A 56,857-nucleotide genomic window follows, 5' to 3' on the forward strand; every position below is an offset into this window, starting at 1 on the left:
CATTCTCAGTTAAAGGAACAGTACGTAGTAAAGTACCGTTAGTGATATTAAAGCTGTTTTATTTCATGTAATTGGTAAATGGTGAATGGACTGTATTTATAAAGCTCTTTATCCAGTCTCTCACCCCCTCAAAGAGCTTTACATACAAGAAGTCACCCATTCACACCCAGTTCATACAGAGCAATGTGCCCCTTGCTCAATGAAGGGGTTAGAGCAGGTGGGTCAAACTCAATTTAATCTCGGGCCACATTAGCATCATGGTTGCAATCAAAGGGCCAGTTTTATGTATAAGACTATATAAAAATATAGGTCATATGCAGGTCTTTTCTAACTGTGAATGTATATTATCTGTAATTTTCACTTCCGCATAAAAAAGCCTCCGCACGTGACCTCCCGTGTGTGACGTAACATGGGGGAGAGCTGCCGGTCTAATGTATGATTAAACATGGATCCAATGCTAGTTTTGACACAGAAGAGGTTGAAAATATATATTCGAATGCATATGATTGTAATTATGAGCCTGCTAGTCGTCCAAGAGACCAGGAGCAGCCAAGGATTAGAAAAAATAACGGCCATCGGCGAGAAATGGAGCTGTGGTGTGAGGAGAACCAGTGGAGAACTGGGCAGCTATCTTGGTGAGTGACCGGCGTTAGCATGTTAGCTAACGTCACATCACAACATTGTGAAGTTAGCTATCATATATCAGGCTATAATTAAAGAAGCATTGATAATATAGTAACGTTACTGGCAGGACTGTTGATACTGATCCATAACAGAAACTAATGCGCAAGTATCAGCCGTATCTCGCGTTACCTAATGCAACTCCACACTACGGTGCTGTGTACCGGAGGGGAGACGCGAGATACGGCTGATACTTGACGATCTGGCGGAGAAAGGTTGTGGAGCCTCCGTTGATATGCCTTTGTAAATGGCTTGATGGAAAGCAGATGTGTAGTCGGGGAGGGTGCACAACTGATTGCAGCAGGTGAGTGGAGGTAGCTGCTCCAACCGTCTCCACCCACTTTGAAAAAGTGCGTGGAGCCAGGAATGAGAAACGCAGGAACTTGCTGTGTTTCGGGATGATGGTTACGTGGAGGTAAGCATCCTTCAGGACTATGGATGTGAACCTCCCTGGTGAACACACTCCAGCACCTGTTTGATCGCCAGAGCCCTCCACACGCTGCATTTCACACAGGCTCTCATTATGTCGCCGTTTAGGAGAAGACTCGTAAACCGTGCGTTCACGCTCAACACCACTAAGGGATGAGCGGAGGTGTGTGCAGTGCTGTCCGCACGATGCGTAATAATGGCCCTCCGTGGGCTTATTACGACCGTGGGTAGGAGGTGTGTCTGAGACAGAGGAAAAAATCCGTGCTGCCTAAACTCAAAAAGTTTAAGGTAGACGGATTTGAATCGTAAGCCCTGCTGTGTTATTAACCGATAAGTTAAAAAACCCAGCCGGCTTAGGCAGAGAGCCATGCTGCCAAGTAACCAATAGGCTATTGGCAGCCGGCTTAACCGGGGAGCCTTGCTGCATATTAACTTCCCTCTGTCCATCGAACACACGCGCTGCCACTCAGCGCGCAAACCTGCTCTGGATGTGCTGTGGTTGTCATGGTGACGAGCCACGCCAGAGCCCTCCAGACGCTGCATTTCACACAGGCTCTCATTATGTCCACTGTAACACATTTTCCTGTCAAATAACAGTAAAGTGCTGGCAGTCTCTTCACAGACGCCTGCACTTTACTGTAATACCACAGTACTCATACTGTGAAAAGACGTTACAGCCTCTTACTGTAAAAATAACATACAGTATACTGCTGTATTTTTTCAATTAACAGTAAAATACTGGCAGCAGAGACACCAGCAATACACTGAAATTATACAGTATTCATACTGTTGAACAATTTCAGTTTACTACTGTAAAAAAAAAAAAAATTCACAGTAACATTCTGGTTAGGGGGCTGCCAGTAGATTAGTGTTGAAAATTGACTGTAAATTAAAGAGCAACTTGCAGGTTGGACACACCAGTGAATAAATGTGTGGGAAAATGATGAATACACTAGATTTTCAAAAAAATATACAGAAATATACACTACAGTGACATCTGGCGTCGTTTTGGTAAGACATTTTCACTTCCGCATAAAAAAGCCTCCGCACGTGACCTCCCGTGTGTGACGTAACATGGGGGAGAGCTGCCGGTCTAACGTATGATTAAGCATGGATCACAATGCTAGTTTTGACACAGAAGAGGTTGAAAATATATATTCGAATGCATATGATTGTAATTATGAGCCTGCTAGTCGTCCAAGAGACCAGGAGCAGCCAAGGATTAGAAAAAATAACGGCCATCGGCGAGAAATGGAGCTGTGGTGTGAGGAGAACCAGTGGAGAACTGGGCAGCTATCTTGGTGAGTGACCGGCGTTAGCTACAGAATGTTAGCTAACGTCACATCACAACATTGTGAAGTTAGCTATCATATATCAGGCTATAATTAAAGAAGCACTGATAATATAGTAACGTTACTGGCAGGACTGTTGATACTGATCAATAACAGAAACTAATGCGCAAGTATCAGCCGTATCTCGCGTTACCTAATGCAACTCCACACTACGCTGCTGTGTACCGGAGACGCGAGATACGGCTGATACTTGACGATCTGGCGGAGAAAGGTTGTGGAGCCTCCGTTGATATGCCGTTGTAAATGGCTTGATGGAAAGCAGATGTGTAGTCGGGGAGGGTGCACAGCTGATTGCAGCAGGTGAGTGGAGGTTGAGCCGGGAGCCAGGAGTGACAGCCACCACGCACACACAAACAACACAGACAGGGGGAAACAAACAAACAAACAAACAAACAAACAAACACAAAGAAGATGGCTGGAGCAGTACAGCCACCACAGCATTACCTAGTGCAACTCCACACTATGTCTTACGGTGCCGTGTACCGGAGGGGAGAGAGAGAACAGCGAAGGGGGGGGAGAGAGAGAACAGCGAAGGGGGGGGAGAGAGAGAGCAGCGAAGGGGGGGAGAGAGATGTAATACGGTTTCCTGATGAACGTTTTGCTTGATAGGCTTCAGCTGTGGAGAGTATGTGCTGCAGGGAGGTGGATGCACAACGCACCCAGGAACGAACGCTAGCACCGGTCCTTTTCCTGTTAGGGAAACTGGACTCGATGTCCTGACAGGCTGGAGTTTGTGCAACCTGCACAAACAAAGGCTCACCATGATTACAAATGGTGAAATGAAATGTAAAATTACCGAAACAATACCAGCTCACTAAAACACAACCGCTCAAAACTACAAACTACTACCGCGGATTGGGCAGAGAAGGAGTCCGAGAAAGTTGCTCCCCCATGTGACGTAATATGACGCGTTTGACGTATAACGTTAAAAGAAAGCATAAATGTAGTTAAAAAAAAACCTGCAAGTTGCTCTTTAACAGCAACTGCTTACAGTGTTAAACTGGACACTGAGGTGCGTTCACGCTCAGCACCCCTGGGGGATGAGCGGAGGTGTGTGCAGTGCTGTCCACACTGTAATAATGGCACTCGTGGGTTCATTACGACCGTGTGTAGGAGGTAGGTTTGGGACAGAGGAGAAAAACCGAGCTGCTGAAAAACCAATAGGTTTTAAAGACAGCCGATTTATGCAGCGAGCCATGCTGCCGGCTTACCCGGTGGGCCTTGCTGCTTATTATTATCCATTTGTCCATCGAACACACGCTTCGCCACTCTGAGTAATACTCTGAGAGCATGTTCTGGATGTGCTCTGGTTATCATGGTGACGAGCCACGCCAGAGCCCTCGCCGCCGTGCCCGTGAAGCAACCCAAGAGGGGCCCGGACCGAAAAGCTGCGAGGGGGCCTCCACACACTGCCTCTCACACCGGCTCTCATCCTGTCTCTGTTTAGGAGAAGGCTCGTAAACCGGACATTGAGGCGCGTTCACGCTCAAACCTGCTGAGGAATGAGCGGAGGTGTGTGGAGGCATATCTGTGACATAGGAAACAAGCCTGTGCTGTCTAATCAACCGACAGGTTTTAAAGACAGCCGGTTTGTGCCGCGAGCCCTGCTGCCTAATAACCGACAGGCTATGAGGCAGCCGCTTATGTCATCCGGAGGAGAGCTCTCCTGAACCGGGGGAACGGGGAGATCTCATTAGGCGGCTGGTTTTGTGTCCTCACCTAAACGAACAAACACATCTCAAAAAACTATTTAGTCTGCAACTTCTGTAAAACAAACACATATTTAAGGTAATTATTCATGTCAGATTGAAGTAACTTCAACATCTCATCATGTTCTCACCTGAGGACTGCGGGCTGAAGGGGAACACCTGTACTTCTCTCCTGTCACCATCTGTTACTTCACAAGTAAATAACTCAAACCTTGATGTGTAACTAAAAAGAGAAGTCAGAAATGTCACAGAGGCAGAGCAGGAAGACTGAGATGTCTTTATCTCTCTGTGATCTTTATCCACATCTTGACCCTGAAGCAGCCACTTCACTGTCTGTCCACACCCTCCATATTTCTTCACGGAGCAGCGTAACTTGACCTCATCATTGTCCTGATGTTCAGTCACTGAAGATGGAGATATTGTGAGAGACAAGACAACCACAATATGTATCAACATTTAAATGTACTTCATCACTGTAATCATCATAATTATTGGAATGTTTCAGTTTAGAGGCAGTTTGAAAACATGATGATGTAAATACTCACTGGTAACAACAGACAGAAAAAACATAGAGTCTGGAACTTGTGATCTGATCCGTCCGCAGTTGTAAAGACCAGCATCCTCCTCTGTGACCTTCTTTAGAACCAGAGAACAATTCTCTGTAACTCTCAGTCTGTCTGATTGAGCTTTGGCTTCTTTGTGAATCTGTCCATCTTCAAACAGCTTCACTGCTGGTGTGTACACTAAATCGCTTCTTGAATCACTGAAGGTCCAGGTAGTTCTCTCACATTTATCCTGATCATCCATCACATTGTCAGAAGGCAAAGTGACTTCATCTCCAGCTCTGACGGTGAAGTGGTATAGTTTCAAAGCTGCAGCTGTTGGGTAAAAAGCAGAAAGAAATATAGTCGTCATAAATGCTGACAGAATAATGATGTATTATATGAAAAGGTAAAGAGTTAGAGTTCTGGTTGATCTGTTTAATGAATCTTTTAACGACACATTCAAACCAGAGTTAATTACAGATCCACATCACTAACTGAAGTGTTCATAGTGAGTGTGACGATCACTTTAAAGAATATTGCTATGTGGGTTTTAGTGAGCAAGAGTTCACTAAAGTCACCACGTTACAAACACAACTCATCACTCTCAGTTAAAGGAACAGTACGTAGTAAAGTACCGTTAGTGATATTAAAGCTGTTTTATTTCATGTAATTGGTAAATGGTGAATGGACTGTATTTATAAAGCTCTTTATCCAGTCTCTCACCCCCTCAAAGAGCTTTACATACAACAAGTCACCCATTCACACCCAGTTCATACAGAGCAATGTGCCCCTTGCTCATTAAGGTGTTAAAAGATGTTTCTTATTTGCTGTCAGATATGACGTGCATGTCTGTATGTCTATACATGTCATGACGTTGGTTCACAGCTGAGGGTGTGATTAGACAGGAAGCAGTAGAGTCTTTTGACCGTGTTCTTTTTGTTCTTTTTTGATTCGGAGAACTTTTAGTTACTTTGAAGCGAGGAAGTTTGTCTTCATGTTTGTATGTCGCCTTGATCAAAGAATAAACCTGATGTGATTCAACGCTACAACGATCTCTGCAAAGTTAGTTATGAAGCAAGGAGAGGCGCGTCATAACCCACACCCCGATAGAGGAAAGTGGATATTAAATGTAGAAACGGATTCAAACTCCACGACAGAAGGTATCATTCACACACCGTTCCCCATTGGGAGAGACTTGGGGTTCAGCATCTTGCCCAAGGATACATCGATTTCAATTGAGAGACGCCCTCACTAGCTTTCATTAACAGTCGTAAACAGTGTGTGTTCTCTGCATCCTCACCTGGAAAGTGGAGCAGCAGCATCAGGAATGAAGACATCATGATCCTTCTGAATTCAGACATCGTGCTTCTCTCTCGGTCTCTGGCTCTCGACTGTCAGAGTCTCTCACCTGCTGCTTCTTTAATAAAAACTCAACATCTGCTTCCTGTGGTAAATGAAGAGTCACTTCCTCATCCATCTCTCCTCTGATGACCGTTGGGTTAATGTGCTTTTAATCTCTCTCGTTTTTTTGGTTTAATAAAAAAGGTAAGACACTTTTTTAACATCAGACTTTTATGTTTGATGCATTTCTTCTCTTTGTTTATTCAGAGTGAAGGTAACTGTAGGCTTTCTTTATCAGCAACCCAACAGACAAAGTTGAGCATGTAAAGATTGTTGGTTTTAATGAAAAAAAACAACATGGTGGTTCCTCTTTGTATCTCTGCAGATTTATTTTTACTTTTTCCGAGAACTGAAGAATCGTTTCTGTAAAGATGTGGTTAACAGCAGCAGCAGAGCTCTGCAGGTGTTACCCTCTGATGCCGACCAGAAAACCTTCAGAAACATAAATAAACACAAGTGTCTAATTAAACTCATATTAATTGCCTATACTTTTAAACACATGTATTAGCCGGTGTTGTGTTCATGTTGTTTTGAAATAGTTTCATGCTCACACTGCACAGACTCTTCTGGATGTGCCATTCTTAGAGCAGTCTCTCTGACCTGGCTATAGGACGCTACACTCAACTCTCCAAGGTGTTTGATCTGACTGAGCTTCATGTTCTGCACACTGCAGAGATGAGTCTTTGGTTCTCTCTGGCAGGAAGTATCAGGAGGATGGCCTGGGGGCAGATAGAGGGCCAGATGGGAGGAGCAGCTGTAGAGGACGGGATGAAGGTCGACCAGACTTGCTGGACCACCACGCGGGAAGTCAGAAAGGAACGAGGCATTCCAAGAAGGACGAAGACTCTCTCTTGAGATATTGCAGAACGAAGCCGAGTCCTTTTCGACTGAGCAGGGCAACAGTGGGCTTCCACAAATATGACACGTGGGGTACCTCAAGGCTCCCTCTTGGGGCCTCTTCTCTTTAACATCTACATGCTACCACTGGCTGAGATAATGAAAAACAATGAGTAAGTAAGAGTAAGTGCATTGAACAAATCAATGACTGGATATGTCAGAACTTTCTTCAATTAAACAAAGATTAAACTGAGGTAATTGTTTTTGGAGCCAAGGGAGAACTGGCAAAAAAGGTTCTGCTCAACAGATGAACCGCTGACTGAACCTGAGGACCAAACTGAAAGCTGACAGGATGTTAATCAGGCGATTTGAAAAGGTCTATAGCCACCTAGCCAGGTTTGTTAGCCTCATCTAGATGTGCCATTCTTAGAGCTTCCTCTATGACGCACTTCTCCACTCACCAAGAACGCATAAGAGTACGTAAGACAAATCAAACTGTCTCACTTTCTCTTTTGCCTCATACCTGATCCCAGGATATCACCACACCTCCACTAAATGTGCAACACCTTCCTTGGCTCTGACACAAACTGTATGTTGTTTACTAAGTGAGAGCCAGGGCAAAGAGAGGTGTTAAACCCAACAAAGCGTTGTGTTGTCAGTGTGTTGGAGATAGAGAGAGAAACACAACTCATTATAACATTGATTAAAAGTACTCTTTTTATTTGGATTATATTTCATTAAAGCCGTAGTGAAAAAAGGAGAAACATATACCATTAGGACTTAAGCTAATTAAAACATCCTAAGATACTGGAGGCCTTTCAGCTTTAGGAATACATATAGAGTAAAAAGTGAGTAGTAAATATATTGTATAGACTATTGATCAGATATACAGCATGAGTATGTGCAGCAATAACAGTAAGCAGTACATGTATATATACTCTGGGTGTAAGGACATATATATATATATATATAATATGAAGACATTATGTGAATCATTAATAACAAAAACAAATCAAATACATTCTTAAAATTGATTAAACCAAGTTGAACTAGTCCCTAGAGAGCACAATGAAAAAATATGGATTAGGGATCATTTTACAATTTAGATATTTTATGAATTCATCCCAACACTGATATGTATGATCATGTGCAGCAGACACAGTAAGAGGTGAAGGTATACTAATAAAATGTATACTTTGAGTTCAAGTAATGGTAATAATACGACATTATATACAGAATAAACAGCTGGAGGTTTGATAAGCAGTAGTATAAGGTCTGGGAATGTGAGAGCATACTTAAAGGACGTTAAGTCAGAAATGAATGAATATAATAAGCTATGTTTCCTATCATATGGAGATGAGTTTCTGAAGGGCCTCTCGTGGGGCTCAGGTGTTCTCAGTCATCAGACATTTTCCAATGATCTCATGGTTCTCCTGTTTGCTCCTGTAACATATGAGGAGGTGATGTTTGACAGCAGTGGACTCTGAGGGGAGTTGATGTTGTTGATCAGTCAAACAGAGGCAGAAGGCCCTCCATCGTTTTCATAGTCCACCTCATCTTCATCAATCTGCTCCTGTCAACATGGAACAGAAACATGGTAAGGCAAGGCAAGGCAAGTTTATTTATATAGCACCTTTCAACACAAGGCAATTCAAGGTGCTTTACAAAAATGAAAGACATTCAGACAAAGGCATTTAAAAAAAGTCATTAAAAGAAAAAATACATGAATGAAAAATACATGGATAAAAGTTACAGTGCAGTCTAAGATATGAATAGTTCAATTAAAAGCAGCGGCAAAAAGAAAAGTCTTCAGCCTGGATTTAAAAGTAGTCAGAGTTGCAGCGGACCTGCAGGTTTCTGGGAGTTTGTTCCAGATGTTTGGAGCATAATAACTGAACGCTGCTTCTCCATGTTTAGTTCTGACTCTGGGGACAGAAAGCTGACCAGTCCCTGAAGACCTGAGAGATCTGGATGGTTCATCATTTAGCAGGAGGTCAGACATTTATTTTGGGCCTAAACCATTCAGTGCTTTATAAACAGCAGCAGTATTTTGAAATCTATTCTTTGACACACAGGAAGCCAGTGTAAAGACTTCAGAACAGGAGTGATGTGATCCACTTTCTTAGTGTTAGTGAGGACTCGAGCAGCGGCGTTCTGAATCAGCTGCAGCTTTCTAATAGATTTTGTAGTGAGACCTGTGAAGACACCATTGCAGTAGTCCAGTCTACTGAAGATAAAAGCATGGACAAGTTTTTCCAAATCCTGCTGTGACTTTAGTCTTTTAATCCTAGATATGTTCTTTAGTTGATAGTAAGCTGATTTAGTGACTGTTTTAATGTGAATGTTGAAACTCAGGTCAGAGTCCATGACTACACCTAGATTTCTGGCTTTATCTGTTCTTTAGAACATTGCAGACTGAAGCTCAGCGCTAACTTTTATACGTTCTGCCTTGGCTCCAAAAACCCAGAGCAGAGCTGGAAAGTAACTAAGTACATTTACTCAGTTTTGTAGTTCAGTACAGATTTTAAGGACTTTACTTGACCATCATCAGTTAATGCTACACTGAAAAATGTTTGGCTGTAAAATTACAGTAAATTACTGGTTACTAGTTGCATGGATTTCACAGTAATTGACTGTAAATATTTCACAGTAATTGACTGTAAATATTTCACAGTAATTTACTGTATATATTTTTACAGTAAATTAGAATAAAAGTACAACTAAGTACTGTGACTTTACAGTTGCCATGCCCATGGAATTACTGTGATATAGCAGTACAGAGCTGTGGTATTATGGTACCTTGCTGTACATAAATTACAGTATTTACCTGTATGTTCACACTATTACTGTAGAAGTAATGCAACACAGTAGCCAGTAATTTACTGTAAATATACAAATCTAAATAATACGATAATATATTTTAAATTTGACTGGGATTGTACCATAACTACACAATTCAATCAGCTCAATCAACAAAGAAAAACAAAGAAAATGCCCATTTCAACTTTGTATTACTCCATTGAAGTGCAAAGTACATTTCACAGTGTCTTGGACATGTTGTTATGGCCCCAACCTCTACTCTGCGGTAGTGGCTCGTGCTGAGACCCGCAACATGAAAGCATACACGCAATAACCGTTTGTAACAAGCATTTATTGATAATTAGCCGTTTGCTCACACAAGCGAAATGTGAGGAGGGCACCCGAGCCAGCCACACCACGGACCGTAGTACCCAGAGCTCCCCCCCCCTAACCAGAAATCAATTATAAACCCTATGGGAAACAAAATAAAACCGCGAAAACTGGACCACCAGGTCCTCCAGGCTAAACATATCTGCAAAAATATGGCCTACAGCTCAAAATGGCAAAGAGGTATTCTAAGGACAGTGTCTCCGGCGTTAGGATAGGCGAGACATCCTTCTCCTCCAGCTTCTCTTTATATAATATACACACGGCTGAGTGGAATTTGGAACACCTGGGCAGAGGCGGAGCCAGGGAGACAGAAAAGAAAACAAGGAGGGGAGCACGTAACACACACAGACATCCACTCAAAGTCAACAATTTTTCTGCAGAATGTGCTGACAAGGGGATTTAAATTGCCATGCCTCTTTTTGGCTTTCGAGCCCGTCTCAGGATTAATGCCCAGGAAGCACCTGGAAACACTAAGCCAAGACAACAATTTCAATTTTACATAGATGTATATGTTGCATTGTTTATTTTAAGGCATGCAGCAGTGCCCCTTTCAATTTAAGTAAAATCTGCACCAAAGAAAGAAATTAGTATTTAAAGCCAAGCAAGAAAATCACTTAATTTGTTGTGTTATCACAGAGGGTGGTCTGAATACAGTATTTTACTGTGAAATAATACAGTAACATGTTGTGAAATCCTGGTAATCATGTATCCTGGACATTCACAGTAACTGTGCCTCTATTGATTTCACTGTGAAATTCTAAATTACAGTGTTATATTGTGAACATTACAGGTAAAGACTGTAAAGTGGTAACACAGTAATTTATTGTAAAATATTACAGCTAAATATTGTGAAATCATTGTAATATTTTACAGTGTACTTTACACTTTAACTGCTCCTTATTTTGGAGCTTCATGTTGAACTTTTTACTCGTCTACATCCATTCATTTTTATAACACATTCTTGCTTTAACATCTTTTATATTCCTTTTCTTTATTTTGTATTTATTTCATTCTTAAATTGAGCAGAAATCACCATCTATGATGTATTACATGACAAATATAACTAGTTAAGCTACCCAGTAGTATGTAAAGTAAATGTAATAAACCATTCATTGCAAATGGAAGTGATACACATTAAAACATCACTTATTATAATCATATATTATATTATTACATTCTGCATCATCACTACTTTCAATTTAGGTATATTTTTTATTTTTAATCATATTTATATATTAGAGTATTTTTACATTGTAGTATTGCTACTTTTAATGAAGTACAATATCTCAGTACTTCCTTTAGTGTCTTGGTCAAGGGACCCACAGAGATACTTCATTTCAACACAACATGCACACTTTACTCCTTTGTTGAATCTTCAGCCTGTCTTATAATCACAGTTAAATGAAAATAATAAATATAACAAGCTATTATTTTATATTTAAACTCACCAGGTTTTTTGACATCCGTTTTTTGCCCCCTGAAAAAAACAAAAAGACAAACATGTTGAATTTAGCTTCCACGGTTTACTTTGTCTTTTCTCTTGAATCTATGAACCCTCACCTTTAGCTCTGGTCCAGATGTGGACTGTAACCACGGTGATGATGAGAGCTGCTAACCCCACAGACACCAGGATGACCCACCACACAGCTGGAGAGAGAGAAGTCCCACGTGTGAAATATAGTCAGAGGTTTTTAGCTGTTAAAGTATTTCTTCTCTTCAGTCTCTACCTGGTCCTTCTGGATGTTTGCAGTCCGGTCCTTTTTCTTTGTTGTTCTCAGATGCCCATTCATGCCTTGGTGGTGTTCCAGTTGTTGGAGCATCACCTTAAAGGAATAAAACAACATCATGCAAAAAACTGGAGTTAAAAAAAAAAAGTTTTATGCATAAACCAAAGGACAAAATTATGTGACGTCAAAACTTCAATTATCTGTGATTAAATGTGTGATAAGTGATTTTAAAGAACTCATTATATTCTAACCTGGTTTCTTAATTAAGAGCTTCTATTTTCTGTCACTTCACATAAAAAAACTCATTATATCCCTGATACATGTGAGATGTTGAAAATGTCTTGTTTCAGTATATTGTGATAAGAAGACATTTTGAAGTGACATTAAACAGCTCATCATGTTCTCACCTGAGGACTGAGGACTGAAGGGAAACAGATGTTCTTCTTCTGCGTAACCAGCTGTTACTGCACAAGTAAACAACTCAGACCTTGTTTTGTAACTAAAAGGAGAAGTCTGAAATGTCACAGAGGCAGAGCAGGAAGACTGTGATGTCTTAATATCTCTGTGATCTGTAACCACATCTCGACCCTGAAGCAGCCACTTCGGTGTGTGTCTACACCCTCCATATGACACCACAGAGCAGGTTAACGTCACCTCATCATGGTCCTGGTGCTCAGTCACTGAAGATGGAGATATTGTGAGAGAAAGACAACAAGAGCAACATTAACTTCATCACTGTAATCATGATTATTGTAATGATTCAGTGTATTGTCTTACAAGAAAGTTTGGATACATTATGATGTAAATACTCACTGGTAACAACAGACAGATCAACCCAAGAGTCTGGATATTGTTGTTCTCCTGATCTGAACTGTGTGCAGGTGTAATGACCAGCATCCTCCTCTGTGACCTTCTTTAGAACCAGAGAACATTTCTCTGTAACTCTCAGTCTGTCTGATTTAGCTTTGGCTTCTTTGCCAATCTGCCCGCGATGAACCAGCTCTACTCCTGCTGAGCGTCTTGAATCAGTGAAGAACCAGCTAGTCTCACACTCATCCAGATCATCTATCACATTGTCAAATGGCAAAGTGACTTCATCTCCAACTCTGACAGTGAAGGAAGAAAGTTGCCCCTCTGCTCCTGTTAAAAAATGAAAAAAATATTATAAACCGAAATTTTCATGCTCATCATTTTTGACAATTTATGTTCGCACCACCAGACACCAAATCAAATAACTTGTATGCGTGAATGTACCTGGCAATAAACTTGATTCTAATTCTGGTTTAAGATCCAAAAGTTCCTAAAAACTAAAACTGTTTATTTGTGAAAGTTTTGATTACAAATAGTTCATTAAAGTCACCACGTTACAAACACAACTCATCATTCTCAGTTAAAGGAACAGTACGTAGTAAAGTACCGTTAGTGATATTAAAGCTGTTTTATTTCATATAATTGGTAAATGGTGAATGGACTGTATTTATAAAGCTCTTTATCCAGTCTCTCACCCCCTCAAAGCGCTTTACATACAACAAGTCACCCATTCACACCCATTCCATTTTAGAGTTAATTTTAAGATTCTATTGTTTGTTTTTAAATCGCTTAATGGGCTGGCCCCTCAGTACATCTCCGACCTCCTACAGGTGTACACCCCCTCAAGCTCTTTGAGGTCGGCTGATCAGCTGCGTCTGGTAGTCCCTAAAACAAAGAAAAAGACCAGGGGAGACCGAGCGTTCTCAGCGGTAGCTGTAGTTCATACAGAGCAATGTGCCCCTTGCTCAATGAAGGGGTTATGCTGCGTTCAGACCGGAGGCTATGCGATGTTAGGGGGCGGCACGATTACATGTAAAGTCAATGCAGAGACGCGGACAGATGCAAATTCGCTCCGACGGCGAGCATGAAGCGGTGGACGCGGCGCAAATCACGCGATTGGACTGTGCTGCGTCAAACGCGAGAGTTCAATTTGTTCAACTCGAGCGTCAAATTCACGTGACGCGTTGTCGCGGAAGCCAATCAACGGTGAGGATCTCAGCCTGCCGTTACTGACGTTCAACCAGAAAACATCAGCCATTAGCCGTTAGCAGTTAGCACACAGAGATCACAGCTCCTCATATCTGTTCAGAAACTAGACAAAAGTTAAACAAGTACAAACCACAGACTGTCTGCGTCATGGTGAATACAGTCGCTGGTTTATTTATGTCTGTAGGCCGTTGTTGTGAGTGTGGACGGAGCATATACAACGTTAGCTTAGCCCGATCTCCATTCAGAAAACAAGCATTTTAAAAGGTGTTTCGCCTGCCGTCTTGTCTGCAGACTTGTCAAGCATTAATTCATGGTTTTTACTAACCGGTATCAGTATGTTGTTACGTCGGCATAATTTAGAAACGCGTATTACAATTTAATCACGGTAAAATATATTCATTTTGTTTTAGTTGTAGCTCCCGAGCCAGCGCGTCTTGTTTGAATGATGCGAGTAAACATAGCTGGCAGCCGCGGTGAAACTCGAGCGATTAGAGCGAAGCGAATATTCGCATCGCGTCCGCGTCATTATGGTTTGAATGTTTGTCTTATTACTAAAAGGCTTTAGAGTAAACTCTTTACTATTTATTTTTGTGAGTCATACTACGCTTTAAAATATGTTAGTTTAAGTGTCACTTATTTGCTGTCAGATGTGCGCTGTCGGGCAGAATCCTGCATCGGGTCGGGTACCCACGGGTACAGAGGCGCAGGAAGGTATTTTGAGTGGGGGTGCTGAGCATACTTGTCAACCCTCCCGATTTTCGCGGGAGACTCCCGATTTCATTGCCCTCTCCCGGTTTCCTCCCGGGGTCATATTTCTCCCGCATTTCTCCCGATTTCTGACAAAATCAGATTTACACACGACTGTTTCCACTCGGAATTTAATACAGCTACACCATTGTTTGGTTTCCATGGTAACACGTCTCTTTAGTAGCGCGCGCAACTCAAAGTCTGAGAGGGTGAGGCAGATATTCACAGAAAACAGAACAAGAATCGACAACTACTCTCTGCTCACTCCTTTCCTGTAAAATACAGGTCCAGCCCACACCTATGCTCCATCAAGGACGGTGCTACAGGCCGCAAGGCAGTGCACTTACAACTACAATAAGCATGTTAATGTTAATCTAACAGCTCCGGCCCCCAACTTTGCATTGCTCCCGATTTCTGAGGTCTCAAGGTTGGCAAGTATGGTGCTGAGGTGCTGGACTCCAGTGAACACTATTACGGGCACTATAGAGCACCAGGGGCGCTACAGTGGAATGTTCTACTGCAACACTCCCCACACGCAAACACACAGTACACACGTGACTGCTACAATGAAGGCTCGATAATCAGCTCACGGCATATTATGAGTGGGGAGCATCCCCCGGGGAAGATTTTTTTTAAATATTTAAGTTAAAAGCATCAATCTGGTGCAGTTTGAGAGTTATTTTTGTTCTTTTTTGATACGGAGAACTTTTAGTTACTTTGAAGCGAGGAAGTTTGTCTTCATGTTTGTATGTCGCCTTGATCAAAGAATAAACCTGATGTGATTCAACGCTACAACGATCTCTGCAAAGTTAGTTATGAAGCAAAGAGAGGCGCGTCATAACCCACACCCCGATAGAGGAAAGTGGATATTAAATGTAGAAACAGATTCAAACTCCACGACAGAAGGTATCATTCACACACCGTTCCCCATTGGGAGAGACTTGGGGTTCAGCATCTTGCCCAAGGATACATCGATTTCAATTGAGAGACTCCCTCACTAGCTTTCACTAACAGTCGTAAACAGTGTGTGTTCTCTGCATCCTCACCTGGAAAGTGGAGCAGCAGCATCAGGAATGAAGACATCATGATCCTTCTGAATTCAGACATCGTGCTTCTCTCTCGGTCTCTGGCTCTCGACTGTCAGAGTCTCTCCCCGGCTGCTTCTTTAACAAGAACTCAGTACCAATGATAACAGCAGGTGAGAACAGAAGAGGGGAAGTTGAACAGGAAGATGTGCTCTGGTTCCTCATTTCACTATTTCAGTTTATTTTTTCTGAGAACTGAAGGAGAAGTGTTTCGATGTGAAATTAGGTTAACACCAGCAGCTCTGAAGGCATGACACCATAACAAAAAACACAAGCACGTATTCAGCTGAGCAACAGTGGAATAATTCAGGCCGATATGACACAGAAGCAGTTTGAGCTGACATCCAGTCACTGTGGATGAACGTGCTAAACTTACATTGAGACACAATCTGGATGTTTATTTTAAGATGACTGCATTTCCAGGCCCTGTGTGGCTCAACACCAAGTGCAGTATGTGGAAACGATTTGCCACTGTTTCCATCTTTGCTGAATCTGTTTATCTTATTGAAAAATACAGCATGCACTTGTCAGCGTTGAGGACTCGATGGAAAGGAAAAACTGGCTCAAATCCACGGCTCCACGTCTTCTACCTTCTTCTGTCCATCGCATTTCTGGCGAGACGTTGGAAGTAAAACGAGGTGAATGTAAAAGGGGACATACAATTTATATATATGAATTCTGTGTTGTGTACATTCTTATTGGCTGGTTTCTTTGTGTTATAGAGCTCAATATGATTTAAGGGGCGAGCAGATAAGAAGCAGACCATTTTGTGTATAAAGTTTAGACACATTAAAGAGACCCTATTGTGCTTTTGGGGGTTTTTCCCTCTCCTGTAGTTAGATAGGTTTTTATTCATGGCCTGCAAAGATTAAAATCCCTGTGTTTTTCGCCCGATCGCTCCCACCCCCCCTGCCTCAAATGCCTCCATTAGACACCTTTGTTTACTTACTGAACATAGTGACATCACTATGTTACACTGATGCTTCTATTGGCTAGCGCTCCAACACATACGTGATAGGCTAAGGGGCGGGACATCCCTAAGAGGTTGACCAATCACGACAGAGCCAGCCAGCTAACCAATCAGACCAGACAGGGCTCTGGTTTCAGAGAGAGGGTGAAAAGAGGTGCTGCAGCACAGACAGTATGAGAAAAATAAAGAGCTTTCTGAACATTAAAGCATAGAGACATGTCCTAGTAGAGACACTACATACTGATACACACCTGAACATCAGCAGGAGAGGACTCTTTAAAATAGAGACACTACATACTGATATACAACTGAACATCAGCAGGAGAGGACTCTTTAAAATAGAGACACTACATACTGATATACACCTGAACATCAGCAGGAGAGGACTCTTTAAAGTAGAGACACTACATACTGATATACACCTGAACATCAGCAGGAGAGGACTCTTTAAAGTAGAGACACTACATACTGATATACACCTGAACATCAGCAGGAGAGGACTCTTTAAAATAGAGACACTACATACTGATATACACCTGAACATCAGCAGGAGAGGACTCTTTAAAGTAGAGACACTACATACTGATATACACCTGAACATCAGCAGGAGAGGACTCTTTAAAGTAGAGACACTACATACTGATATACACCTGAACATCAGCAGGAGAGGACTCTTTAAAGTAGAGACACTACATACTGATACACACCTGAACATCAGCAGGAGAAGACTCTTTAAAGTAGAGACACTACATACTGATATACACCTGAACATCAGCAGGAGAGGACTCTTTAAAGTAGAGACACTACATACTGATATACACCTGAACATCAGCAGGAGAGGACTCTTTAAAATAGAGACACTACATACTGATATACACCTGAACATCAGCAGGAGAGGACTCTTTAAAGTAGAGACACTACATACTGATATACACCTGAACATCAGCAGGAGAGGACTATTTAAAGTAGAGACACTACATACTGATATACACCTGAACATCAGCAGGAGAGGACTCTTTAAAGTAGAGACACTACATACTGATATACACCTGAACATCAGCAGGAGAGGACTCTTTAAAGTAGATACACTACATACTGATATACACCAGAACATCAGCAGGAGAGGACTCTTTAAAGTAGAGACACTAGTACATACTGATATACACCTGAACATCAGCAGGAGAGGACTCTTTAAAGTAGAGACACTACATACTGATACACACCTGAACATCAGCAGGAGAGGACTCTTTAAAGTAGAGACACTACATACTGATACACACCTGAATATCAGCAGGAGAGGACTCTTTAAAGTAGAGACACTACATACTGATACACACCTGAATATCAGCAGGAGAGGACTCTTTAAAGTAGAGACACAACATACTGATATACACCTGAACATCAGCAGGAGAGGACTCTTTAAAGTAGAGACACGACATACTGATATACACCTGAACATCAGCAGGAGAGGACTCTTTAAAGTAGAGACACTACATACTAATATACACCCGAACATCAGCAGGAGAGGACTCTTTAAAGTAGAGACACTACATACTGATATACACCTGAACATCAGCAGGAGAGGACTCTTTAAAATAGAGACACTACATACTGATATACACCTGAACATCAGCAGGAGAGGACTCTTTAAAGTAGAGACACTACATACGGATATACACCTGAACATCAGCAGGAGAGGACTCTTTAAAGTAGAGACACGACATACTGATATACACCTGAACATCAGCAGGAGAGGACTCTTTAAAGTAGAGACACTACATACTGATATACACCTGAACATCAGCAGGAGAGGACTCTTTAAAGTAGAGACACTACATACTGATATACACCTGAACATCAGCAGGAGAGGACTCTTTAAAGTAGAGACACTACATACTGATATACACCTGAACATCAGTAGGAGATGACTCTTTAAAGTAGAGACACTAGTACATACTGATATACACCTGAACATCAGCAGGAGAGGACTCTTTAAAGTAGAGACACTACATACTGATACACACCTGAACATCAGCAGGAGAGGACTCTTTAAAGTAGATACACTACATACTGATATACACCTGAACATCAGCAGGAGAGGACTCTTTAAAATAGAGACACTACATACTGATATACACCTGAACATCAGCAGGAGAGGACTCTTTAAAGTAGAGACACTACGTACGGATATACACCTGAACATCAGCAGGAGAGGACTCTTTAAAGTAGAGACACGACATACTGATATACACCTGAACATCAGCAGGAGAGGACTCTTTAAAGTAGAGACACTACATACTGATATACACCTGAACATCAGTAGGAGATGACTCTTTAAAGTAGAGACACTAGTACATACTGATATACACCTGAACATCAGCAGGAGAGGACTCTTTAAAGTAGAGACACTACATACTGATTCACACCTGAACATCAGCAGGAGAGGACTCTTTAAAGTAGAGACACTACATACTGATACACACCTGAACATCAGCAGGAGAGGACTCTTTAAAGTAGAGACACTACATACTGATATACACCTGAACATCAGCAGGAGAGGACTCTTTAAAATAGAGACACTACATACTGATATACACCTGAACATCAGCAGGAGAGGACTCTTTAAAGTAGAGACACTACATACGGATATACACCTGAACATCAGCAGGAGAGGACTCTTTAAAGTAGAGACACAACATACTGATATACACCTGAACATCAGCAGGAGAGGACTCTTTAAAGTAGAGACACTACATACTGATATACACCTGAACATCAGCAGGAGAGGACTCTTTAAAGTAGAGACACTACATACTGATACACACCTGAACATCAGCAGGAGAGGACTCTTTAAAGTAGAGACACTACATACTGATATACACCTGAACATCAGCAGGAGAGGACTCTTTAAAGTAGAGACACTACATACTGATACACACCTGAACATCAGCAGGAGAGGACTCTTTAAAGTAGAGACACTACATACTGATATACACCTGAACATCGGCAGAATATGACCCCCTTAAGCTTCTATAAGAGGATTCCATTTAGTCTTATTACCGATTTTATCTTTCAATTTTTGGTTCAGTCACGTATTTAGAAAAAAAGGAAGAAGAAAATTTGGCTATTTGTAGCGTTTATTTGCACATTTGGTTCAAAAACTTAAAGACATTTCTATTTCTGTTACATTTTTACCATAGATTATTTTAAATCTATATTTAAATGTTATTATTTCACACAAAAGGCCACCTTATATGTCAGTTCTCCTTGTATCTGTGTGCCAAATATATCCAGAGCCGCTCTCCATGGAGCTACAGAGCTTCACTTAACATTCCCAGTGAAGAGCGGCGTAACCAAACAACCACGCAGGAAACAAACACAGCTGAAGGGTGACCCTGATTAATGCAGCCCACCAACCATTGCTAGGATGTAGGATTATTCACTTTTCCAAAATAAAAGCACCTGCAACCATGCACATCTGGAAAAATCTGGTTCATAACTGTGAATGTATCCTGCTTTCTGTGTTTCATTTAGTAATGACCAATAATCAATTTTCCAGTTGAAGTCCATTATCAGATAAATACGAAACCATGGATTTCATTCTAATATCCCCACCAGAATACGTTTTTGTATCTGGATTTAAGATAGAAAGTTTACCTGCTAGTGCAACTGAAGGAAAAGAGTGGCAACAAAAGTGTTTGCAATTATTATTTTGGGATATTTTATGTACATTGACATTTGGTAGATACAGTATAGCTGCTGACAGGTCTTGCTCTTCACTGAAGACAGATATGCAGTTTGTCAATCTGCCATTAACAGGACAAAATTATCATAATTTCCACTGGCTATTGGGACGCAGTCCACATTCTGCATGGTTTTAATTACCATATGACCAAATATTATGTCATTTCATGGTCCAATATGTCCAAGGTATGTCCTGATAGGAAGTAATATTTCCCAATTGCATATATACTTCATGCTACAGTACATATTACAAGTAAAACAAATAATATATGCAGTTTTAAACAATGCAATGTTTACCCCACACGCTTGGCAGAAATATTAAGTTTTATAAATATTAAGTTCAAGTGTAGGGCTGGCGTAAATAATCATCAGTTAATCTGTAAGCATTTAAATGCAGCTTTTAAAACCAGGAAAATCTAAATATTTTCTATATAACAACATCAGAAATCTAAGACGAAAATCTAGTCTCATATCTCAATATCGATTTATTACCCAGCCATACAATTTACTTGAGTTTTTACTTGATAAAAACTAAATATAGACTCAATGTTTTTTCCCACCTAAAGGTAGAATAACACATGTCATAAAGAACAGTGGTGTCAACATGAATCAACAATAGCAGTAGTAAACAGTTAATTAGATATTTAGGATTTTCTATCTGCTGTATTTGAGAATGAAAACGGCATGATGTCATCCTGGGGGCGTGGCTATGCAAATGGGGCAACAACAATCAGAGGGAGGATGTGAGCTCAGTCCCTCTCATTCTCAATCTCCACCATCCACCATCCTCTGAGGTGTGTCTGCTGACAGAGAGACATACACGCAGACACACACATACACACAGACACACAGACAGACACACAGACACACAGACAGAAACACACACAGGTCACCGGTGCACCGACAGAAAGAGCGTCTTCTTCTCTTTGTCCACCCGGAACATGGCGTCAAAATGTCCAAAATGCGACAAGACGGTGTATTTCGGTGAGTGCATGTTTTATCTGTTCCCGCCCCAGCCTCGGGGTTATTATCACAGCAGAAGGCTTTCACCAATACCTTCCGTTATTCTAAAATTCCTCATATTTCTTGAGGCATAACACGTGTTTTCAGTGAGAGTTGATTTATTTTATGACATTCAGCTACAGGAATTATATTCAGTGATATCTGAGGTGACGTGCAGACAATGACAACACAATGGTTTTCATGTTTTATTATTTTATATCTGTAAAAACCTGTTTACCCCAGCATCCACAAATCATAACCTTTGCTAAATTATTTTTGCAGACATATTGTCATTACAGATGGGGCTTGGTCACATCGACCAAGCCCCATTAATTATGGTGAAGCCACCTATGTTATACTAAAGTATTTAAAATTGAATAAGTTATCCTATTAATATCCAGTTAATTCTTAATATTTGTAAATTCTTCATTTTTGTAAATTAAATGTAATGTGGATCTTTGTTCTCAAGTATTTCAGGTTTCATATTGAAATTTAAGTTGCCTTTAGGTGTGGTGCATCATGGCAAAAAACGTTATGTATAAGTATGTTTTTGGTTATTCCACAACACCAAATGTTTAAAAAGGACAGCTACCTTGATATTAATGGTAAAAAAAGTGGACAAAACTATCATTTTAATCGCAAGATTCATATTGTCACATAACATTTTATATACTCCATTTCAAATGTATATTTGTGGGCTTTTGTCTCTGTTACCTCTAATCAAAAAGCATACCTACAGGTTTATTATAGTGATATTATGACAGGCTTTGAAAAAGATGACACTGCATGTATCATTTACTTTAGATTAAAGAGTCCTCTCCTGCTGATGTTCAGGTGTATATCAGTATGTAGTGTCTCTACGTGTCTCCATGCTTTAATGTTCAAAAAGCTCTTTATTTTTCTCATAATGCCTGTGCTGCAGCACCTCTTTTCACCCTCTGTCTGAAACCAGAGCCCAGTCTGCTCTGATTGGTTAGCTGGTTGGCTCTGTTGTGATTGGTCACCCGCTTAAAGATGTCCAGCCCCATTAACCTATCACGTACAATGTGTTGGAGTGATAGCCAATAGGAGCGCGAGTGTTACATCAGTGTTTCCCCTATATACAAATAGTGTCGGCGGAGCGCCGCTGCTGAAATATGAGCGCCGCAGCTAGGGGGCGCCAGCCAGGTACCAAAAAAATATATATATATAGATTTCTTTTTTTACTTTTTTTTTTTTCTTAAAATAATAATAAGTGGTGACCCTTTTTCATTTTTCATTGTTTGTTATGTGGATTTGTAGTATTTGTGTTACTGTATGTTCAATAAAGGTGTATTGTTGCTAAATCTTGAGACATTGCCACTGTATGTACTGGCAGGGCCAATTTCTGGCCTCGGGCGCCACATCTGGGGGGCGCTGCGCTGGTAGCTCTGGGAGGGAAAAAACATTTTTGACCATTGGCGCTCATCCAAATGTTCGGCCTTGATGTAACAACATTCATAATTAAGTCAATGCAACACCCTTTTCACCCTGGTTACACATTTAATTTGCCCTGTACGGTGGGCGCTGTAAGTGATGAAAGTGGGGGATGTTGGTTTATCAGGCGCCCGCAGCTCACAGCCAAAGTACGAGCGTGGTAGCGAGAGAGCGAGCGAGGGAGAGGGCGCACCGGTACCGGCGCTGTTGTTATTAGAATCTGGTGCTAGCTGCGCTAACGGATATAAGAAGTAGATGTTTCTACAACCAGGGTGGAGGAGAGCTCTCCTGTCAGACTGAGAGGCTCAGTGAGGTTAAGGACTCTCTGAGTATTTAGATAGTTCACTTTAGTCTAAGTTATCTCAGTGGGTCTCAAACGTTTTGACCACAAATGATGTAAACACATATTTCCAAGGCACTCCTTTATAATTATTAGGATAAATAAAAACAGGTTTGAAATCATTCCAATGTATACTATAGGACAGTAAACCAAGAATATCGTTTAAAGTTGGAGAGATACAAAAATATGCATAAATAAATAAATGTTAACTAGGTAAAATAAGTTATGAATGAACAACAAAAATAAAATAAGCTACATTTATTTGTTATTGGCTATGATAGGTTATTGGTTATGTTCACATACTTATTTGATTATTAAAATGTAAACCAATCTTTTTCATATGGGTGTTTTAGAGTTGTGCCCCCTAGATCAGGTCTCTAGTAAGTGTGTGCTCAAAGTGCACCAGATTGAAGCATTTTACTGTAAAATGTTCAAAAAATATATCTTCCCGGGGGGGCATACCCCGGACCCCCCCTAGAGGATGTGACGACCACCCCCCAATTCAAACATGTTCATACAATACTGAATACATTTGAAGCCATTTTGACGTCTATAAGTTTCTGTTTCTGCAGTGTATTTGTCTTTTGTAGAGATTTTTCATTTATTCTTTACATATAAAATGTCGCCTAAAATCTCACCTAGGGCAGCAAATTGTCTAGAACCGGCCCTGGTACTAGGCCTCAAGAGCCTTTCTTGTGCTGACACATAGAAACAAATTGGCGGGGCGCACTTCGCACGCGCACACACTAAAAAATTCCACGGGCTCCACGCTCACATTATGCTGGGCCCACGTGCCTTAGCACCGCTGCTATGACTCCATCCTAGGGGAAACACTGTACATAGATCAGTATGTACTGGAAGTAAACAAAGGAGGCATTTCAGACAAGGGGGGACACATGGTATTGTAGCCTTTGAAGACCATTTACATGCACTAAAACCTTTAGAACACACTACAGTAAAGAGACAACCCCAAAACGCATATAGGGCCTCTTTAAAATTGAGTTTTAATTTGATTCTTTTTGGCTTCCTTTTCTTTCCTTCCCCGTAGATTTGTTTACTTTGCTGTGTATGTTTGTGTGTTTGTTTTTCTTTTAATTGAGTTATTTCCCTTTCCACTTTGTATGTGTTGTATAAATGAAAGCTGGATGTACACTTGGCTTGAAGAAAATCGATCCAAGTCATGCATGAGCAGTCAATCAATTATTTACACTGCCATGTGGTGTTGCTACATAAGAAGCTGAAACCTGATATATGGTAACTAAACTCACTCCTCAGTAACAGGATGCACTATTAAGTCTCTCATGGGAAGCAATAGAGCTGGTAAAAAGGTCACTCAAAGGAGGAGTTATTATGAAGAGCTGTCCGATAACAGGTCAGTCCGTTAATGGCTCTCTGTTATCTTATCCACAGTGAAGCAAGAATAGCTCAGCTGCGTCACAACCTGCCTCCATGTTTGAGTCTCAATCATCCATCTCCAGCTGAGCTATTTTATTAAGTTTCACCCACACTGGGAAATATAAGTGAGGCCTTTGAGACTAGACTTATTACAACAGCAGGTTATTAGATCAGGATGAAGCCGGTTTCTGTCCTTGATGAAACATGTGTGTAATATGTAGGCGACTGTAGGTCTGAGTTGTTTTATAGGGTTGTTGCAGGGTCACTGTTTGGACGTACGGTGCGTCCACACGGCAGCGTTGCGTTGAAGCTTGCCGGTGGGCGTGTCTGGCGTGCGACCAACAACCAATCACATGAATCTCCCGCCCCGGACACACAAGCACGCAGTTTGATTGGCTAGAGCTTGTACTGGCATATGGTTTAATTGGCTGGCGCTTCCGTCGACGCTTGAAAAGTTCTTAGACTTTTGGTTCGATATGGGTGGAAACACCATTGTTTTTGAATATTGTCACATTGTGTTGGGCATTCCCCCCCCTCTTTTTATGTTATATATTGGCATAAATATAAAAAAGAATCAATATTTGTACCTAAAATGCTTTTTGAGGTTTTCCTTTTCTGTAGTCTGTTTATTTGGTGTTGCTTTATTTAGTTTTGAGGGGAGACAGGCAAGACAAGAAGGAGTAACACACAAGTATCTACAAACAATTTAATAATCAGTAAACAAATAATTGAAGAAACTTTATTCTAAATAATAATAATATTAATAAGCTTTACTTACATAGCACCTTTTATCCAAGATGCAGCCCAAAGTGTTTAAAGATACAAAATAAAGATGGAGGAACATAATTAAAAACAAGTCATAAACAAACAGAGATGTTGATTTTAAATATCATTCTTTAAAGAAATACAGAGAAAAATGTTAGTGTTGTTTGGTCAGTAGTTCGAGTAGATAGAGTGTGGCATTATAAGAACACACACACACACACACACACACACACACACACACACACACACACACACACACACACACACACACACACACACACACACACACACACACTTCAGTGGCAGGCTGGAGTGTGAACAGGAAGTGTCTCGTTGTATCAGTCTGAGGCTGTTCCCTTCTAAAGAACGCATCTCAGCTTCTTTTCTAAAACAACCAAAAGAAAAAATGACTGTTTCAGAATAATGGAATAATACTGGATTATAATGACGCTTTAGAATTCCATGTTTAGTCTTTTTTCTAAGCAAAAACATTTATTTTCCAGCTGCATTTGCATTATTATGCTCTAACTGTAATTACTGTATTTAATGCTGAGTAACTTTCAAATGCATTTATCCAACATTTTGAGACAGGTGCACCATTTTAAAATAAGATATACAGATATCTATACAACCATAATAAGTTGAAAGGGGAAACAAAGTATTATCTTAGCATCTATCTTTGAATTATTTTACCTAAAACAGATTTTAATCATCATGCAGAATGACCCATTTCAGGATAATAATAAACCATTAATGTGTTTACTATGTTGGGCGGGTGGTGGCGAGTGAGATTTTTAACATAACTGTCTACCCTTCATCTTATATGGATCTTCATATCCGTTTTGAAAGGCGTGATGTCCCATAAACACCATCAACATGTGCATGTAACTCAAGGTTGATGTACATTCTTCTTCTTCCTCTGCAGCGGAGAAGGTGTCGTCTTTAGGGAAAGACTGGCACAAGTTCTGTCTGAAGTGTGAGCGCTGCAACAAGACGCTGAATCCTGGAGGCCACGCTGAGGTAAGAGGACAGGAAGTGACAGACAGTTACATTTGAAGGAGTATATTTTTTATTTTGATGTGCATGATGATGCTAATCTAGCGCGGACTCTAGTGAAATATATCACAGCCTGAAAAAAAGGATCTGCATAGAAAAGCTCCTAAAATATAAAGGTGGCGCCGGTGATGACGGCTGCCGTGTCTTCGGGTCCTTTATTTCGTATTATTTCAGTGTTTGTTTACTTTTCGTCGAGTGCTTCTACTTGCACTATTTCTATTCTATTTTATTTGTATTTACTTGCACTATTTTTTCTGTTTTGTTGTGTTGCACTGTTGGAGGAGCCTGTGACCTAATATTTTCATTGTCATATCTACACTGTAGCTAAGTACGAATGACAATAAAAGTATTCTGCCCTTACAGCGCGTATCCATATGCGCTAGCTAGACAGTTAGCTAACATTAAAGATGCAAGCTTTTCTTTCTTCACTTTACTGTTCTTCTTTTACTTTGTAAAACTGTAGCAATATAGAAATAAAACACATATAAGTATACAGGCTTTACATAAAATATAAGTAGCATTGTACAAACGACACACATACTACGATTAGGAATTAGCGATCATTAGCGTCACCATTAGATTAGCACACATTAAACTAGCTTCAGACCAAAAGTTACAAACTTCAAACATTCTGCACATAACACATCCAAATTGCACATGAATAACTCACAGACAAATACATAGCCGTGGGAACATGTTTCAAATGGGGGGTGCTGTGGGGATGACACCAGGGCTGCTTCTGACCAATTTGCTGCCCTAGGCAAGATTTTAGCTGGCAATGAAAAACCTCTACAAAAGACTAATACACTACAAAAAGAGAAACATATTGATATGGTGGACAGCTTATATAAAAAGGCTTCCAATGTATTTAGTATTGCATGAACATGTTGAATTCGGGGGTGGACTTCAGATCCTCTAAGGGGGTCCGGGGGTATCCCCCCGGGAAGATTTTTTTAACATTTTAAAGTAAAATACTTCAATCTGGTGGACTTTGAGCGCCCAATTACTAGAGACTGATCTAGGGGATACAACTCTAAACACCCATGTGAAAAAGATCGGTTTGTATGTGAACATAAACAATAACCTACCATAGCCAATAACAAATAAATGTAGGCTAACTTGTTTTATTTTTGTGGTTCATTTATATCTTATTTTACCAGTTAACATTTATTTATGCATATTTTTAAATCTCTCCAGTTTTAAACGATATTTTTGGTTTACTTTCCTATAGTATGCATTGGAATGATTTCAAACCTGTTTTTATTTATCCTAATAATTATAAAGGTGTCCCTTTGAAGTATTTGCTTACATAAATTGTGATCAAAACGTTTGAGACCCACTGAGATAACTTAGACTAAAGTGAACTATCTAAACCCTCAGAGTCCTTTACCTCACTGAGCCTCTCAGTCGGACAGGACAGAACTCTCTCTCCACATTATTGTAGAAACAGCTTCTTATATCCGTTAGCGCAGCAGAAGCTAACAACAATCCCCGCCGGTACATCTTGTGGAAGTGCAGATCCTCTGTCCTCCACCAGGGGGTGCTGCAGCACCCTCAGCACCCCTACTTCCCACGGCCCTCGACAAATAGTCTCCAAGTATCACAGACACGAACACAGTTTACATGACGTCTCTGCTCCATGTGTTGATCTCCGTGCTCCGTTTACAAAGATCCTCGCAAAGCAGAGAGCGCTCACTCTGACACGCCCCCAGCAAACCAACAAAACCAAGGAGCGCTCACTCTGAGCCAAAAAACATGTCCCAACTCTATAAACATAGAAATAGGCCGCACAAAAAGCCTTGAATCTTGAAAAAGCCCTACATGAACCATGTGAGTTAAACCGCGTGCAGTGACAGGCTCTAGCAGTTTCAAACACACTCGGTGTGACTGTACAACCGAAGCAGAGATATGACTAATTTGGCCGTTAACCAAAAGAGAAGTGAGATTTGAGGTTGCCTTGTGGTTCAACGTTCACACTATTGACTTTTCTAAACCACTAGGAAGCTTGCAGGGAAGTCATTACAGTGACTGTCTCACCACAAACTAACCACACGCTTCCTGTCGAGGTCTCTGAGGTCAAAGGCAACAAGGGAACGCGTCTGAAGATCTGCTCACATTTGCATATCTCTATCTCGGGTGCAGATCGACCGCCAGTATCAGCGCTTCAGTGGATTCGATTTCAGAATATTTGTGGTGTGAGCTTTTAAATTTAGGGCAGTACAGAACAAGCAGGCACTTTTAACTTAGTAGTGTATATGCATTCATCTGGTTTTTGCTGTGTTTTAGTGAGCGTTTAATAGGGCTGCACGATACTGGAAAAAACTGACATTGCTATTTTTTCCCCCCCTGCGATATGAAAACATACAGGAATTGAAAAAAATACCGTTTTTTCCCCCGCAAATCTTCCTTTCTTGAACTTTAATGAAATACAATTGGTATTTTTCTAACTATATTTAACCGGATGAAGGATTTTAGTCACGGACGTCTGGATCCGAAGTTATCAGAGCAACGAGCTGAGCTAGCTCGGTTAGCAGCGCCCAACTGGAGAAACACATGAAACACTTTATTCAGTGTTTTGACCTTTAATCACGGGGTCCGTTTGCTCTGGAGATTTGATTGTGATTGGTGGTTTGCTGTCACTTACTCAAGTACCCCTGGCATGAGAGCCGCGCAAGTTTTCCTTTTGTAGCAAGCATCAAAATAATTGTAACATGACGTGTTTGAGTTCATTTGCCAACTTAATATCGCAAGTCCTAAAAAAAACGTTTTTAAAAATGAAGAATTCTTTTTAAATCGTCACGTGCTGCGATGTGAATCCATCGCAGCACGTGACGTAAAGACTACCTTTGCAAACAGACACACACTGGGAAAAGGAAAATAATATTAGAAATCAAAATGTATTTCAAAACCAAGTATCTTTAATTTGCGATTTTCGTCACGACACGATATATCGTGCAGCCCTAGTGTTTAATAAGGAAGTTAAGAACAGTAGTGCTCTCTGTCATGATGGAACAGCTCCACTTGGTTTAACGGTGATTCTGTAGAGTTAGTAGGGATTCACGATGTTGTATTTTTATACTAATATGACAAATGTGTTCATTACATTTTTTACATTACATGTCACTTGTTAGACACTTGTATCCAAAGCGACTTACTCAATACTGTGGGCAATCCCCACAGGAGCAATTAGGGGTGAAGTGTCTCAGGGACACAACGACATGCTGACTGCAGTGGGGTTTAAACCTACCAACGCACTAGCCCACTGCGCCACACACCTCCCTGTTCCCTGTTGAACGTATTCTACCTGAGTGCTGATATGTGCACATACTTCTTCTATCATTTCTATCCTTTAGTAGAGTTATTTCTACTGTTGATGGCAGATGCAGAAAAACTTTGCATTGCTTTCAAAATGTACACATTCAATGGAAATAAAAAAAGAAATAATATTGAAGTTAGGCTTCATGTAACATGCCGTGTTTTAACTTTTGGTTTCATCAATAATTATATGTTTTTCATTCTAATACGATGCAACTGACACAAACCTAAAACCCCCCTGGCATTAATGATCACCATCGATTCATTGATTGGTTACTTTTCCAAACAAAGCTGATTGATTCATCGTACTTCAACCAGACGATACTATTCCTGGAACAATCATGATTATTTCTTTGTTTTTTAAAAACCTCCACGATTTGTTTTTGCACTCGCTTCATTAGCAGTTTGTGTCAGATGCTAATAAGCTTCATGTTCTGGTCACTTTATATTCTTTATCTGATCGTACTGATGACGTGCTGATACCATCGTGCTTCTCTAAAAGTCAGATTTAAGATTTGGTGTGGCGCAGTGGGTTGTGCGTATGTGTCTGGATGTAGGTGTTTGGGGTACACAGGTTCAAACCCCACTGCAGTCAGCATGTCGTTGTGTCCCTGAGACACTTCACCCCAAAGTGCTCCTGTGGGGATTGTTCACAGTACTGAGTATGGAAGTCGCTTTGGATAAAAGCGTCCAATAGGGCTGCACGATATTGAAAAAAACTGACATTGCGATATTCTTTTCCGCTGCGATATATATTTTAATTATATTTGACCGGATGAAGGATTTTAGTCACGGCCATCTGGATCTTAACTGATAGATCATGACTTAAGGTATGATGAGTCTAACATGTCATCATAATGCATGTTGCTTACCCTCAAATAAGGGGGTTCATCTGTGAATGAAGAAGAGTGGGGTCTAGAAGGGATCCAAGAGATGAAACGTATTACATGAAACTATAGAAAGCTTCATTCTCACATTAGGGAATTAACATACGTGACCAAATAGGTCATTTCACTTTTTATTCCACAATTAAAACCTTTTTTGTGCAAATAGCAGCAAAGTAGTGGACATCTTTTAAACAACATTATAAAAATAAAATGAAGAACAGCTATACACCAGCTCCTTTACGCCGTTTTGAACCTTTCTCATATGGTGTAACACCGGCAAAGGCATCTGAAACAGCTGTTTGCTGTGCATGCAGACTCAGAGCCTGCATGTCACTCCACTCAAGTACCCCTGACATGAGAGCCGTGCAAGTTTTCCTTTTGTAGCAAGCAGCAAAATAATTGTAACATGAAGTGTTTGAGTTCATTTACCTTCTTAATATCGAACGCCCTAAAAAAAATCGCCATGACACGGACGGTATATCGTTCAGCCCTAACGTCTAACAAGTAACATGTAATGTTGTTGATCATTTGTGAACACGTTTGCACCATACTCGCCAACCTTTAGACCTCAGAAATCGGGAGCATTTCAAAATGCAAAAATTGGTGGTGGGGGGGGAGGGGGGTGCTAGTGTATCGCCGGAGCTGTTAGATTAACATTAACATGCTTATTGTAGTTGTAAGTGCACTGCCTTGCGGCCTGTAGCACCGTCCTTGATGGAGCATATGTGTGGGCAGGACCTGTATTAAAGGAAAGGAGTGAGCAACGGGTCGAGTTGTCGATTCTTGTTCTGTTTTCTGTGAATATCTGCCTCACCCTCTCAGACTTTGAGTTGCGCGCGCTACTAAAGAGACGTGTTACCATGGAAACCAAACAATGGTGTAGCTGTATTAAAGTCAGAGTGGAAGCAGTCGTGTGTAAATCTGATTTTGTCCGAAATTGGGAGAAATATGACCCCGGGAGGAAACCGGGAGAGGGCAATGAAATCGGGAGTCTCCTGCGAAAATCGGGAGGGTTGACAAGTATGGTTTGCACGCCTCCTGTGTGAAAGACACTCAAAAGCCCATCAGACATGTCTAAATAAAGCCATCACAGTGCGTTCACTTGGAGGACCCTTCAGTCTGAATGATGAGGGGCTTTCGCTTCACAATGTTTCTGCAATGCTGCACGTTGTATCCCTAAAAGGGGTCGAACACGGGAGTCAAGCTGAGGACGATTTCCCGGCACAAGAGTTTCTATTAACACGTATATTTCAAAAAGAGCATGCTGTCTTTTTGCAGGGAGCTGGCTGTGATGCAGAATAATAAAATGCACTTAGGGTGAACTGAGCAGAGAAGAGTGATGTTCATATTTATCTAACAAAGATGCTGTTAGCAGAGGAAATAGCAGAGTGTCTTACAAACGTCTGTGAGTAAGTCTTTGTTATTGGGCCTCATGCGGATCCAAACATACAGAACAAATGTGTTTAACTAAACGTGTCCACTCTGGGGAGACACAGAGGTGGAACAAGTACTCAGACCTTTTGAGTACAACTAGAATGACTTCATTGTAAAAAAAAAAAAGATAATAATAATACATGTATTTCAAAACAAACGCTCACCCTACATCAAAATATCTTGAATGAACCAAAAGTAAAAGTACTTATTTTTTACAAATTCAAATATATTAAATTACTGGATTAGCAGAAAGCTTACACATCTTCTTCAGACTGAAAACTCATCTCTTTAGACTCCACTTCGAGAGATAGAATTACTAACAAAGCACTTATATACTAATAAAGGGCTGGCTTATCTAAAGCCAGTTGAGTAGCACTTGAAATGTTTAGCTCTATGAAACCTGATGTACTTATATGATTCTGTTTTCTTCAAGTTTGTATTTTGTTGATCGAACGCACTTATTGTAATGTAATGTAATATGAATGCATTAATGTGTTCTTCCAGCTCTAATTACAAGTCAATGTATATTTATTAGTTGGTTTGTATCAGCTATTAAAGGTGGGGTCGGTAATTCACTTCAGAAACACTTGTTATAAACCATGGAATGCTCTTAACATCCCGATAGCAATGAATATATTAAATGCTTTGACAATAAATCCATAAACAAATGTCATCTGTGGAAGCCGTGGCGCTGTGAAAAGCACGACCAATCATCTGAGCCGGCCCGGCTAAAGTAACTGGATGGCCTACCTGCCTGTCAGCCTTCCATCTGTGCACAAACTTATCTCGTGCCCTCATTGGTCATGTACGCGTTCGTGTGTGTTGGGGGAGGGGCTCTGTAAGGAAGGGGCAGATTTTTTTTTCAAACTCTAGCGCACTCGAGCTGGTTTCTCCATTCTTACCTACCCACCTTTTAATGTGAATTTGTCAAGTAACTAATGTAGAGAATTAGAAGTATAAAGGACTGAAAATGTAAAAATACTCAGATAAAGTACAAGTACCTCAAATTGTAATTAAGTACATACTTTAGTAAAGGCCCTTTATTACATTCTGGTTGTGTCTGCTGACTTCCCCTTCTTGTTTTCTGCAGCACCAAGGGACGCCTTATTGCCACAAGCCGTGCTACGCCGCCCTCTTTGGACCAAAAGGTGCCATTTCATCTTATTTATGTAAAAACATTGAGAAAAAAGGGTCCAGTTTGCATCAAATTCAAGGAAAAAGTAACCATTTCAAGGAAATAAGACTCCGTACATTTTACGGTTTTTAAGATGGATACAGAAAGATGGATCGTTTGTTCGTCCCAAATTGAGACATAGTTTTTGTCACATCAGCAAAATACTCAGGCATGAGACATGAGTTTAAAATATAAAAAACACAAACAAATATAACATGAAAGAATATATACCTATCCACAGTAGAAAAGACACATATAAATAGAGTAATATATATATATAATACACAATATAAAAAATACAGAATAAATGATAATACTCAGGTAAGGTACTTTTATACATTACAACATTCAAGAAATAGGTGTTTTATGTATTTGAAAATGTAGATCCCGTGAGATAGTGTAAGTGCAATAAGCCTGTTTTTCCAGGTGTGTAAATGCAGCGTTTGTGTGTGTTTTTTAGGCGTGAACATCGGGGGGGCCGGTTCCTACGTTTACGACGCTCCCGCCAACGAAGCCCTGGCTGCCGTTTCAATGGAAACAGAAGCGAAACCAGAGGAGCAGAAAAAAGCCCCGCGGGGACCGGTGAAGGGTGAGGAGTAACGTGGAGCAGAAAATAGAAGTCGTTATGTCGGGGGGAGAAATGAAATGAAAAGAAATGACATGAGTCCTCTCTGCAGGGGGGGGTATGGGAGGGGGGGTATGGGGGCAGATCTTAGACAATAAGGGAAATAAGGAGGAAATGAACTGTGACTAAGCAACCAAGCGAAAGCTTCAAATTCCATATGTCATGTAATGCATGTTATGTTTGATTATTCAGAATTAGGCCGTATGCCAAGTGTAGCTTTTCCTGATTGATTCCTTATGTCAATATTACTCAGGTTTTATGAGCTTTCTTTTCACGTGATAGGGGTTTTAAAAGAGTTTGTAACACAAGGCAAGAGGCGTGTTTATACTGCTGAAAAATGAAGTGAACCCCAAAGTACCATAAACTGTGATTCCTCAAACGGCCACTTGAAGCTGGCTCCGAAGTGAGTCCATCTGCAAAGACAACATGTTAAGAATACCAACTTGAGAGCAGGCATATATGATAACAGCTTTGAGCTAAAGACATGTTGGTCTCTATATCTAGTTTCCCCTTTCAAGCGAACTGTATGAAGTGAACTTGGAATCAAACTCACCTGTTTTCATTAAGACTCAAAGGTATGCACTATAAAAAGACCTGGCTGCTTCAGATCAGATTAGATGTCATGTATTAAATGATTGCGTTAAAGCAGCCTCTCTCGTAGCACAGTGTTATTTGACTGGTGTTTTTAAAGTATTAGTTAAATAAGTTTGACAAATGAATGTGATTCTTTTCCAGCTGCAAGCTTCTCATCTTTCTCCGGAGGACCGAACATCTGCCCCCGGTGCAACAAGACCGTGTATTTCGGTGAGATGTGTTCATATCTCACACTCAACTGAACGAGTGTAGGAATGTGTCTGAGTGACTAATGTGACTGGTTTCCTTGGTGACTGTGTGTGTGTGTGTGTGTGTGTGTGTGTGTGTGTGTGTGTGTGTGTGTGTGTGTGTGTGTGTGTGTGTGTGTGTGTGTGTGTGTGTGTGTGTGTGTGTGTGTGTGTGTGTGTGTGTGTGTGTGTGTGTGTGTGTGTGTGTGTGTGTGTGTGTGTGTGTGTGTGTGTGTGTGTGTGTGTGTGTGTGTGTGTGTGTGTGTGTGTGTGTGTGTGTGTGTGTGTGTGTGTGTGTGTGTGTGTGTGTAGCGGAGAAGGTGTCGTCTCTGGGGAAGAACTGGCACCGGCCCTGTCTTCGTTGTGAACGTTGCAGCAAGACTTTATCTGCCGGCAGCCACGCAGAGGTGAGAAACGTTAGATATCATAAATAAAAGGGTCCACATGAAGGGGGGATTAAAGGTCCCCTATTAAACTGTTCTTCATCAATATATCACAGGTCTCAGATATATACAGAGCCTGTCTCTGATTGGCTGAAACACCAACCAGATCATTGCAGCATTACCCATAATCCCCTCTGTTTCAGCCCTGTTTCCAAAGTGCTGATTCTCTGTCTGTTACTTTAGATGAAAATAAGGAGCCCCTCCCCACGCCCCTCTGAGAGACATTTGGTTAGAAAGCACTCAATGGTGCTCTAGGAGGAGATTCAGGTGATAAGGTGGGGGGGGGTTGCCTTGGTTGCTGATTGGCTAATGGTTACACAAGACAAAACATTGTTATGACATCATCAAGTGGCCAAAATCTGATCAGCTGATTTTCAGACAGGTTTTTATAGAAATGGATCAAAAAGAGAGAGAATCTTTGTTCCTGAAACTTTCAGAGTCTCTTTCCACAGAGGGGACACATGTTGATGTAGAAGAGACATGGAGAAGAGGGGACACATGTTGATGTAGAAGAGACATGAGGAAGAGGGGACACATGTTGATGTAGAAGAGACACATGAAGAAGAGGGGACACATGTTAATGTAGAAGAGACATGGAGAAGAGGGGACACATGTTGATGTAGAAGAGACATGAAGAAGAGGGGACACATGTTGATGTAGAAGAGACATGAAGAAGAGGGGACACATGTTGATGTAGAAGAGACATGAAGAAGAGGGGACACATGTTAATGTAGAAGAGACATGAAGAAGAGGGGACACATGTTGATGTAGAAGAGACATGAAGAAAAGGGGACACATGTTGATGTAGAAGAGACATGAAGAAGAGGGGACACATGTTGATGTAGAAGAGACATGGAGAAGAGGGGACACATGTTGATGTAGAATAGACATGAAGAAGAGGGGACACATGTTAATGTAGAAGAGACATGAAGAAGAGGGGACACATGTTGATGTAGAAGAGACATGAAGAAGAGGGGACACATGTTGATGTAGAAGAGACATGAAGAAGAGGGGACACATGTTGATGTAGGAGAGACATGAAGAAGAGGGGACACATGTTGATGTAGAAGAGACAAGAAGAAGAGGGGACACATGTTGATGTAGAAGAGACATGAAGAAGAGGGGACACATGTAGATGTAGAAGAGACATGAAGAAGAGGGGACACATGTAGATGTAGAAGAGACATGAAGAAGAGGGGACACATGTAGATGTAGAAGAGACATGAAGAAGAGGGGACACATGTTGATGTAGAAGAGACATGAAGAAGAGGGGACACATGTTGATGTAGAAGAGACATGAAGAAGAGGGGACACATGTTGATGTAGAGGAGACATGAAGAAGAGGGGACACATGTTGATGTAGAAGAGACATGAAGAAGAGGGGACACATGTTGATGTAGAAGAGACATGAAGAAGAGGGGACACATGTTGATGTAGAAGAGACATGAAGAAGAGGGGACACATGTTGATGTAGAAGAGACATGGAGAAGAGGGGACACATGTTGATGTAGAAGAGACATGAAGAAGAGGGGACACATGTTGATGTAGAAGAGACATGAAGAAGAGGGGACACATGGTGATGTAGAAGAGACATGAAGAAGAGGGGACACATGTTGATGTTGAAGAGACATGGAGAAGAGGGGACACATGTTAATGTAGAAGAGACATGAAGAAGAGGGGACACATGTTGATGTAGAAGAGACATGAAGAAGAGGGGACACATGTTGATGTAGAAGAGACACATGAAGAAGAGGGGACACATGTTAATGTAGAAGAGACATGAAGAAGAGGGGACACATGTTGATGTAGAAGAGACATGGAGAAGAGGGGACACATGTTGATGTAGAAGAGACACATGAAGAAGAGGGGACACATGTTAATGTAGAAGAGACATGAAAAAGAGGGGACACATGTTGATGTAGAAGAGACATGAAGAAGAGGGGACACATGTTGATGTAGAAGAGACACATGAAGAAGAGGGGACACATGTTAATGTAGAAGAGACATGAAAAAGAGGGGACACATGTTGATGTAGAAGAGACATGAAGAAGAGGGGACACATGTTGATGTAGAAGAGACATGAAGAAGAGGGGACACATGTTGATGTAGAAGAGACATGAAGAAGAGGGGACACATGTTGATGTAGAAGAGACATGGAGAAGAGGGGACACATGTTGATGTAGAAGAGACATGAAGAAGAGGGGACACATGTTAATGTAGAAGAGACATGAAGAAGAGGGGACACATGTTGATGTAGAAGAGACATGAAGAAGAGGGGACACATGTTGATGTAGAAGAGACATGAAGAAGAGGGGACACATGTAGATGTAGAAGAGACATGAAGAAGAGGGGACACATGTAGATGTAGAAGAGACATGAAGAAGAGGGGACACATGTTGATGTAGAGGAGACATAAAGAATAGGGGACACATGTAGATGTAGAAGAGACATGAAGAAGAGGGGACACATGTTGATGTAGAAGAGACATGAAGAAGAGGGGACACATGTTGATGTAGAAGAGACATGGAGCAGAGGGGACACATGTTGATGTAGAAGAGACATGGAGAAGAGGGGACACATGTTGATGAAGAAGAGACATGAAGAAGAGGGGACACATGTTGATGTAGAAGAGACATGGAGAAGAGGGGACACATGTTGATGTAGAAGAGACATGAAGAAGAGGATTTTGTAGGTGACCTTTAAGAGCTTTTCTCTCTGTTGCAGCACGATGGACAGCCGTACTGCCACAAACCGTGCTACGCCGTGCTGTTTGGACCCAAAGGTACGACATCAGAAACAATATCAGTGCAGCGGCCTGGGAGAAAGTGTCCTCTAAACAATGCTTCAAAACCATAAACATGTCGGCAAATTAAATACTGCAAAAGATCATTTTAGACTAGAGAGATAAATATTAGGTTTCAGAACAAAACTTAAATCTCCTTAAGCAAGACTTAGCACGACACATGCATAGAGTTCAGCGGGTCGAGCTAAATGTCCGTTCCTCTACATAATGTGGTCAGAGTCTTGTACTAATAATCTGATCCTTGGCCAAACAAGTACTTTATTTGAACGCAATCATTACACTGCAGCCTAATAAGCTGTCAATCAATACTGGACCGATTTCAAAACACACAAAAACATGGTAAAAAATACAGTTACTATGTTGAAATAAAAATAAAAAAGTTCCTATTTAACTGCAACATTCTGCAGAAGGTCTTTTTAGATAACCTCAGTGGGTGAAGCCAAACAAATAAACACATGTTTTTGTGACGTTAGGTGTCGGATTTGAGTTCCGTTAAAGTGCAAATAGTGCTGACTATTATTTTTATTATGAATTGAATTTCGGAGCTCGTCACTCCACCAAGCTCTGGCTCTTCTTAAAAAGGAAACCAGTGATGCCTTCTTCTTTGTGAGTGTGTGTGGACACTGACCGCTAGATTTAATATTTATGAATGACGAATCTGTGCTTTCAATTTAACATTCTTTTTGACCCGAGAGACATGCTGGCTGTCTCTCTCTGAAGAATGTGTGTGAGAGAGCAGAGACATGCACACAAATAGAGGTCTTCACAATTACAAATACTTTTTTTCACGAGTGTCAAAGCTTGTATGTTTACATGTCATTTAACTATTTATTATAAATTGTTCAATTCCTGTAGCACACACAGCAGCAGGAACAAATTTAAATTAACCTTTTTCGCACTTTTGAAAAATAAATAGTGCAAAGACTAAAGCCAACAGTCACCTCCATTCCCCGCCTACGATCGAGGATATAACTCTCAATTACTACCGGCTACAGTCGTCCGGATTATTCATAGAAAAAGTGAAAAATAGGACTGTAGAAATACATTCCTGATAGACGCTCATTAACGTCTTTAATTTGAACAACGTCCAATAATGAATGTTTGTGTCTGGCTCTAACTCTTATCATTGAATTTTATAGATGCTTTTAGGGTGTACTGACCTTTTTAAAAAGTCTCTCTCCTTCCTCTCTCAGGTGTAAACACTGGAGGCGTCGGCAGCTACATCTACAACGAGCCTGAAGCCGAGGCTCAGCCCTGATTCGGATTCAGACTCTGATTCTTCGCTCTGCCTTCATGGATGATATGTCAGGGATGGACATTTAGACGTTTCTGTTGTATTTGTATATTGTTTATATATCTATTTTTTGTACTAATACTAACCGTTAACACGTCCTCCCGCGTGAGTTTCAGATTTGCCTTTCAGTTTTAGTCTCCTTGCCAGCAGCGTGAACCTGTGTGAAATGTTGAGGACCCCAAAGTGTTATGTTAGAAATGTGTAGTACGGATAGCACATGGAAACTGCCAGATGCTAACTTGCAGATGTTGGTGCATTAATCAGCATATGAGAGCAATAGCTTAAACATGGCTTGGCCGATTTGGAGAATTATGGAGTGGTTTTGAGGGAAAAGGGAGGATGTTGAATCAATTTCTGACATTTATAGGATCCAAATTGGCAGTTTTGAGTCCCCTAAAACGTTCAAATCGACCCAAAACTCATCAATCCGCCCACAGAGAGTACACATATCGCCACTTTCTGGTTAACACTGCCATATTTTAACATGAAAATGTCAGAAATTGATTCAACATCCGCAATAACCTCCAAAACCACTACAAAATTGTCCAAATCGGCAAAGCCATTTTTAAGCTATTGTTTCCATATGCTTATTAATGCAACTCATGCTAATTGTGCAAATGCCCAACATCTGCAAGTTAGCATCCGGCAGTTTCTATATGCTGTCAACCCGTACTATATATATATATATTTCTAACATAATACTTGGTGGTATTCAACATTTCCGGGTTCCCAACAGGACTCTTTGAGCTGCAAACAGACTATTTATTTGTTCTCTTTGCCAAATAATAATGATTATGTAGTGGATTAAAAGCCTGTCACTAATGAGTAATCGTTTTTTTTAGACTTTTGTGCACTTCCAAGATGTACCGTATGAAACGTAACGCTGTCAGAGCTTGTTCAACAGAGCTCTAATAAAAGGGATGAGCTGCACCCACTGATGTGCATTTTACTGAATGTTAGGAAGCTGAGTTTGAGGTCTGTGGAAACAAAAAGTGTTCAACTGTGCATCACATTTTCTACATTAAAACGATGTGATACCAAACCTGTGTTCAGTGTCTGTGAATATTGTTGTATTGTATTGCAAATAAGCAACACTACTCCGTGTCTGAATGTCTTTCATTTTTGTAAAGCACCTTGAATTGCCTTGTGTTGAAGGTGCTATATAAACTTGCCTTGCCTTAGTTATCGAGGCTTGTTGTAAAGAGCATGAGCGTGAATTTCGTACATTAAAGAAAGAGCTAATGCAATTTAAGGGTAATTTGTATTATGGATTCATCTATTGTTTATTTCCTTTTTTTTTATTAACCAATGCTTTATTAAGAATATAATCCAACATGGGTAATTTCCCAGAGAAAAAACATGACTTTTTCAACAATCCCAGGAGCAAAAACGACCCAATTAACAACATTTTAAACAGGAAAAGGAACTATTATGACGATGGACGAGCTGAAAACCCAAACATGTTGGTGTGGTTGCTTGATAAATGATGACCTAATTATTAACATTAAAAGCAAAATAACTGCTTTTTAAGGCATGAGATAATATATGATGATAATGCTTAAGTTTCTTTCTTTCGTTTTATTTGTACTCTGCGTAAAATAATGGGTTTGGACTTAAACTCAATTAAAAGTCAATGAATACAAAGATTTAAAAAAATACTACAAACCCAACTCACATGAGAAACATATTAATTGGTTAAAAAGAAAACAATCAATGTTTAAAAACAAAATAAAACATTTGGGGCTCGCCCTTAAAACGCCTGACGTCACTTTCAGGAAGAAGTCAGAAACGTGTTTACGTTGGAAAGTGGAAGTGGAGATTTGTCAAGCTGAACCATGAGCTGAACAGAACATTACCGGAAGTTGTAAGAGTTTCCTACAAAATAATAGCAAAGACAAGTGACAGTAATGCAGTTAATCAATTATCTAACTCTGCGGTAACTAACTGTTTTGCTACTTATATTAATCAGCATAGACCCCATGATAAAATAATGTTTTTTTTGTGTAACAGACAACAGAAATGTGTGCACACTGCTCGGTGGTCAATAATTCCTTTTATTTTTTAAATACATCACCGGAAGTCCATGTGTTATTGTGGTTAGGATCACGTGCTAACTCTACTTCTGCCTTGAGAAGCTCGCGAGCACCCACAGCATCTCGGGACAAACGGACGTCAATGTTGCCCTTTTTTAGCAGCAGAGATTATTTAAAATACTACAAAAAAAACTCCCAGGGAACTTCTGAGACATTATAACGTTATTTTCGTTAAGTAGTTTCTTATTTCTGCGTGGATAAGAACGTTTTATCCGACGCTCTGTACGGCTAGCTGTTAGCTTGATAGCTAAACTAAGTTACCCGCGGAGGGATATCACAGCTTTTGTATGTTTTGGCAAAACAATGTTGGACGGATTTCAAAACGATGAGGTGGAAAACAACAACCCGATATCGGTGATTTCAAGCGGGAAAGATGGGGTGAACACGGGCAGTAAAGCGAGGCAGGCTCTGCTGAAGAAAGGAGGGAAAAAGCTGAGGTCCGCGGCACCTCTGCATCACCAGAAGCCTCCGAAAAAAAGTCCCAACATCCGGATTACTGATCACAACAACAACACTCTGATAGCGCTGTCCGCGAACAGAGCCGCAGCACAGCCCGGTGCCGAGCTGAGCCTCCATCCGCTCAGACAGGGAGCCAAGAAAGAGGTACAAACCAGGGTCTCCATGTGTGTTATTATCTGTGCTGCAAGTGTGTTAACTGCAGTGGTTTAAATTAACTAAGTACATTTACTCATGTACACTTGTGAGGTACTTGTGGTGCTACTTTGTCCTTCTATTCCCACTACATCTATCTAATACCTCTAGTAGCTTAAGATTAATATTTTGAAATGTAATCAAGTCTTAAATCAGACTTTAGTTCCACCTGGAGTACATTCACAAGCTACCCTGCAGTATGCAACGTCATTAAAACTAGCTGCACCTTTACCAGCTTTGAGAACACTTTCATGATCAATCATTATAAAACATATCATATATATTATTCTGAAATGGACCAATCTGCTCAATGACTACTTTTACTTTTGGTAGTTTTACTTGAGAAATATTTTTGAATGCAGGTCTTTTACTTTAACAGAGTATTCCTACACTCTGGTACTTCTACTTTTACTTACTTAAGTCAAAAAACAAGACACTAGAGGACAAACACTAGGGGTTTGTCTAATTAAATCTGTATTTTCCATTTCCTTTTTAACGTGGTATACAAGTATAATACAAATTATTTCAGACTATCAGCTGTTGATAATAAGTGTTTGCTTCTAGTCATATTAACATCCCAAGCACACTTTTAAAGCTATGTTCATGTAAAGCTTCATCAAAAGAGTATGAAGTCAATCAAATAATTATAATGTTCATGATTTTTCTAATAAATAAGGTAGATTTAATGGTGAGAGTCTCCTGTGAAACCTGAGGCGGTTAAATGACGCAGTTACTAATCCTTATTGTGAAAGAATCGAAAGTTACACTTGTTGACTTCCTGCTTTTGGCTGCCTCACAGATAAAAAGGTCACATTGCATCAGCAGCTGCTCTGAGTGGTTAGAAAGAGGAAGCTCATTTAAACACAGCAGGTTTCACTCAACATGTATTCATTGTGTTAGTATTTTTATTCAGTTTTGTCTCAAACTTGTAGGTTTTAATCCTTTTTAACCATGTTAACTGTACAATAATGAACTGACATCAAGAAAAAAGGGGAAATTATTTTAAGGGGAATATTATTGTGTATTGAAAGGAGAGAAAAAAGCATTAAATAAGGTTTGATGTTTTTTTGTAATAATGAAGTTTATCCCTAGCCAGTGTAGCTTTGAGGCACATAGCTTTATTTTTACTCTTTTTTTTTGGGCCTGAGAACAAGCTGCTAAACTTTATAAAGGCTAAAATAAGGGGTGGCACATCTCTAATTGGTGGACCAATCACAACAAAGCCGGCCAGCTAACCAATCAGAGCAGACTGGGCTTTGGTTTCAGACAGAGGGTGAAAAGAGGTGCTGCAGCACAGACAGTATGAGAACAATAAAGAGCTTTCTGAACATTAAAGCATGGAGACATGTAGAGACACTACATACTGATATACACCTGAACATCAGCAGGAGAGGACTCTTTAAATTAGAGACACTACATACTGATATACACCTGAACATCAGCAGGAGAGGACTCTTTAAATTAGAGACACTACATACTGATATACACCTGAACATCAGCAGGAGAGGACTCTTTAAATTAGAGACACTACATACTGATATACACCTGAACATCAGCAGGAGAGGACTCTTTAAAGTAGAGACACTACATACTGATATACACCTGAACATCAGCAGGAGAGGACTCTTTAAAGTAGAGACACTACATACTGATATACATCTGAACATCTGCAGGAGAGGACTCTTTAAAGTAGAGAAACTACATACTGATATGCACCTGAACATCAGCAGGAGAGGACTCTTTAAAGTAGAGACACTACATACTGATATACACCTGAACATCAGCAGGAGAGGACTCTTTAAAGTAGAGACACTACATATTGATATACACCTGAACATCAGCAGGAGAGGACTCTTTAAAGTAGAGACACTACATACTGATATACACCTGAACATCAGCAGGAGAGGACTCTTTAAAGTAGAGACACTACATACTGATATACACCTGAACATCAGCAGGAGAGGACTCTTTAAAGTAGAGACACTACATATTGATATACACCTGAACATCAGCAGGAGAGGACTCTTTAAAGTAGAGACACTACATACTGATATACACCTGAACATCAGCAGGAGAGGACTCTTTAAAATAGAGACACTACATACTGATATACACCTGAACATCAGCAGGAGAGGACTCTTTAAAGTAGAAACACTATATACCAGGGCAGTTTGCAAAAAAGCACATGACCCACCGTCCGGGACGTGTTATTTACAATATCGGACAAGTAGATCTTTTATTGACTTGTCTGGCGGACAAGTAAGGTTTTTCGCCCTCATTTATTGATAAATTCAGTTTACAAAAGGCAGAACTCATTCGCAAATTGTACGTGTCCGCCATTGTTCGTTTAGAAATGTTAGTTTCGGTTCTACTTGTCGATTCCTAAGGAAATGCATCTCGCCGCTTTCTGTAAAGTTAGACGGGGGCGGGCGGGAAGTGTAGCACAGTGGCAGGGTCGGGAAGCAAATTCGGTTCCGAGTAGGAACAAATAACAATTGTCCGGTCCCGGGATTGATAAGAGTTGTGAGGAGGCAAGGCCGAGCCCCGCGGATCGGTAAATGAGATGGATCAGATTTTTTCATCTTGATGTTTTCTCTCTCGTGTGAGTTCCACACGTTCACTCTACGGTTTTGTTTACCTTCTGTGATACGCGAGCTGATGACGTCACGTCGTCATCATCACTACTTCACGTCAAGACTAGTTAACTTTTTTTTTTTTACTTTGTGTGGAAAAATGTGGGGATTATGCGGCCTTTCAAAAATCTGCGCCATTTTGCTGATTATACCGTAGATTCTGCGAACGCAGAATCGCGTTTTGGAGGGTCTACCTATAGGCTATAAATATAATGTATTATTATTATTATTAGGCCTATGTGTTGGACATGTGTGGTTGGACTCTGTCTCACAGGCAGGTTGCAGCATGTGTGTTGCAGGACATGTGTTGGACACACAGACTGTGTGGTTGGACTCTGTCTCAGAGGCAGGTTGCAGTGTAACATCAGAGGAGACTGGGCCAATTGTACATTCTCAAACTGCACCACTTAGAACTAACTAAACAATGCAGAGATTATTTTTATATAATTGTATTCAATAACCATAAGAAATTAAACAGTATGAAGTCATTTGTAAATAGGAATACAGATTTGACTTAATGTTTTGATAAATATATTTTTCTCCCAGTTTGTCATGGGACTTATTTTTACCCTCTCAAAGAACCGGAATCGAGAACAGAAAATAACTGGAATCAAAAAGCGGCACCGGAATCGTTAAAATCCAAATGATACCCAACACTATGTGTGATGTAGTAAAATCTTACCGCTCACTTACGTTAGCGGTGTCGTAAAAACCGTGGGAAAATGTAAAATATGATGGCAAAGAAGAAGATTCCAGTGGCCCCAATTTGTGTCCATTCTGGACAAGTGAAAAATGTATTCGGACAAGTAAATTGCCAAACTCACTTGTCCATGAACAAGTACTCTCTAAAAACTTTTTCTCACACTGCCAGGGGTCTCAAACTCAAGGACCAAGGGTCAAATCCGGCCTGTGACTTCATTTTATGTGGCCCCACAAGAGTTTGCAAAGAATAATATGTTTATTATACGGTTACATGCCGATTTACAGAAGCACGTTGCCCATAAACTACATGTCCCACAATGCATCTCAAAGTTGACTTTTTTTTCTTCCAGAATTTGAATTTTTTTCTTCAAAATATGCCTTTCTTCTTAGAATTTGACTTATTATTAATTGTGATGTAATTACCCTATCTGATAATAATCCAATGCAGAGGCAATAATACATTATTTTATATATATTAAATATGTATATATGTATTTTTATATAGTCTTATATATAAAACTGGCCCTTTGAGTGCAACCATGATGCGAATGTGGCCCTAGATGAAATTTGAGTTTGACACCCCTGCTATGTACTAATATGAACCTGATAATTAGTCCTCCTTAAATCCAGGCTGAATAATCGTGTTTTTGTAAATCACTTTGAATTGCCTTGTGTTGAAATGTGATTTATGAATAAACGTATTATATTAAAAACATTTTCTCTCTGTTTCTTAGCTTCTGAAATCTAAAGGTATCAGATTGGAGCGAGGCGTCGTGCAGCCCGGCGGACTACCTGCCCGTAAAGACCCCCGTCACGACCAGATCTCCCAGAACATGATCACCCGCAGCCACAAGCCCAAGCAGGGCCACCCCCCCGGGGCCTCTCCATCCTCCAAGGAGAAAACCAAGGACACCGTCAGCCCCGGTAAACCTCTCTCGCCCCACCAGCCTCCTCAGAGGAAAGCGAAACTCCTCCACGCCTCCGACAACCTAAAGATGGCGATAAATGAAGCGGCGCTCGAATGCCTCAAAGACGGCGAGAAAGTTTACGCTGGAGCAAAGTTTAGCGAGCCGCCGTCACCGAGTGTCCTTCCCAAACCACCAAGCCACTGGTTCGGAGAAAAGGAAGCTCCAGAGAGTAGCCAGAGCCGAGAGCAGATGACCTCTCACCTGAAGTCTCTGCTGAAGGTACAAGATAAATCATGATCAGGATTTACGCCTAATGCCAACAATTTGATTAAAAGATTGAGGAAAAAGACTTTTAACACACTGCAATAAGTGGAGGTTAGTTTTTATTCACCGTAGTACATTTTCCCGTGATTCAACATGCTGCCTGCATATGTGAACATGTTGGAGATGTTGTTGCTGACTGACATGCTGAGCGTGTGGGATATTTTCTTGTTGGTCGAGGAAAGAGAACATTTTAGTTGTAATGTAGGACAGTGTGTCGAGTCTCCAGCAGCAGCAGCAGTATCTCACATCATGCAAAGTGACGACAGCACTTTCTCTGTGAATACTTTTGAAAAGGCGGCCATTTTCTTTCTTTTTTTTAAAGAGCTCGTGCAAATGTACATAATATATTGTAAACATATATTTGTGTATATTTTTTCCTTGTTATTTTAACAGATTTCTAGTTTTGTTACTGAGGTTTTTCCACAAAAAAAAAAAAAAAAACGTGAAAAAATATCCCCTACGGATCGAGGCATTTGCTACTTCAGTTTGAGGCTCAAGACGGACTTTTCTAACTGATTTGCACTGAGAACTGGGAGAGAAAAGAGGGATTTCGATGTTCCCGAGCATGTCCACGTTGATGCATTCACCAAGAGAGGACTTCCACATCCTTACTGGGAAACTTTCAAAATGGCTACGATGGCGGACGAATCAAAAAGCCAGGATTTACAATCTGCTAGCCGAAGGGTCTTTTCCTTTATCACCCGAACGTGGTGCAACGCCGAAATGTCGGATCAGGGTTCGTGAGGCTGCTGAAGCCTCAAAGAGACGAAAAGGAAACGAAAATATGTCTCAACGATGTGTCTGAACAATGTGTCTCAACCAGCTGCTGCAGAGAGCCAGCATCCATTATCCTTAATGCACTGACTCAGAGTACGTTCACATTAAGCTAAGATACATTCACAATATATTTTTCCGTCTGTTTCATGGTCTCTCCCAGGGCTGGGCGATATGAAGAGAATATCACAATTTCATTCTGTCTACGAAATAGTTTGACGATATTGTAGGGTTTCAGAAAATATGGGCTGCACAATTATTCGTCATTTTATCTGTGCGTTATCCAAAATTGCAGTAAGCACAATATTTGGTAAAATATCTTGAAGTATTGTGGAGCTGCAGAGAAGTCTACAAATTACTCTTTAAAAAAAATATTTCTTTGGTGCGGATCCTCTCATAAAAATCACACTAATGTCATTTTAATATACGTTCAATGATAGTGTGAGTCTAATATCCTTCTTGCAAAATAAGTTATTTTGTCCAAGTTGTGCGGCCCTAATTTAGTTTATTATGCGTGTTTATTGACTAAGTGGGTAAAGGCAAAGCTCGAACAGTGTGATGAATCCAGAAAGTTACACAATGCAGCCTTTCAAACCAGGAAACATTTAGAAAACCCAAAAACCAAGACTATAAATATCTTGTTTCATTAACGATATAAATATCATTTTAATATATCGCTCAGCCCCGGTCCGTCCACACTGAGATTTTGTATTTTACACCTGAAGACTCGTTGTTTTTTTTTTTCAGAGTTTGTGGGCTTGGCGTTTCTTATGATGTCTATCAGGGAAAACTGACCTTAGCGTCACTTCCTGCTTCCTCTGTGATCATTGTTATTGTTATAATAGGAGAACGACCACAGCTGTTTTGTCAGAAAATGTCCATAGTGGATTGCCAAAGAAATGGAGAGTTGGTGTCAATGTTTAAGCAAAAAAAATCTAAACAAATGCTGATTTTAGCTTTAAAAAAAAAGGACAATTTGCCATCGAAATGTTTGGATTTTAGCCCTTTCTTGGATAGAAACCCAGAAATGTGTCACTTCACTTCAAGAGGAAGCCCCTGTCTGACATTGTGTACAATAATTTAAAACAATCGATCGATTAATAAGGAGAATTATAATGTGTTTGAGCCTATAAGGATATGTTGATCAGCACTGGATGAGTAACGTGTAGTATTTATTAGATACGTGTTCCAGTATCCGGCGTTATGTACAGATAAACGTATGTAAGTGAGGGAAACGACTTTAAGTGATCACAGGAGGACAGGAATGATTGAAGCTGCACGAACGAGAAGAGGTGATTCTGTTTCAGTGTGGACGCACTTTGATTTTAAAACGTTTTAAAGATTGTATGGCTTCATGTGGGCGGGGTCTCTTTATTCTGTATATTTAGTCTTTTTAAAGGGGACTCGTTTCACACACTTCACTCCACATACCTCCTTTCCTTTCTTTCTAAAGCACGTTGATGTTTACCAAGAGTGCAGTATGTGTTGATTTGGCACAGATGACCTTGTGATGATGTACCATGTGTGTTTTGTTTTTGATGGTTTCTGTCGACGCAGGCAGCTTCTTGACCTCTGTGACGTCACGTGAATGGAAAATTGTATTACTAGAGCAAAAACTGCCCATTTTTATTACAGTGTTTTAAAATGATGTCATTCCAATAATGAGAAACACAACTCCATGCAACCATTTGGGAAAAAGAAGAAGTTTATTTTATGAAGAATGTCTTTCATATCTAAATTAAAAATTATATTAAAATATTGACTACCCCCGTAAATATGCTTCTGTGTCTATTTCAACATTGTTGTCTTTAAGAAAAATGTGTAAAATTGCAACGCGATTTAAAACACGGGAATATGGGAACAGAAAAGAAAATAGAAATATTATTAAAACGCTGCTTTTCTTTCTCCTCTGATAATATTTAAATACAAAAAAAGCTTTAAATTCAATTAGTTTGGTAGTTAGTACCAGATATTGACCCTTATAGGGCCCCTTTAAGTAGATATTCTTTATTGTAACAAGTTCATATTAAAAAATAATGTTCTCATCTGTGACAAATGAAGCTCAGCGCAAGTTCAACGAGGAAGACCGTCTTTACTCATCCATTTACTATTTCCATGTTATTAATCTCTACTCTCAATAAGTGATCGGGGGCGTCACTCCCCAGCTTAACCAATCACTTCGCTCTATTCTCACAAGCCTATCATAGCGCTCCGCTAGCTCTTTTAAATCTGCTCTCCCCTCTGACAGCTGTCATTTCAGGTGACTCTACGCAACCCTCCTCCATCCCTTTTCACCTCCTGTCCCTCTGAATCCAGGGTCACGCTAAGCCCCTCCCCTTCAGACCGAACCAAACTATCCATTCACCACCACCAGGGTCAACCTAAGCCACTCCCCTTCAGACCGACCCCAGCTATCCATTCACCACCACCAAGGTCAAGCTAAGCCCCTCCCCTTCAGACCGACCCCAACTATCCATTCACCACCACCAGGGTCAAGCTAAGCCCCTCCCCTTCAGACCGACCCCAGCTATCCATTCACCACCACCAGGGTCAAGCTAAGCCACTCCCCTTCAGACCGATCCCAGCTATCCATTCACCACCACCAGGGTCAAGCTAAGCCACTCCCCTTCAGACCGAACCCAACTATCCATTTACCACCACTAGGGTCAAGCTAAGCCCCTCCCCTTCAGACCGACCCCAACTATCCATTCACCACCACCAGGGTCAAGCTAAGCCCCTCCCCTTCAGACCGACCCCAGCTATCCATTCACCACCACCAGGGTCAAGCTAAGCCACTCCCCTTCAGACCGATCCCAGCTATCCATTCACCACCACCAGGGTCAAGCTAAGCCCCTCCCCTTCAGACCGACCCCAACTATCCATTCACCACCACCAGGGTCAAGCTAAGCCACTCCCCTTCAGACCGAACCCAACTATCCATTCACCACCACCAATGTCTAGACCCCGGGGGATTTTATCGGATCGGTTCTCCTGCACAACGGGGCCTAATCGCCAAAACTCCATTACATTCATTTGTGTTTTCCTGGCAATGAATATGTAAACCGTCTCTCCTGATTGAAATAATCACAGGTAACCAAATATAATGTTTTTAGAGGAGAAAATATTAGACAAAGAAAAATCCATCACCCACCCTATTATGTACATCTGCTTTTCCTCGTGTTGTAAATATATTTATTGTGAAACGACATCCTGCACGTCTTTAAAAGCTGAAATAATGAACCAACAGCCCAGTTACTTCCTTAAAACATGATCAAGTATATATAACAAATGAAAAAGGGAGGCTGTGGCTCAGTGGTTAGTGCGCTGAACCTCGAATCAGGGGGTAGCTAGTTCTACCCACAGTACTGAATGTATGTAAGTCACTTTGGATCAAATGTATCATTTAGCTTCAGTTGCATCCAAACTAAATAACTGTGTAGGCCTATGCTCGTTTAGAAATGTCTACGCATGTGAAAAAGTTGCACCACCTTCATACGTGGGGAAAATAGCAGAAAATTAGGAAGTTACTCTTTTTTTAACCACAGCTTATATAAAGTGCTTTGTGTGTTGATCGCCAGTTCAGAAACATTGAGGACAGCAGAGATAAAAAGAAGAAGCAAAATGGCTGTTTTCAGATGGATTGAAGTGTTTCTATTTCTGACTCTCATCGTGCTCACAGGTAAGAATACAAACACTAGTGGAAGGTAACTATGCTCATTTACTCAAGTACTGCTAAGTAAAAAAGTTTAGTTCTTATATTTTTACCCACTACATGATCAGAGGTGGGAAGTAGTGGAGTACAAGTACTTTGTTACTGTACTTGAGTACATGTTTATAGTATCAGTACTTACTCCACTACTTATTTTTCTGATGACTTTTTACTTTGACTTCTTACATGTTGAACACAAATACCTGTACTTTCTACTTCTTACATGTTGAACACAAATACCTGTACTTTCTACTTCTTACATGTTGAACTCAAATACCTGTACTTTCTACTTCTTACATGTTGAACACAAATACCTGTACTTTCTACTTCTTACATGTTGAACCCAAATACCTGTACTTTCTACTTCTTACATGTTGAACTCAAATACCTGTACTTTCAACTTCTTACATGTTGAACTCAAATACCTGTACTTTCTACTTCTTACATGTTGAACTCAAATACCTGTACTTTCTACTTCTTACATGTTGAACTCAAATACCTGTACTTTCTACTTCTTACATGTTGAACACAAATACCTGTACTTTCTACTTCTTACATGTTGAACACAAATACCTGTACTTTCTACTTCTTACATGTTGAACTCAAATACCTGTACTTTCTACTTCTTACATGTTGAACTCAAATACCTGTACTTTCAACTTCTTACATGTTGAACTCAAATACCTGTACTTTCAACTTCTTACATGTTGAACTCAAATACCTGTACTTTCTACTTCTTACATGTTGAACTCAAATACCTGTACTTTCTACTTCTTACATGTTGAACACAAATACCTGTACTTTCTACTTCTTACATGTTGAACTCAAATACCTGTACTTTCTACTTCTTACATGTTGAACACAAATACCTGTACTTTCTACTTCTTACATTTTGAACACAAATACCTGAACTTTCTACTTCTTACATGTTGAACTCAAATACCTGTACTTTCTACTTCTCACATGTTGAACACTAATACCTGTACTTTCTACTTCTTACATGTTGAACTCAAATACCTGTACTTTCTACTTCTTACATGTTGAACTCAAATACCTGTACTTTCTACTTCTTACATGTTGAACTCAAATACCTGTACTTTCTACTTCTTACATGTTGAACTCAAATACCTGTACTTTCTACTTCTTACATGTTGAACACAAATACCTGTACTTTCTACTTCTTACATGTTGAACTCAAATACCTGTACTTTCTACTTCTTACATGTTGAACTCAAATACCTGTACTTTCTACTTCTTACATGTTGAACTCAAATACCTGTACTTTCTACTTCTTACATGTTGAACTCAAATACCTGTACTTTCTACTTCTTACATGTTGAACTCAAATACCTGTACTTTCAACTTCTTACATGTTGAACTCAAATACCTGTACTTTCAACTTCTTACATGTTGAACACAAATACCTGTACTTTCAACTTCTTACATGTTGAACTCAAATACCTGTACTTTCAACTTCTTACATGTTGAACTCAAATACCTGTACTTTCAACTTCTTACATGTTGAACTCAAATACCTGTACTTTCTACTTCTTACATGTTGAACTCAAATACCTGTACTTTCTACTTCCTACATGTTGAACTCAAATACCTGTACTTTCTACTTCTTACATGTTGAACTCAAATACCTGTACTTTCTACTTCTTACATGTTGAACTCAAATACCTGTACTTTCTACTTCCTACATGTTGAACTCAAATACCTGTACTTTCAACTTCTTACATGTTGAACACAAATACCTGTACTTTCTACTTCTTACATGTTGAACTCAAATACCTGTACTTTCTACTTCTTACATGTTGAACTCAAATACCTGTACTTTCTACTTCTTACATGTTGAACACAAATACCTGTACTTTCTACTTCTTACATGTTGAACTCAAATACCTGTACTTTCTACTTCTTACATGTTGAACTCAAATACCTGTACTTTCTACTTCTTACATGTTGAACTCAAATACCTGTACTTTCTACTTCTTACATGTTGAACTCAAATACCTGTACTTTCTACTTCTTACATGTTGAACACAAATACCTGTACTTTCTACTTCTCACATGTTGAACTCAAATACCTGTACTTTCTACTTCTTACATGTTGAACACAAATACCTGTACTTTCTACTTCTCACATGTTGAACTCAAATACCTGTACTTTCTACTTCTTACATGTTGAACTCAAATACCTGTACTTTCTACTTCTCACATGTTGAACTCAAATACCTGTACTTTCTACTTCTTACATGTTGAACACAAATACCTGTACTTTCTACTTCTCACATGTTGAACTCAAATACCTGTACTTTCTACTTCTTACATGTTGAACCCAAATACCTGTACTTTCTACTTCTCACATGTTGAACTCAAATACCTGTACTTTCTACTTCTTACATGTTGAACACAAATACCTGTACTTTCTACTTCTCACATGTTGAACTCAAATACCTGTACTTTCTACTTCTTACATGTTGAACTCAAATACCTGTACTTTCTACTTCTCACATGTTGAACTCAAATACCTGTACTTTCTACTTCTTACATGTTGAACACAAATACCTGTACTTTCTACTTCTCACATGTTGAACTCAAATACCTGTACTTTCTACTTCTTACATGTTGAACTCAAATACCTGTACTTTCTACTTCTTACATGTTGAACCCAAATACCTGTACTTTCTATTTCTCACATGTTGAACTCAAATACCTGTACTTTCTACTTCTCTCATTTTCCAAACAGGCTGGTTCCTTTAGTCTGAATGTGTGTTTGGTAGCGTGATCATTATTATTTAGAGTCATTGCGTGCCTATTGATTTGAACACGATCCGTGTATCCATCATTTCCTGGTCTTCTCTAAAGAAGAGGGACCAATGAAAACGTTGTCATGTTGCCGTTGGTCACCATGGAAACATTCATTAGCTAACAATGACATTATTGTTCTATTCATATAAAGGGAGGTCAGGTACTCTTTAAAACAGCTGCTAGTTATGGGTACTTTTTACTGAAGGACATTTCAAAGCCTCTTTACTTTGACTTGAGTAAAGAAGTTTAGTCAGTACTTCTACTTTCACCAGAGTATCTTTAAACACGAGTATCTGTACTTCTACTTGAGTAAAGGATGTGTGTACTTTTGCCATCTCTGTACATTATGCATGCAGCTGTTTTACCTTTAACTCCACTCCAGTATTAAACTGCATTATTCACTACCTACCATGCAGATTTTTAGATTTTTATTATTAAAGAGGACATCTCTTGCGGTCCTGCCTGACTCTCATCAAACTACCGGTACTTCCCTGATGGCTCCCACAGGATTGTTGACATCTTCGTGGATTCATCTTCTTATTATACACACATGCATTTCCAAACATTTGGTCTTCCTATGTTGTAAATGTATTATCTCTTTGATTTACACACGGCATCTATTGCACGTCTGTCCGTCCTGGGAGAGGGATCCCTCCTCTGTTGCTCTCCCTGAGGTTTCTCCCATGTTCCCCTTTAAACTGTGGGGTTTCTCTGGAAGTGTTTCCTTGTACGATGTGAGGGTCTAAGGACAGAGGGTCTAAGGACAGAGGGTGTCGTATTGTCAGACTGATATTCTGTACACACTGTGCTGTTATATTTGTTGTAAAGTCTCCTTAGTGTAAAGTATTTGTACGTTATGTACAGCACTTTGGATCGACCAAAAATCGTTTTAAAAACGTGCTATATAAATAAAACTTGATTTGATTTTGATTTGACATATTATGCTCATTTTCCTGTTCTCCCTAAAGTGAATTTGGGATTTTAGCCTTTGCAAACCATTTACATGCATAGAAACCTATATAACACGCTACAGGAGAGAGAAAACCCCCAAAGGCATAGCCTAGGCAAATAATAGTAATAGAAAATATAAATCAAATCTTAACCGAGTGCCAGATTGAAGTGTTTAACACATTAATGAATAATCAATAATTAAATACAACAATTATCTAGCGGTCAGCATTTCTTGTTTTTTTTAGTACTTTAAGTATATGCCTTAACTTTTGTACTTGAAAGCAGGACTTTTACTTGTATTTTTACACTGTATTATTGCTGCTTTTATTTAGGTACAAGGTATGAGTACTTCTGGGTTTAATACACACAGTATGATTCTAAAACAGGCAATTCTGCAAAATGAATACTTCAACCTTTTGGTACAATTTGATGCTGAGTAGAGCAGTGTAACCTTTATCTTATTAAATGATTTTCCTTCAACTCTGCTCATATGCATATAACAGAAACATTACATAAGTTGACTGAAATGATTCTTTATATTCTTCTCTTGTCTTCTCAGCGGGAGCCATCTTGCCTTATGAGCCGGGTCCTTTCTCCTTCACTGTGAGATCAGGAGAGGAAGTCACTTTGCCTTGTGAAAGAAACAGATTTGCTGTTAACTGTGAAGCAACTCGGTGGTACTTCCTGGAAACCATATATATGTCACAGAAAGTAGTGCTTGCAAATGGGAAGATGGTTGTAGAGGCTAAAGCCGACAGACTGAGAGTTACAGAGAAATGTTCTCTGGTTATAAAGAAGGTCACAGAGGAGGATGCTGGGTATTACATCTGCAGAAAGTCCCAAGAAGTTAACCTGGCTGTTGTTACCAGTGAGTATTTAGCAGAGATGGAAGAAGTATTCAGATCGTGTACAGTCTTGAGTAAAAGTAGAAGTACTCTGATCTTGTTCTTGAGTAAAAGTAGAAGTACTCAGATCTTGTTCTTGAGTAAAAGTAGAAGTACTCAGATCTTGTTCTTGAGTAAAAGTAGAAGTACCAGAGTGTAGGAATACTCTGTTACAGTAAAAGTCTTGCATTCAAAATGTTCCTCAAGTAAAAGTAGAAAAGTATTATCATCAAAATATAGTGAAAGTAGCGTCAGTAAAAGTAGTCATTGTGCAGATTGGTCCATTTCAGAATAATAGATATGATATGTTTTATAATGATTGATCATGAAAGTGTTCTCAAAGCTGCTAAAGGAGCAGCTAGTCTGAATGACTTTGTATACTGCAGGGTAGCTGGTGGATTTACTCCAGGTGGAACTAAAGTCTGATTTAACACTTGATTAGATTTCACATCATTCATCCAGATCTGTGAAGTAACTAAAGGTATTAAATACATGTAGTGGAGTAAAAGTACACCATAATTACCTCTGAACTGTAGTGCAGTAAAAGTACAAAGTAGCATTAAGGGAAATACGCAAGTAAAGTCAAGTACCTCAAAACAGTACTTGAGTAAATGTACTAAGTTTACACCTCTGAAGTTTAGCTGAGATGCTAATGCACTTTAGCTGCTAATGCTAACTGTCTGGCCAAGTTGTTGTTATGTTGTTAAACTTTAAAAGCGTTGTGACTGAACATCCCACACTTCTCAGAAATAAATGTGTGGAGTAGAAATAGAAAGTAACAAGTGACTTTTCTCCATGGTATTTACATCATAAACGGTAATTTTAATGATTTCTATGCTATTGATTTGAAGTTTCACCTAGGTGCTTTTTACTGCGATCCCCAAGCTCCCTTATACATGGTGTTTAAACACTTCATTTGAAAAGCACCAATACAAACAGAAGGAGAACACAATGATATGAAGTCAGTAAGAACAAATGTATTGACAATGACACAAGACATTTACAAATAAACATGTGATTTCATCAACAAGATACCACTTGGATCAGATGGATGAAAGAGGGTTAATACAAAATGAAAGTTCATAGCTTACATTTTCCTCTTTTGTTATTTTCTAAGGAAACCAGAGACCACCTGCTGACTTGACTCTGAGTTGAAAATCATAAGAAAAG

At 40.0% G+C, this 56,857-nt stretch overlaps 3 protein-coding genes across 7 annotated transcripts; 2 read left to right on the forward strand and 1 right to left on the reverse strand.

The window, feature by feature from the left end:
- Nucleotides 1-7,645: 7,645 nt before the first annotated feature.
- Nucleotides 7,646-15,820, reverse strand: LOC307015859 (uncharacterized protein). 3 transcript variants are annotated; one of them, XM_079644785.1, is made up of 8 exons: nt 15,683-15,820; nt 12,684-13,010; nt 12,278-12,550; nt 11,871-11,966; nt 11,704-11,790; nt 11,592-11,620; nt 10,557-10,613; nt 7,646-8,527 (listed from the first exon to the last, which is right to left on the reverse strand). In XM_079644785.1, exons 1-7 carry the CDS (start codon nt 15,741-15,743, stop codon nt 10,587-10,589), a joined length of 900 nt encoding a protein of 299 aa, XP_079500911.1. In that variant the 5' UTR covers nt 15,744-15,820; the 3' UTR covers nt 7,646-8,527; nt 10,557-10,586. The 3 variants fall into 3 exon arrangements, with proteins under 3 accessions (XP_079500911.1, XP_079500909.1, XP_079500910.1); XM_079644783.1 differs by lacking the exon at nt 10,557-10,613; XM_079644784.1 differs by lacking the exon at nt 7,646-8,527 and having other exon boundaries at nt 10,283-10,613.
- A 5,331-nt stretch (nt 15,821-21,151) lies between these two features.
- Nucleotides 21,152-40,299, forward strand: LOC307015264 (cysteine-rich protein 2-like). 2 transcript variants are annotated; one of them, XM_079643774.1, is made up of 8 exons: nt 21,155-21,419; nt 26,318-26,412; nt 33,175-33,232; nt 33,719-33,847; nt 34,619-34,687; nt 35,017-35,111; nt 37,872-37,929; nt 39,144-40,299. In XM_079643774.1, the coding sequence occupies exons 1-8, from the start codon at nt 21,377-21,379 to the stop codon at nt 39,206-39,208; spliced, it is 612 nt and encodes a 203-aa protein (XP_079499900.1). In that variant the 5' UTR covers nt 21,155-21,376; the 3' UTR covers nt 39,209-40,299. The 2 variants fall into 2 exon arrangements, with proteins under 2 accessions (XP_079499901.1, XP_079499900.1); XM_079643775.1 differs by lacking the exons at nt 37,872-37,929; nt 39,144-40,299 and adding an exon at nt 35,331-35,417 and having other exon boundaries at nt 21,152-21,419.
- A 1,046-nt stretch (nt 40,300-41,345) lies between these two features.
- On the forward strand, nt 41,346-49,104 carry LOC307015486 (proline-rich nuclear receptor coactivator 1-like). 2 transcript variants are annotated; one of them, XM_079644128.1, is made up of 3 exons: nt 41,346-41,940; nt 46,058-46,118; nt 46,149-49,104. In XM_079644128.1, exons 1-3 carry the CDS (start codon nt 41,641-41,643, stop codon nt 46,526-46,528), a joined length of 741 nt encoding a protein of 246 aa, XP_079500254.1. In that variant the 5' UTR covers nt 41,346-41,640; the 3' UTR covers nt 46,529-49,104. The 2 variants fall into 2 exon arrangements, with proteins under 2 accessions (XP_079500254.1, XP_079500253.1); XM_079644127.1 differs by having other exon boundaries at nt 41,348-41,940; nt 46,058-49,104.
- The last annotated feature ends 7,753 nt before the right edge of the window (nt 49,105-56,857 follow it).

The sequence above is a fragment of the Notothenia rossii genome (genome assembly GCF_949606895.1).
Source record: "Notothenia rossii genome assembly, chromosome: 8".
Taxonomy (NCBI): Eukaryota; Metazoa; Chordata; class Actinopteri; order Perciformes; family Nototheniidae; genus Notothenia; species Notothenia rossii.

Coding starts and splice junctions, on each gene's coding strand:
- LOC307015264 (XM_079643774.1), top strand. CDS start 21,377: ATGGCGTCAAAATGTCCAAAATGCGACAAGACGGTGTATTTCG. Junction 21,420..26,317: donor CGACAAGACGGTGTATTTCG/GTGAGTGCATGT, acceptor CTTCCTCTGCAG/CGGAGAAGGTGTCGTCTTTA. Junction 37,930..39,143: donor CGTGCTGTTTGGACCCAAAG/GTACGACATCAG, acceptor TTCCTCTCTCAG/GTGTAAACACTGGAGGCGTC.
- LOC307015486 (XM_079644127.1), top strand. CDS start 41,641: ATGTTGGACGGATTTCAAAACGATGAGGTGGAAAACAACAACCCGATA. Junction 41,941..46,057: donor GACAGGGAGCCAAGAAAGAG/GTACAAACCAGG, acceptor TCTGTTTCTTAG/CTTCTGAAATCTAAAGGTAT.
- LOC307015859 (XM_079644783.1), bottom strand. CDS start 15,743: ATGTCTGAATTCAGAAGGATCATGATGTCTTCATTCCTGATGCTGCTG. Junction 11,967..12,277: donor CTTCAGTCCTCAGTCCTCAG/GTGAGAACATGA, acceptor TATTCCTTTAAG/GTGATGCTCCAACAACTGGA. Junction 8,528..11,591: donor AACGGATGTCAAAAAACCTG/GTGAGTTTAAAT, acceptor CCATGTTGACAG/GAGCAGATTGATGAAGATGA.